We start from the raw sequence: 72089 nt of genomic DNA on the forward strand, positions 1-72089 counted from the left end.
TATACGCTCGGGACGTAGATTTCTCAGTTCCCGAGTGTTTTGGATGTTTATTTGCCGAAGTACTGGGGGTCGCGACCCTGTCTGCGATGTATATTTACTCATATGTATATATATATATATATATATATATATATATATATATATATATATTGCAACATAAATGGTCTGAAAAGCGGAGCACACTGACTGCCGGTGCCAGCATAAGGTTGAGACCACGACCCTCATAATATTTCCCACAAAAGATTGCTGCACTCCCAGAGGTACGAATTAGAAGAATCCATTTATTCACAGAGTAACTTATCAAACACCACAACGCGTTTCAACATCATGTCTTCCTCAGGTGGTTTCTGTATGAAGGCACACATGATTCTCATTTGCCTGCCCTAACTAGTCACAGGGCCATCCTGTGAGTTGTAGTTCAAAGTGCCTCTCTCAGGGTTCTTATTTCACTTTAGCTTTTGCGTCCTGCTAATATCAAAAACACACACACATTAATAGAGACAACATTCACATAGAATTGATTTCTTAGCAGAATGTATGTTCAAACATTTCAGTTATATTTGTATATCTATATATATATATATATATATATATATATATATATGAAATTCACTTAAAAAAACAAAGTTTGCAGGGACGTTATAGTTAGGCTCACATTCTCACATTTTAAACGTACTAAACCATACAAATTCATAAGTTATGGTCAGAGTTATCTGAAGTAACTATAACGTGTGCCCTAAGGTAGCTATAATTTGCGCCCCCACCATGCACAGTTTTTTTGTCTGTGGCCAGGCCCTGCAGCCAACTCCTATAACAACCCAGCCAATGCGCAATGGGGGTAGTCCACAGGGTCTGGCCTATGGCCAGTCCCTACAACCAACCCCTATAATTGGCCAGCCCAACAACAACCCAACTCTGCATGGTCCCCCTCCTTATGCCCATTTCACCCCTGGGACCTCATCCCCCAGGTTCCCCCAGGGTCCAGCATAAATATTAAATTTTTGGGGGGGGCTGCATGTCCCTCCAGGCCGATGTTGACCCCTAGGATCCCATCCCCCAAGGCCTAGCCTCAACACTGAGGGTCATATTTATAAGCCCCAAGCGCCACCTTGCACCACATTACCCTCATTTTTTTACACTAATGTGGCCCAACTAGGCCAAAATCCCAACAGCAGATTTACAAAGTTGCACAATGCATGAGTTCTGCCACTTTGTAATGCTTTGCAACGCTTTGCACTACATTATGCCTGCATCAGGCATAATGCATGCAAAGGGGGCATTCCCCTGCTGGGGGGGGGCATAAAATGGTGCAAGGAAATCTAACAGATTTCCTTGCATCATTTTTATGGCACTTAAATGCCTGCTTAGAGCAGGCGTTAAAAGGAGACATGCCATTGATTACAAGGAGCCCCTATGTACTCTGCAGGAGTAGCGCCAATATTTTGGCACTACTCTTGCAGAGTACATCAATAATGCCATGAAAAAACGAGTCTATTGCCCCCTACCCTGTGCCATGGTGCGCTGTATTTTAAATATGGCACCTACATGGTGGTAATAGGGGGCAGTAAAGGGCGCAAGAAAAGAGGTTTTGGAGAGGAGGGAAATGCGCCTCCTCATCTGACCCTGGGAATCCCATCCCCCAAGCCAGCATAAACATTATTTTTGGGGAGAGGAGGGCCATGAGGCCCCCCTCCCCAGGCCTATCTCAGCACCAGGGACTCCATCCCTGGAGGGCTGGTCTAGTTTTTCTTCTTTTGGGGGAATCAGCCCCCCCCCCAGGCCGATCTTGTACCCAGGGATCCCATCCCCCGGGGTGCAGCATAATTATTTATTTTTGGGGGGGAGGAGGCCACCCTTCCCAGGGCTGATCTCAACCCGGGGACCCCATGCCCCTGGACTCAACCATGTGACCTGTTGGAGACCGTGAGGGAGGCCTGAGGGCCCCCACAGTCCCAGCTGGCTCCCCACCTCCTGTGGGAGCCAGCATTGCTGTCACAGAGAAGAAGCAGTTCCTCTGTACGCCTGTCTGCCTCTCTGCGGGCAGGCAGATAGAGGAAACCTCCACTCCTATGAAAGCATAGCTGTATGACAGCTCTCCCTTCATTGGACAGGAGTGTTTGCTATATCTTGGCGACAGCTTCAAAGATGCCACCAAGCCACAGCAAACAGTTATGTCCTGGGTGTGGGCGCCCCAGGACATGCGCCCCTGTGAGGTGGTGGTCCCCAAGGCCATCAGTCACTCCTCGTACCCCCTTTCCAATGAGCATAGCATCGGGGAGGTGGTGGTCCATGGGGGTCCCAAACAGAACCCCTTCACATTATTTTAGCTGCCCTGCCAAGTACCACACTTCAGAGGTTAGACTAATGCATTTTAGCTTGGTGGTCTGCATCACCACATTAAAATGCTTAGTCACGCATTTAGATCTCTGATGAATGCGTCATGTGGCACTACAGAATGTATTAACTACAAAAAGTCTGTGGCACTTGCCATTCTGCTACCAGCAGTGCCCCAGGCAGTTTACTTAGCGACGCTCAGCACCCACCACTGTTGCTATGGTGACCAAGTCCTTTACTGTCATACATTGTTTTTCCACCGATGAGCGGGTTGCAATCAGAAAAGTGACATGGATTTCTTTTTCCAAATGGAATCTCAAAAGAAAGCACCTCTGGATGCAAGGGGGTGGGGTTGGCTCAGCACACACTTACCTTCTTTCACTTTTCAGGCAGTAGGGTGAGTACGCTACACTAGATGGTTCAAGCAGCCGGCCAAGGCTTAACTATTATCCCTCATCCTATCACTCCGTGCAAGGCACAGTCGTTAGATTGGGAGCCAGGTGAACGGGCGCAGCACAGTAGGATATGAATCTCCATGGCAATGCCGTCATTTAGTTCCAATCATATGGCTGGGCACTCTGGGGGCCCAACAGCTGCTGCACCAGGCCCGAGCATCAAGTTTTTGCCAGTTGTTCCTGTCTCTTCTGCATGGTGCTGACAGGCAGAGATAAGTGTACTCTCACAGTCTCAAGGCAGGTCATCTTCAGCTGCCTGGCACCAGTGCAGAGTTACCAGATTTAAGTTCCCAACATAGGTGGTCATAGAAGACCGCCAGGGATAATGGGGAGGTATGACCGTTAACAGGCTGGCGGTACATACTGCCACATTATGAGATTGGTGGGTTGGCTGCAGCCAAACCACCACTTCTCCACTCATACCGCCATAGAGGTATGAGCCACTGGGCCGGAGATATCTATCTCCAGCCCAGCAGCTGAAATTGTACAGCCCATGGTATTGTGAGCCCGCCTACCACCATGGTTTTCGTGGTGTTTGCAACGCCACAAAAACCATGGTGGTAGGCCCTACTGGTGATAGAGAATTCCTTGCCTGTCACCGGTAGGCCGCTCCCCCACCCCACAACACTCACCTGATGCCCCCCAACCCGCCTCCATCCAAACTCACCCTCTCACCCACCTGATACACAAACTAGCCCCCAACCCCCTCTAATCCACTCACTCACCCCCATACACGCACACACCACACAACTGACCCCACAGCCACACACGTAAACATCACCCTCTCCCCCTGCCCCACTACAGTCACAGAGCCTCTCACCCCAAACCCCCCCTCCCTGCATACACGCACACAGACACCCACATGCACCAGGCATACACCCATTCATTTACACTGACATACACGCATTCATTCACACACTGACATAAATGCATTTATTAATGCATACTTCCAGACATACTCACACACATTATTACACACAATCACACTGACATGCAAACACGCACTCACTTCACCATTCTTACACGCATTCACTCACACATTCATGCACACACTCAGACACACACACAACGCCCCCCTCCCCTGTTGGAAGCCCGACTTGCCTTGGGCCAAGAGGTCTTCCGGCAGGGAAGGGGTACTGCTACCGCCAGCAGCGCCCCGCCAGCAGAACACCGCCAAGCAGTATTACTGGTCATAATACAGTTGGCAGCGTACTACTGGTGTGGTGGTGCTGGTGGTAACAGCGCAAGCTTACCACCGTCCACCACGATGAGCACTGCCGGATTTCTGCCCCTATTGTGGGGGAAGTCTGGCAGTGCTCATAATATGGTGGACGGATGGTGGCCGCAGTGGTGGTATGTTGGCAGCTGTCACCGCGGCGGTACGCGGTATGTACCACTAATGTTATAATTAGGGCTATAGTGTCAGGTGAGTGCTCATGTAAAAGTATTTGATTCCTCAAAAAGTGATTATGGCAATTGTAAAAAGAAGGTTTACATTTTATCATTTTATTGTTATTTTATTGTATGGTTAGTAATTTGCTTCCTATTAGGCATATGAGAGAGGACTTGAATTTTGAAGCTTGAGCTGGGCCCAGGTCATGGAGAGGTGACCATTTGCTAAGGGAACTGGCCTGGGCCCGGCTTCTTAATGAACCTGTGTTTTTGGTTACAATAACACAGCTTTCTCCGGTCAAGCCAGCATGAGTCTCAGGTGCCATCAGTTGCTGCACTTTAATTCTCCTGCAATTTAACAGCCTCACAGCCCTGTGATGTTACAGACACAGCCTGGCATTCACTCTTATCAGCACTCAGCCCATTGCACAGGAATCAGGGCTAAACTTCTTTGAAGGTTACATTTTTTTGATAATTTTATACAGCGCAGACTCAAATCAAAGGTATGAGATAACATAGATTTTTAACAGCTCTGCCAGCCAATAGCAGCAAAAGCGGCTCACCATGGGGGCAGAAGCAAGGCAGTCCACTCCAGGCCTGGCCTCTCCCATGTACTATTCAGCAATGCAGAACATGGCCCGGTCACCCACAGCTCCTCCCGGCCCTAGTTAAGTTATGAATGGAGTTAATATGAACAGGAATGGGCCAGTAGGTTTGTCCCCTCTCTCAGAGACTAATGTTTTAGGATTCTGCAAAAGTCCAGGAATGGTAAAAAGGACTTTGTGTAAAATCATCAGCATTAATAATTTACACTGCTTTTCTGCCAACGTTAATTGTACTTTCTCTGTCACTGACCAAAGAAGCAGCTCTGAAACACATTTTAAAGTACTTTATTTTTGCACTGATAAAGGAAAAAATACTGTATTTAACTGACTGCATTATTTCCTGTGCAAACCGGGACATTAAAATACTGGTCTGGTTACTGATAGACTACCTGGTAGCATCCCTACTGGCTGATTCTGGTAGCACTACCTAGGGTTAGAATGGCATGAACTGGCTGGGTTGGATGGCTAATTTTGCTGCTTAAATGCACTGTACCGGGCTGACTGGTTTGCGGTGGGAATAGAAATCTTGGAGGGGACTGGTCAGGACCAGGCTGGCCCTGATTGGTGTAAATGGGGCTAGAATGGACTTGGCGGTGCCACACTGATTCTGTTGGAAGCAGGTGGGAATAAAATGTTTTGAACTGCCCTGGCTGGGTCCGATGGATTTAAACATGGTTAGAGTGCATTGAGGAGGGGTAGATCTGCTGGATGTGTATCAGGTTTGAAGACAGTCTCTAGGTCTGGCTGCTTCTGGTGCTCTTAATGGAATTAGTAAGTAATGGATTGGGGAAGGCTATTTCTTATGGGCGTTAAAGGTGCTAGAAAGAACTGTATAGTCAGGCTAATGCTTCTTATTGCTCAAAATGCCAAACTTTGTTATACTTAGCTCTTTATATTTAATTAATTGTTTGTTTTACTGGTAAGAAAGTGTCATTCAATATGTCACACATTAGTTAGTACACTGAAACTATGGAAATGTCACACATAAGTATTCTGAAAACCTGGCAGGTATGCTCAAATAACTGTAGTTTTTGATCTTTATATGTTTTCCTCATATTCCTTGCTTGATTTCTGCTCACGAGAAATTGTCACTCATAATCATTGAATGTCACTCATAATTACATTGAAATTCTGAAAATGTCACACATTGCAATATGAAACCTTGGCAACTATATTTTAGTATAGCCCCGGAGAGGTGGTGGTTCCTGGGAGAGCGGGGGGATGCAAAGCACTTTTTTTATAGAACTAGGTCCTAACTATAACTACATAGTGCTGACCGCCACTAGGTAACATATATACATATCTTGAAAAAAACAAAGGTTACAGGGACATTATAGTTAGGGTCACATTTTAAACATACAAAACCATGGAGATTCATCAGTTATAGTTAGAGTTACCTCAAGTAACTATAACTCTTGCCCTAATGGAACTATAACTCATGCCCCTGCCATGCACAGGTATGTGGTCAATAATTTTACTGCAGATCTTACAGTGATTTTATCAATGATGTTATCAAAGATGTCATCAGTGCCATAATTTGTGGGGTAATTAATGCACAGCGAGGGTACGAGTTATAGTTACCTTAGGGCACGAGTTATAATTATTTGAGGTAAGTCTAACTATATCTGGTGAATTTCTATTGTTTCATATGTTTGAAATGTGAGCCTAACTATAATGTCCCTGTAACCTTTGTTTTTTTGAGTGAATTTCTATGTTTTTGTATTCTATTTCCTAAGTATAACGTCCCATTAACCTTTGTTTTTTTCAGTGAATTTCTATGGTTTATTTAACGTTAATCCAACCACTGCCATGCACAGCCTTCGGCCATGTGCGGCAGTGGTTGGCCACAGGACCTGAAGCCAACCCATTATACGCACCCAACCTTGCACTGTGCACCACCTCCACCCATGTGCAGAGGAGGTTGCCCGCAAGACTTGATCTGTAGCCAGACCCTGCAGCCAACACCCCCTAATCACCCAAACCCAGGTGTGCACAGCCCTTTGGGTGTATGTGGCAGGAGTGAGAGTGACCGCCAGATTGTCTGTCTGAGTGTGAGTGCGTACATCAGTGCTTTAGTGGGTGCCTTCAGTGTCTGCGCAGGACTGCAAGTTGGTACATGAGGGAGTCAGTGGGTCTGTGCGTGGATGCGTAAGTGTCTGAGTGGGTGTATGACTGGAAGAAATTGATTGAAAGGGAGACATAAAGAGAGAAAGAAAGTGAGAGGGAAAGACATAGGCCTTCAATACGATTTCAGCAGTCTTTTTAAAAGACGGCCCAACCCGCGTGTGGCAACATACCGCCAGTGCTGGCAGTTTGTTTGGCACCCTATTACGACATTTCTGCTGGGCCAGCAGACAGAAACAGTGCTTCCTCCTGCTGGCCCAGCGGAAAAGTCACCACAACATTGAAGCCGGCTCGTAATCGAGCCTGCGGCAATGTTGAGGTGCATCGGGTGCAGCAGCACCCGTCGAACATTCCACTACCCATAATTCAGGCAGTGGAATGCGTGATGGGGCTCTACATGGGCACTGCAGGGGTCCCCAGGGGCCCCCTGAGCCTCCCAGACCACCAGCCTTTCCATAGCAGTGTTTACCTCCATTGACAGGCTGGCGGATGGGGACTCGTAATTGCCAGGTGGATTACAACCGCCGGGACCACCAGACTTCTAGTTCATAGAAATTAAAACTACTACTTGTAAACAGAGAGAAAAAGTGAAATGTAGAGTAAGTTGTTAAAACACATATGAGGGAAATAGTGAATTTCCCTGTATGTCTCTGTCTTTTGTACTGAAGTTGTGTTGGATAAAACTAATAAAGTGTCCACCAAATTTCTATTAGTGCTTTTGCAGGAGCTCTAACTCCACCAACATAGAAAGTTGGTAGCTTCAAGGTCTTGCACCAGAAGAAATGGTAGATTGCACCTTGATAAAACATAAACAAACACTCACCGAGTGAATGGGTTTGGTGCTTACACTTGAGTGCTGACAAAAGTAATCAAAATAGGATTGATTATTGTACACGATGCATGAATGAGATAATAAATTCAAAATTGTAAGGACATCATTTACTTTTCAAATGTAAAATAGTTAATACAATAGAAGCAGTAGGATACGCTCAAACATCCAAACAAATGTAAGAATGTAATTCTTCCGTGGTCAGATGAAATATAGCATTAATTTAGTATAATTGACAATGTCTCAACCTAATACTGAATGTTCCTGTACCATAAAAGCTAATAATTGTAGGAGGCTGAAATTAAGTCCTTCAAACTAAACCTAATTACACGAGAATTACTAAATGAGCACATGTAACAATTTGTGAAAATCCTCACATATACTGTAGTCCTTGGTCATCAAGGATGTGTCAAACAGGGTAACACCATGTGCTCCACAGTGCTTTATAGTCCATTGCATTTAGCACCACCACCAATTGCACAGGGCACTATCGCTCATAGAACAATGCACTGCCACCCTTAGTACATTCAACTGCACCTTGAGGCACCTCTCACAACCGCCTTTATAAAATGCCCACCACCAATAGCAAAGTGCATCATTTCCCACAGCATAGCATATCACACCACTACACACACACAGCACAATGCATGACTACCATGGAAGAGTTGGGCATTACGCTCAATTTAATGATAGTCTGTCTAATTCTCAGACAACATGTCACCCTATGTAAGGATACCTGTTAGCATCAAAAGACTGACACATAGAGTACAAATAAAAACAAACAAGACTGACCCTTCCCCCAAATTGTTCTTGCAGTGCTTCATAAACTTTAATCCTATCTATTTCTCACACCAAAAATAATGTTCGTGCTTTGCCACAAAAATAAAGGTGTGTGAGTTAGGGAGAGCCTCTGGAATAACATTTAAAAGTGAAACCTTTACAAACAAGCTGAGGAACCATGGGGGTGATTCTAACCCTGGCGGTCGGTGTTAAAGCGGCGGCCAACCTGCCAACAGGCTGGCGGTAAAAAATATGGGATTCTGACCCTGGCGGGAACCGCCAACACAGACAGCCACCTTAACACTCCGACCGCCACGGCGGTACAAACAAACAGCGCTGCGGTCACCGCCAACAGACAGGCGGCAGACAATGTACCGCCCACACTATTCCAACTCACCAATCCGCCACCTTTTCCGGGGCGGGAGCACCGCCGATAAAAACACGGCGGAAACAGACTACGGACGGGAAAACGCTCACCACTACGCACTCCAGGAGGAAGGAGGACAGCATGGAACCCGAATTAAACATCCTACCTGCTCTCGTCTACCTTCTCATCTACCACGAGTACGAAGTCCGGCGCAGACGACAACGGTGAGTACTGCACCTACGACACACGGGAGGGGGAGGACGAAAGGTTACGGCCACACACATATGCGACCCCCCAACTATGTACTCACCAATGCAGCGCACCAAGTCACAGTGACACCACCCAAACACCCCTGAAAAATGCTAGGACATAATCATATTTGGAATAAATATTTATGTACCAAAAAGCTCCAGAAAATTAGCGTACAACCATGAAAGATATCCACAACAAAACTAATTACACACACATCAGTGTATAACTGAAGTACCAAGTCCTGCACAACCTACGATTTCAGCATGTCCGTGGGCCAAAGTCTTGAGAAACAAGGGCAAAGCCCACACAGGAGACCTGAGTCCTTTGGAGAGAACACTGCAGGGGCATCAGATGTAAAAACTACAGGCACCTCAGGGGGAAGGGAAGGGGGGGCACCACAGCCACATGAGTCCACGACGCCAGATCCACGAGGAGCCACCATGCCCACTGGACCATCCTGGGGAGTGCAAAGCCACAGTCTCTCAAGTCTCTGCAGTGGGTGGATTGCCCACTGGACCATCCTGGGGAGTGCAAAGCCACAGTCTCTCAATGTCTCTAGAGTGGGTGGGCTGCCCACTGGGCCATCCTGGGGAGTGCAAAGCCACAGTCTCTCAATGTCTCTACAGTGGGTGGGCTGCCCACTGGGCCATCCTGGGGAGTGCAAAGCCACAGTCTCTCAATGTCTCTACAGTGGGTGGGCTGCCCACTGGGCCATCCTGGGGAGTGCAAAGCCATAGTCTCTCAATGTCTCTACAGTGGGTGGGCTGCCCACTGGGCCATCCTGGGGAGTGCAAAGCCACAGTCTCTCAATGTCTCTACAGTGGGTGGGCTGCCCACTGGGCCATCCTGGGGCGTGCAAAGCCACAGTCCATCAGGTGGATGACAGTCTCCACTGGTCAAGGAGGAGGCATGGTGGGCACAGTGAACCATAAACGGTGCTTGCGACGGCGGTGGCCAGCGGAGCGGTGCTTGAGAGGAAGGGCCCAGCGGAGCGGTGCTTGAGAAGAAGGGCCCAGCGGAGCGGTGCTTGAGACGTCGGGGCCCAGCGGAGCGGTGCTTGAGAAGAAGGGCCCAGCGGAGCGGTGCTTGAGAAGAAGGGCCCAGCGGAGCGGTGCTTGAGACGGCGGGGCCCAGCGGAGCGGTGCTTGAGAAGAAGGGCCCAGCGGAGCGGTGCTTGAGAGGAAGGGCCCAGCGGAGCGGTGCTTGAGACGGCGGGGCCCAGCGGAGCGGTGCTTGAGAAGAAGGGCCCAGCGGAGCGGTGCTTGAGAAGAAGGGCCCAGCGGAGCGGTGCTTGAGACGGCGGGGCCCAGCGGAGCGGTGCTTGAGAAGAAGGGCCCAGCGGAGCGGTGCTTGAGACGGCGGGGCCCAGCGGAGCGGTGCTTGAGACGGCGGGGCCCAGCGGAGCGGTGCTTGAGAAGAAGGGCCCAGCGGAGCGGTGCTTGAGACGGCGGGGCCCAGCGGAGCGGTGCTTGAGACGGCGGGGCCCAGCGGAGCGGTGCTTGAGAGGAAGGGCCCAGCGGAGCGGTGCTTGAGAGGAAGGGCCCAGCGGAGCGGTGCTTGAGACGGCGGGGCCCAGCGGAGCGGTGCTTGAGACGGAGGGGCCCAGCGGAGCGGTGCTTGAGAAGAAGGGCCCAGCGGAGCGGTGCTTGAGACAGCGGGGCCCAGCGGAGCGGTGCTTGAGACGGCGGGGCCCAGCGGAGCGGTGCTTGAGAAGAAGGGCCCAGCGGAGCGGTGCTTGAGAGGAAGGGCCCAGCGGAGCGGAGCTTGAGACGGCGGGGCCCAGCGGAGCGGTGCTTGAGACGGCGGGGCCCAGCGGAGCGGTGCTTGAGAAGAAGGGCCCAGCGGAGCGGTGCTTGAGAGGAAGGGCCCAGCGGAGCGGTGCTTGAGATGGCGGGGCCCAGCGGAGCGGTGCTTGAGACGGCGGGGCCCAGCGGAGCAGTGCTTGAGAAGAAGGGCCCAGCGGAGCGGTGCTTGAGAGGAAGGGCCCAGCGGAGCGGTGCTTGAGACGGCGGGGCCCAGCGGAGCGGTGCTTGAGACAGCGGGGCCCAGCGGAGCGGTGCTTGAGACGGCGGGGCCCAGCGGAGCGGTGCTTGAGACGGCGGGGCCCTGTTCAGCGGTGCTCTTCTCCACCGCGGGCCCTGTTCAGCGGTGCCTATCTCCACGGCGGGCCCTGTTCAGCGGTGCTCTTCTGCACCGCGGGCCCTGTTCAGCGGTGCTCTTCTCCACCGCGGGCCCTGTTCAGCGGTGCCTATCTCCACGGCGGGGCCCTGTTCAGCGGTGCTCTTCTGCACCGCGGGCCCTGTTCAGCAGTGCTCTTCTCCACCGCGGGCCCTGTTCAGCGGTGCCTATCTCCACGGCGGGGCCCTGTTCAGCGGTGCTCTTCTGCACCGCGGGCCCTGTTCAGCGGTGCTCTTCTCCACCGCGGGCCCTGTTCAGCGGTGCCTATCTCCACGGCGGGGCCCTGTTCAGCGGTGCTCTTCTGCACCGCGGGCCCTGTTCAGCGGTGCTCATCCAGCAGGTCAAGGGAGCCAGACCTGGCCTCGACTCCCTGCTCAGTCGCCCTCGGACCGTGACGTTTCTGGACCCTTCGGGGACGGACTCCTGGCCTCCTTAGTGTCCTCCTTCCCAGCTGGGATGTGGCATGTGGGGTCCACCTTCTCCGCGCTCCTGCTGCCCTTCCGCTCCTTTGATGGGGCTCTCGGGCCCTTGCCTCCCCCAGATGGTGTGGGTGGTGAAGTGGCCGCACATTGCTCCTTGGGGGCAGCCCTGTCGGTCCTCGCACGGCGGTCCTTGGTTTTGCGGGTCCTCTTGCCGGGGGGGGGGCTGGACGTGTCCTTGCTGCAGCTCGATGTGTCACTGCTGGCAAAAGGTGGGCTCCAGAACCCAGGCACAACAGTGACACCCGAAGCTGGGCTGGTGGTGGCTGCGGTGCTCTTGGGACTCTTTGAAGATGGATGGGGGAGGTCATCGGGGGGAAAGAGGTTAAGGTTAGCCAGGAAAAGTTTTTTAGGGCCAAGGTAAAGGGTTGGAGGAGTGGAGATGGAAGTGGAGGTAGAGGAGGTGGTTGTAGGAGAGTCAGGTGTGCTGTCATTGGGTGAAGGTGCTGGTGCTGTAGGCTGTCGTGAGGTGGATGGCTGTTGGGTGGGTGGCTGCCTGCGTTTGTGTGTCTTGGAAGAGGGGGTGACAGACACAGTGGGAGAGGACACAGGGGACGTGTACATGGTAGTGGGGGTGGTGACTGCACGAGTGTGGACTGTACTGGAGGGTGAGGTGGTGATGGAAGCACTGGCTGATGTTGGGGTGCATGCAGGTGTGAGTGTAGACGTCACAGGGAGGGAGGAGGGAGACGAGGAGGAGGGGGACACAGGGGTGGCAGTGGCTGTTGGCATGTCTGCATCTGGGTGTTGCTCGGGTGAGTGTTTGCGGGATCTGTGGTGCTTGTGTTTGGATGAGCTGCTCTTGGGTGTTGAGGTGTGTGCAGGCTGGTCTGATGGTGTGGATGGGATAGGCTGAGGAACAGGAGACAGAGACAGGCTGGAGGCAGTCAGAAGAGGGAGGCTGGAAACAGGGACAATGGCTGCCGTCAGTGCTGAGGCCAGAGCAGTGAACGCTCGTTGATGGGCAGCCTGACCCGAATGAATGCCCTCCAGGTACGCATTGCTCTGTTGCACCTCCCTTTGCACACCCTGGATGGCATTCAAAAGGATCGTCTGCCCAACAATGAGCGTCCTTACCAGGTCAATGAGCTCCGCACTGAGGGCAGCAGGGGCAACAGGGGCAGGGGCTGAGGTGCCTGGGGCGAAGGAGACGCGCGCCTTCCTGGGCGAACCGGCACGAAGCGAAGACTGAGGGGCTGCTGGGAGGGCGGGGCTGGTGCGCTGGGTGGCGGCTGTACCTGTAGAGGCGGGGGGCACGGATGTTGCCGCCACCCCTAGGGAGCTCCCATCCGAGGACGTGTCGCTTTCGCTGCTCTCACCAGCGGTCCCCGTCGTGGTGCTCCCCTCGCCCTCCGGATCACTGGTGCCCTCGGTGTCTGTTCCTGGGCCCACCGGGGCCTTGTGTCCTGCAGCTCCCTCGTGCTCCGATGCCATATCTCCTCCGCCTGATGATGCTAATGCACACATGCACAAGAAGATGAAGAGAAAGGGTGGGGGGAGAAAAAAGAAGACCAGGTTGAGTGCATGCAATGTCAACACCGTTGGCGGAGAGGACAGACACAGGTGCCTAATGCACTAAGCCGCGCATTCGGGGTACACTACTCAGTACTACTGACTAAGACAACAGGCCAAGAGACGTCAAACGCGCACATGGGAGATGCTGGACCTTCAATGGCTGTACTTGTCACCCTACCGAGGTGGGGGCCGGGGGCACAGGGCCATGCCTAAGGGAGAGGACTACACTACAGAAAGCGCCCTGGCCTAATGTCACCCACAGCCCTCCTCCCCCACCCAGACGCCTCCACTGCGCAGAAAGATAGGAGAATGTGCTGATACTCACCCCCTTGTGTCTGCTGTGATGTCTTAAAGCGCCCATCCAATTCAGGGTAGGCCACCGCCAGGATCCGGGACATCAGGGGGGTCATGGTGCGACTGGTACCCCTCCTAGGTTGGGAGGCCATCCCCAGCAGTGTTTCTGCGGTCTTCCTTGTTCCGCGGCGGATGTCCTCCCACCTCTTGCGGCAGTGGGTGCCCCGTCTGTTGTGGACCCCCAAGGTCCGGACTTCCTTGGCGATGGCACACCAAATGTCGATCTTCTGATGGGCGCTGACCTATTAGACATGTACAGGGTGGAAAGGAGGAACTCATCAATGACCTGCATGTTAGATGTAATTGGCCCCCCCCCACCCACTTTGCCATATGGCACATGCTCTCATCTGTCGGGCGTTGCACTCCTCATTCGCCCCCCACCCCACCAACTTACATCCACCCCAATCCACACAGGCATAGCCCATTCCATTAGCACCCGGTGTACTCACTTGTTGGTCTGGAGGACCGTAGAGTAGCGCATACTGGGGGAGGACCCCATCCACGAGCTTGTCCAACTCTTCAGACGTGAAGGCAGGGGCCCTTTCCCCAGGCGCAGCAGCCATTGTATCTTCCAGACCGAGGTCACAGCAGCACTTGCAGCATAGGTCCTCTCCTGTGGATGATCAGGTCTCGAGTGATTAAGCAGATAGAAAATGGCGGTCACGTCCGCGGCGGTGCGTACCGCGGCGGTGCGTACCGCGACCGCCGGCACACTTCGTTATTGGCTGCTGAAACCCATAGGCTTCAATGTTAACCAATGCGGCTTTGCGCCGCGGTCTGCGACCGCCTACCGCCACGGTGTGCCCCGCCAGCGCATTGACCTCACATCCCATTGTCCCACTTCACAGGTCAGGCAGCCGCCATTTCAAGGGCCCACATGGCTTAATTTTGACTGCGACACACAGGCCTAGGCCTTGCATTGCCACACATACACGCCTTTCAACCCATTGCCATTCTTTAACTGTGCAAGCTGTCTGTACGTACCTGTGTTTTGGCTGACTCTGTGCTCCATGTTGTCCTTCCTAGGCACCGTCCGCTGGGACTTGCGATGAGAAGGAGGAATCCTCGCGTGTACCGACCGCTGGTGGACCTGTCGACAATGGAAGAACGCATATAATACTTCGATACAGACTTGACCGTGCCACTATCCATGAACTGTGTGCCCAGCTGGAGCCAGCCCTGATGTCCCCCATCCGCCAACCCACAGGGATTCCCCCTCTGGTGCAGGTTGTGTCAGTCCTCCATTTTTTGGCCAGTGGGTCATTCCAGACCACAGTGGCCATGTCATCTGGAATGTCTCAGCCTATGTTTTCTAAGATTTTGAGCAGAGTGTTGTCTGCCCTGATGAAACTCATGCGGAGCTACATCACTTTCCCCGAGGAGGGTGACTTGCCTACAGTGAAGGGTGATTTCTATGCCCTTGGACACATCCCCAACATCATTGGTGCCATTGATGGGACCCATGTGGCTTTGGTACCCCCAAAAGACGATGAGCAGGTGTTCCGAAACAGAAAAAATTATCATTCGATGAATGTCCAGGTGGTCTGTTTGGCTGACCAGTACATCTCCCATGTAAATGCCAAGTTCCCTGGGTCAGTGCATGACGCGTATGTGATGCGAAATAGCAGCATCCCCTATGTGATGGAGCAGCTACAGAGACAACGTGTGTGGCTAATAGGTGACTCTGGTTACCCCAACCTGCCGTGGCTACTGACCCCAGTAAGGAATCCCCAGACAATGGCAGAGGAACGCTACAATGAGGCCCATGGGCGTACTAGGAGGGTGAGAGCGAACCTTTGGCCTCCTGAAGGCCAGGTTTAGGTGCCTGCATATGACTGGTGGATCCCTAATGTACTCATCAAAGAAGGTGTGCCATATCATCGTGGCCTGCTGTATGCTTCACAACCTGGCTTTGCGACGCCAGGTGCCTTTCCTGCAGGAGGATGGTCCAGATGGTGGTGTTGTAGAAGCCGTGGAGCCTGTGGAGAGTGAAGAGGAGGAAGACTCAGAGGACGACACAGACAATAGGGATAGAGTGATACAACAGTATTTCCAGTGACACCCAGGTAAGATTCACCCACGCCATTTCCCAATTGCTTCTAGCCTCCTGCATCTGTACTTTCTGTAGTTCCCCACAGATGTTTTTCAGTAATTTTTGCCTTTCCCTTCCCTTCTCAGTGCTGTCTGACTCAGTACCTGACTTCTGCTTGGTTCGCCCATGAAATACAGCGTATTGACATTGGTATGTTGTCATGACTAATTGACAGAACAGAAATTGAACAGTGATATGTAATACATTTGTTAATAAGACAGCATGACTCAAAACAGATTATTGTGCAAAATGTGATTTATTTACAGTGCTAGATATCGGTACATGTGATTCTAAGGGTGATGGGTGGGGGTGGAGGAATATCCATGGCAGAGTCCAGTTCTCAGTCTCACAGGTGCATTGTTCTTTTGCCTGGGGAAGGATGGAGCATAGGCAGTTCATGGTTGGACAGGGTGGCAATGTGGGACAGTGGGAAGAGTTCAGGGGGTATGTCCTGCTGGCGGGGGTCTTGACATCCTACTCTGTCTTTTTCTTTGGTCTCAGGCTCCTCTTACGGGGTGGTTGTTCTTCAGCAGGAGGTGGGGTTCTGGGGGGCTGTCGAGGTGTTGGGACCTCCTGTCCACTAGCGCCGGCAGAGGTGGTAGGCTGTTCCTGGTCCGGCCTAGTGACAGGGGCCCTGTGTGGTGCACCATGGTCCCGCAACGCGTCCTCTATCCTGTGGAGGGCCAGGACGATGGTCCCCATTGCGGTCCCGATGATTCTCAGCTCCTCCCTGAACCCCATGTAGCGTTCTTCCTGCTGTGCCTGGACCTCAGTGAACCTGGCCAGTACCGTCGCCATCGTTTCTTGGGAGTGGTGGTAGGCTGCCATGATGGTGGTGAGGGCCTCTTGGAGAGTGGGTTCCCTGGGCCTCTCCTCCCCCCCCTGTCGCACAGCAGCCCTCCGAGCTGCCCGGTTTCCCCCGGCCTCTGTCCCCTGGCCGGTGTGCCCGCTCCCACTGCCCCCAGGTCCCTGTTGTTGTTGGGGTGTTGGGTTAGCCTGGGTGCCCTGTAGTGGCGGACACACCGCTGATTGAGCTGTCCTAGAGACAGAGGCATGGGCCCGCTGGGTGGGAGCTGTGCTGGTGTCGGCAGAGGGGGTCGGGTCTGGTGTGGCCTGTAGCTGCCTGAGGGGAACCGACTGCCCAGAGGTCCCCGATGGTCCGGGCTGGTCATCAGGTTCACTGTCGACAGAGCTGCTATCCTCAGTGTGGGCCTGTTCCGGTGGTGGGATGGACAGTTCTGGACCCTCCTGGCTGTTGTGTTGTCGTTCGGGTCCTGCATGGGGTAAGAGAGTTTGGTTATTGTTTCTGTGTGTGCAATAGCGTGCCCTTGTTCCTCAGTGCAGGCATTCCCTTGAGGGAGGTGTTGTGAGGGTATTTAGTGGGGGGGAGGGGTTAGTGCAGTGGTCATGCATAGGTGATGGGTGCCCATGATTTGTGTTATCATGCAGGAGTTGGTGTTGGGATGGGTGGGTTGTGCTGGTGAGACATTGTCAGGGAGGATATGTGCTGGGGGGTTGTGGGTGAGGGTGGGGGTGTGGATTGGCATGCTGGTGGGGTGGGGGGGATATAGTAGTTGAGATGGGACTTACCAGAGTCCATTCCTCCGGCTACTCCAGCGAGGCCCTGAGGATGCAGGATGTTCAAGACCTCTTGCTCCCACGATGTAAATTCGGGAGGGGTGGGTGGGGGTCCGCCGCCAGTCTTCTGGACCGCGATGTTGTTCCTGGAGACCATCGATCGGACCTTCCCCCGTAGGTCGTTCCATCTTTTGCGGATGTCCTCCCTATTCCTGGGATGCTGTCCCACCGCGTTGACCCTGTCCACGATCCGCTGCCATAGCTCCGCCTTCCTGGCTATACTGGTGTGCTGCACCTGCGAGCCGAAGAGCTGGGGTTCCACTCTTAGGATTTCCTCCACCATGACCCGGAGTTCTTGGTCCGAAAAGCGTGGGTGCCTTTGGGGTGCCATGGGGTGGTGTGGGTGAGGTGTGGGGTGGTGTATGTGATGATGAGTATGTTGGTGTGTGGTCCTTTGTGCTACTATGTGGTGTGTGTGATGGTGTAGTGTGCCTCAGTGTGTCTTGCTCTGGATTGTCTGCTGTGTCTCTCTCTCCTTCTCTCAGTAATTATGGTCGCAGGGGTTTGTGGGTGATGTGGGTGTGTGTTTTATAGTTGGTTGATTGTGTGGGAGTGGTGTGTGTATGTGTATCAGGTGTGTGTATTTCAAATTGTCCAATGTGGCTGTGTTTTAGTGATGTGTGTGTATTCTGACCGCGGCGGTGTGTAGCGCCAATGGAATACCGCGTTTGAATGACCGCCGTGTGGATTCGTGGGTCGTAATGGCATGGGCGTATTTCTGTTGGCGTGACGGTGGAGGTTTGGTCATCTCCAGTTTATCGCTGCCCGCCGATGTGGCGGGCTGCAGTGGAGGATGGATTTTTGGAGGTTTGGCCGTTGTGGATCAGAATGACCGTGGCGGTTGACCGCGGCCGCGGCGGTGTTATGGCGGTTTTATGACCGGCGGTAAGGGCATTTTACCGCCGAGGTCAGAATCATAAAAATAGTAAATGGACAAAAAGTCCCCACTCTGGTATACGTCTCATTACACCCATATCCTATCACAATAATGCTGTTAGGAAGTTTGCATTACAGGTGAAATATGCATAGAACTTTCCTTGGAAGCAGACTACTTAATCAAGGTGATAGCTGCTCATGTGTCTTGGTGTGAATGTTGGCTTTGTGTGAATGGCAAGAGGCAACAGCATGTGATAATGCAGCATTTTCAAAGCAAAGTTTCATACTCTGAGCAGTAGTGGCCGGTGACATTTGAAAGTGGTGGGGTGTAAATGTTTGGGATGAGTGCCCGGTGGTGAGCAAGCCTAGTGAGCGAGCCCGACTATTATAAGAGGGATCGTGGGGGGGTTGGGCTCTTCCCCTAGGAAAGGTTTGAAAAAGAAGTGGGCAATTGGTGCATTTTCAGCAAAGTTTGAGAAAGCACGAAGGTTTATTAAGCAATTGTGAGAGTGTAGACATAAAATAATTAAACACATAAAGATGCTCCACATGAGAGTGTAGACATAAAATAATTAAACACATAAAGATGCTCCACATCACACTGAATTAAAATTGTACAATGTTCAGTGTAGTGTGTAAATTCAAATTGTACAGTGCGACAAGCAAGGTTTGTAATTATCTTACCTGGACAGAGGGTTATCTTGCAAAGATAAAAATGTTCCTCCCATATTGATTATCATAAAACAACAAGTGTGGGTGTTGCAGAATGAAAATGTAAATTATGTTTTGAGCAAAGTGTTGACAAGTTGTACTTAACTATGCAACTAGATATATATTAAATAGTAGGAGCCTCAGTTCTCTTTATAAGAACCTGTCTGATATTTTCTTCATACATAGTAGCTATGATATCAATAAAGATCTTGTTCATATGCTAAAGACATAACTGCTTAATCAGTATAACCAGATAACTTGATGACAGACTTTGAAATAAGCATGAATATGTCACAGAATTCTTTGTTTATTGATATAGCTTTATAAATGTAATCTTCTACTAAGGAAGTACAAGTTAGTGTGATTTGTTAGACTGGGCATGAGACAGCAAGGAATAAACATTGAAAGGCAGTAGGGCATGTTACAACGCATTTTATGTCTTAGTCAGTAGATTAAGGACTACAATCATATCACCCCCATCCTTACGGAACTCCATTAGCTCCCATTGCTGGCCCAATACATCATTAAAACCAACTGTATCAGTCACACACATTGCAAATCATGCAGCTGTTTTTCATGAAGTCTTGACCCAGCAGAGCCATCATGACCTGCTGCAGCACCCCTCTTATCTTGATACTGAGGGCCTCATTTTGAGTTTGGGGGTTGGCGGAGGCGGCCCGCCAAACTCTTTCAGGTGGGAAACCGCCACTCCGGTTTTCCACTCCCCAGACCTATTATGAGTTTTTCGCTGGGCCAGCGAGCAGAACAGCACAACCGCCCGCTGGCCCAGCAGCATACTCACCACAACTGTGACGCCGGATCGTAATCAAGCCGGATGCAATGTTGCAGTGTGTCAGGTGCAGCAGCACCTGTCACACTTTTCACTGCCCGTAATCCGGACAGTGAAAAGAAAGATCGGACTGTCCATGGGGGCCCCTGCACTGCCAATGCCAAATGCATGGCCAGTGCAGATGCCCCCATGGGGCCCTAGGCACCCTGTCTCCGACAGCCTTTGCAGGACCGCCAGACTCGTAATGAGGACCTGAGTGTAGCCTGTTTCCTCCTTCATTAATATTTCATCAAAACATGATTATGATGACCCCATGCTTTCTACATTGTTGAGAACTACTTCTATGAACGGCCTGATGCAGTTTCTCTTTTTGCATCTGAGTGAGTGAGTCATTCTTTGTGTGACAGGAGCAATCATTGTGGTATAAGAGCAATTCAAATTAGAGAAAAGAGCAGCATCTTCAATATGAGGGGGAGAATTGCATTAATGCATTATCAAATGATTAGTCCTGCAAATGAGGCCATGACCAGACATGCGAGCAGTGAGGGTGAGAGATGACGAGGTCAGAACTGCCTACCGTAGTGGTGGTGAACGATGGTGGCAAATATGCACTAAGGGTCTCTCTTCAATGGATCAAGAAACACACATGCCCCAGTGCTGCTGCATTACTTGAGTCCAGGCCCAGACATGCAAGACTGAGACTCAAGAGGGAGGGGCGATAATGAGGTCAGAAGGAATAGCTCTCAGACTCCTTTACTTCTCTTCACTACCTTGTCATATGCCATGTATACTCTGCCTTAGTTGACTGCCTGTGTGCACTGCAGCAACTGCAGTACCATAGTGGTGGTGGTGGTAATGTACACTGTACACGCAGAGTCTCTTCAATGAAGATGAAGAAACTAAAAGAGCAAGTTCCAGCAGCAAAAACTAAGGGCCAATAGTGGCATGGCTTTATAATAAAGTCATACAGTGATTGATCAAGAGCTGAATTGACCCGAATGGAACCTCCCCCCCGTACCCTCATGTGCACCAGAGGCCTCAAGCCTGGTAACTGTGTCTCTCCAAGCCAATCCAGACAGTCATCTCTATCCAGATCTGTTAAGAGACCTCTGTCTCTCCAAAAACCCAGTTTGGCCTCTATGACTTTAGTGATTCCACTTTTCAACCCTATGCCTAGCTTTCCATGTATTTACACCCTCCCCAAAGTACATAAACCAGCAGCCTTTCCACCTGGCAGACCCATAATTTCTGGCATTAATTCCCCCACTGAAAAACTTTCGGAATTCATTGATCTCCATCTACAACCTTTTGTTTGTAACCTACCTTCATACATCAAAGACACTACACATCTCAGTCTCATTGCTGATTATGAATGGATTGAAGGGCACATTCTAGCAACACTTGACGTTACTTCTCTCTGTACCTGCATACCCAAAGAAGAGGGTATGGTGGCAATCCAGCACATTTTGGATAAAAGAGAAGCAAAATTTCTACAACATTCAAACATGCTAGTAGATTTGATTAATCTTGTTATGGATAACAATGTCTTTCTACATGAGGGGGTTTGGTACAGACAAAAACAAGGGGTAGCCATGGGGGCCAAATTTTCACCTTCCTTTGCCAATCGGTATATGGGACACTATGAACATTATCATATGTAGACCAAAGGCACCCAAGAGCTCACACAGCACATCTTGTATTGGGCCCATACATCGACGATGTTCTCCTTTTTTGGTCAGGTGACTTGACCGCACTAGATCTGTTCACAAAATATCTCAATACGAATTGTTACAATTTACACTTCACTAGCCATTGTAGCACGACCAGAGTAGACTTTCTACACCTGACACTCTACACTAAGGGGAACCATATTTGCTCCAAACTTTTTAGGAAGTCTATGGCCTCTAATTTGATTCTGCATGCCAGCAGCGCACACCCATTTACACAGATCAAAGACATCCCCTTTGGTGAAACTGTCAGAATAAGACGGAACTGCCAAGAAGATCAAGAATTTTCCAAACAGTTAGAATCATTAGAACATTGGTTTCTGAATAGAGGTTACCCCAAGAAATTGTTGAGTGACACACATGAAAGGATAGTAAAAATCAATAGAGCATCCCTACTTGCCAAAAAAACACACAGACAGGCTGATAAAAGTAAAGCCTTATCGTTCATAACTACATATAGCTGTGCCAGCTCAGATGTGTTTAAGATCCTCAAAAGAAACTGGCACATACTATTATCAGATGAGACCCTCAAAAAAGGTCCAAACCAGATATAATTCACCGCAAGGGATGCACTTTGAGGGATCAATTGTGCCACAGTTTTTTACCACCAGCTATAAATGACAGCTGGCTGCCCTCACCTCCCTTGGGTTTCTACAAATGTAGTCACTGTAATATTTGCAAATTTACTCTGGACAAAACAAGGGAATTTTGTTACAACACAAGCGTGACACATACTATCAAACAATTTGTGAATTACAACACCAAGTTCACTGTATACTGCATTATCTGCACATGCAAAAAAATCTATGTTGGTAGCACCATCAGACCATTTAAAGAAAGATTACAGGAACACATTAGGGCAATCAAAAACAACAACAACGACTATCCCTTTGCGATGCATTATAACTTGGAACATCCTTTGCAAGAAAGATTGGGCATACACATACATGGAATTGCCACCGTGGGCAGTTGCCCAAGGGGTGGGAATAAGACTCTCTGGCTTAGACAACTTGAGAGCAGATGGATAATCAGACTTCGTGCAGTTGAGGAGGGTCTCAATTCAGACAAAGACCTACATGTCTTTTTGTAGTCTATTCACTCTCAACAATATAATCTTTGTAGAATTGTTAATACCATCATGACATGCTCTTCTCACATTACAATTTTTGATTTTTCTGTTGGAAACTGCCACATATTACACTGTAACCTTTGTGGCTTTCAATTGATGCTGTTTAGGCTACATTCATGTTTTAATGAGCATATGTAATCACTTTTATGTGTCTCCTTCATTGACTATGGAAATGATTGCCATTACACGTATCCTAATTGGTACATTGACACACATTTGATGTTTAATTCTCAGGATGTGACGCTGTATTTCATATATATATAATGTATGTATATATAATTGGTGCATTGACACTGTCAACACCTGAGCAGTACGTGCTCTATTGGCGACAAAAATGCAAAAACCCAACACTCTCAAAACAACGTAATTTATGCATTGTACTGATATGTTGTGGTTTAACCTTTTGCATTGCAGAGTTCAATCCTGAAAACTTATTTTTAATATGCTTACAAATACTGTTCCTTTGCAATGTATTGCTGCAGGTTTTCAGAGTGTGTTAGGGTGTGGCCCTTTCCAGGGCCTTCCAGAGACTTTCCCTGCAAAATGCCTGGGTGTGGTTCTGGGCTGGGCCAAGACTCTATAAAAGAGAGCCAGCCCAACTCCCAGTGCACACTATTCAGAGGTCCCCGTGCAGAGCAGCAGCTTCTTCCTGAGCTCCTGTCCCGGCGGCCTATTTAGATCTTCCAGTCTTCTGCCCTTCATCCTTCATTGGTGATCATTGTTCCAGGTGGTAAGACGGTGGTTGGACTGTTCCGACACCGTTATTGAGAATTTTCATGTTCTTGGTTTAATTCTTAAATGAGTAACAGATTACTTGCGCGCTACCATTTCTTGACATTTATATGGTAGTTTACAATAGGCGAGACACACGATTTGTTTAAAAAAGGTTTGACTTTGTTATTCATTGCGTGCTACCATTTCTTTACGTTGGCATGGTGGCTTAAGAATCGGCAAGATGCGCGATTCGTTTTATGGTGTTTAAACATTGTTGTCCATTGCCCGCTACTATTTCTTGACATTTACATGATGTTTTATGAATTGGCAAGACGCGCAACTCATTTCATGAGGATTTAACTTTGTTGTTCATTACGCGCTACCATTTCTTGACATTTACATGGTGGCTTAAGAATCGGCAAAAGAAGCGCGATTCATTTCATTGTACTTTGATCTTGTTATTTATTGTGAGCTGTTATTTCTTGACATTTACATTGTGTTTTACGAATCGGAAAGACGCGCAATTCGATTAATGATGATTTTACTTTGATATTCATTGCGTGCTACCATTTCTTGGTATTTTAAATGGTGACACTCGAATCGGCAAGACGCACGATTCTCTCCTCGAGTTTATTTCATGTTGTTTATTGTATGCCACTATTCTAAGATATTTATTATGTAATATTGGAGTTGACAAGTTATGTGATTCGTTTCCTGAATCCATATTGTGTTATCCATGGTGCACAATCCTTTTATGGTGTTTACTATATATATATTTATATATATCTGCAATATGCGCAATTTGTGTTGAAACATTTTAAGAGTACACAGAAGGCCAGAGTTTCTAGATGCAATATTGTATGGTCCTAGTATACATTATCAAAACAGGATTTATATGGCTGGTTTAAAATGTAGTCAGAATGTTTTTTCTGATTCTCATGTAAAGGAAAGTACTTGAACACGAATGTTTTCATTTAATTCATCTTGATTCTGTTACAGGTATCCGGCCATCTTGAAACTTAGTCATTTTAAACGTAACTCTTAGATTGTTCATGTTTTCAGAGTGACTAGGCTTAGAATCATAGTCTAGTATTGATTTCAGGAGATATAATTTTCATATTGTGTGTTCTAACCTTTTTCTTACTACAGGTCTCCTTCCCAGCTATTCCCTTCCTAATCCCCTCTTCCCCTCTTGAACTCTCTCAGTCTCTGTGATTTATCTATCAGAGTCTTGTAGCTGTTCGGTGGTGGACGTGTTGGGAACGTGCACAGACCTCGAGGATCTGGTGACTGTGACAGAATAGTGAGCCCACAAATTATTATCCTCCTGGCTTGTGTATGTTCTCAGCATGGCCACGCTAGACGAGTTAGTCAAGGCTATCACCCAGCTCCAAGCAGAGGTGGTATCATCCAAAGAATTGACAACTAGCTTAGCAGAGAGAGTGAGTCAGTTGCAAGATAAGGTAGAGAAGAAGGAACAAAGTCCCACAGGTGTGTCTTGGCCAGGTACTTCTTCCCAGGCTTCTGAAAGTAATCCGATTTCCCTAAATGTTCCTTCTGCAATTCTTTTAGCTCCCCCAGAACGTTTCTCAGGTGACCCTTTGAAAGCGCAATCTTTCCTGGTTCAAGTGGAACTACACTTCACCTGCAGACCAAATACTTTCCCCGATGCCCAGTCCAAAGTAGCTTTCTTGTTATCATATCTGTCTGGGGATACAGCTACTTGGGCAATTCCTCTTGTGCGTAAAAATAGTCCCTTGTTGTACAACTGGAGACATTTGGGGGCATATTTATACTCCGTTTGCTCCGAATTAGCGTCGTTTTTTTTTGTGCAAATTCGGCGCAAAACTAACGCCATATTTATACTTTGGCGTTAGACGCGTCTAGCGCCAAAGTATGGGCAAATAGCGTCATTTTTTTGCGTGAACGCCTTCCTTGCGTTAATGAGATGCAAGGAAGGCGTTCCCGTCTAAAAAAATGACGGCGACGCAAATGCGTCGTATTTATACTCCCGGGCAAAAATCACGCCCGGGAGTGGGTGGGGCAAAAAACCCCGCATTTGCGCCACTTTTTAACGCCTGGGTCAGGGTAGGCGTTAAGGGGCCTGTGGGCTCAAAATGAGCCCACAGGTGCCCTCCCCTGCCCCCAGGGACCCCCCCTGCCACCCTTGACCACCCCAGGAGGACACCCAAGGATGGAGGGACCCATCCCAGGGACATTCAGGTAAGTTCAGGTAAGTATACTTTTTTTTTTGTTTTTTTTTGGGTGCCATAAGGGGGGCCTTATTTGTGCCCCCCTACATGCCACTATGCCCAATGACCATGCCCAGGGGACATAAGTCCCCTGGGCATGGCCATTGGGCAAGGGGGCATGACTCCTGTCTTTACTAAGACAGGAGTCATGTAAATGGCGTCTGGGCGTCGTTAAAAATGGCGCAAATCGGATTAAGATGATTTTTTAGCGTCAACCTGACTTGCGCCATTTTTAAGACGCCCTAACGCCATTTTTCCCTACGCCGGCGCTGCCTGGTGTACGTGGTTTTTTTCCACGCACACCAGGCAGCGCCGGTCTGCTTGCGCCGGGTAACGCCATTCAATAAATACGGCGCCGGCATGGCGCTTCAGAATGGCGTTAGCCGGCGCAAAAATTTTTGACGCTAAACTGCGTTAGCGCAGTTTAGCGTCAAAAAGTATAAATACGGGCCTTGGTTCGTGAATTTGAGAGAGTTTTTGATCGTAGAACTGTAACACAGTCAGCAGATCGTGAATTATTAGATTTACACCAAGGGAATCAAGACCTAGTGTTGTATTTAGCCAACTTTAACTGGCTGGTTGCCGAGACATCCTTGCCTGAAGAAAAACAAGCGGTCTTGTTTTACAAGGGACTCAAAGAGGAACTAAAAGATATCCTAGCGCAAATCGACCCACAACCTACAGACTGTCAAGAATTAATAAATCTTGTCTTGAGACTTGATCATCGTTTAGCAGAACGTAAAGGAACTCGCAAAAAGATTGAAAAATATTCATGGCGCAGAGACTCAAGAACTCCGAAAGAAAGAACACCGGAATCAATGGAAATTGGAATCATCAGAAGACCTTTGACCAAAGATGAAAATGACCTATGCAGAAAAAATAGACAATGTCTTTATTGTGGGTGAAAAGGTCATTTTGCCAAAGATTATCCAATCAAGCCAAAGAACAAGCAAGGTCCAGTTCAGAAGGTCGCAGTCAATGCACCAGTCGAGTTGGAAAACTAAAACACCCAAGATGCAGAGAAGGGCTGCTATTGGGTGTCACTGTGTACCCTTCACAATCTATACCTCTTAAACTGGAAATAAGAGTTCAGGTCAAGAAAAAGATCTATTTCAAAAAAGCTCTAGTCGATTCTGGCGCTACTGGGAACTTTGTTGATGTCCAATTGGTTCTTGCATGGGGGATCCCATGTATTGAAAAGAAGACCCCAGAAATCATCCAGGCAGTCAATGGAAAACTCTTGACTGGAGGTCCGGTAACTCTTCAGACTATCCCCTTGTCGATGATTTGTGAAGATAAGAATCAAAGAAAGAAACATAAAGAGAAAATCATCCTTGACGTGATCCATGCTCCCCAATATGGGATTATCCTCAGCTTGCCATGGTTAACTCATCACAATCCGGAGATCAATTGGGCAGAACGAAAAATTGTGTTCTCATCTGCGCTATGTAATGAACAATGTCTCCAAAAGATTCAAGAACCAAAAGTTTGAATCTCTTACATAGCTACTGCCGCGGAGAAAGAAATTCAGCTGCCTAAACAGTATTCATCTTACAAAGATGTATTTGATGAGAAAGGAGCAGAGACTCTACCTCCTCATAGATCTTATGACTGTCAAATTGATCTAGCCCCAGGTGCGATACTTCCCAACTGTCGTGTATATACCCTGACAGAACATGAAAATCAACATTTACGAAAATACCTAGAACAATTTTTGGAGAATGGCTTCATTCGCCCCTCTAAGTCTCCTGCAGCTTCGCCTTTGTTTTTTGTTCCAAAAGCTAATGGAGAACTTCGAACTTGCATCGACTTTAGGGGTTTGAACAAAGGCACCATCAAGAATAAATATCCTTTACCCCTAATTCCGGTCTTATTGGAACAAGTAAAAATCTACGCGAAGCTTGACCTTCGAGGTGCATGCAGCTTCTTCCTGAGCTCCTGTCCCGGCGGCCTATTTGGAGCTTCCAGTCTTCTGCCCTTCATCCTTCATTGGTGATCATTGTTCCAGGCTGTAAGACGGTGGTTGGACTGTTCCAACACCGTTATTGAGAATTTTCATATTCTTGGTTTAATACTTATATGAGTAACAGATTACTTGTGCGCTACCATTTCTTGACATTTATATGGTAGTTTACAATAGGCAAGACATGCGATTTGTTTCATAAAGGTTTGACTTTATTATTCATTGCGTGCTACCATTTCTTGACATTGGCATGGTGGCTTAAGAATCGCAAGACGCGCAATTGGTTTTATGGTGTTTAAACATTGTTGTCCATTGCTTGCTACTATTTCTTGACATTTACATGATGTTTTACGAGTTGGCAAGACGCGCAACTCGGTTCATGAGGATTTAACTTTGTTGTTCATTGCGCGCTACCATTTCTTGACATTTACATGGTGGCTAAAGAATCGGCAAAAGAAGCGCGATTCATTTAATTGTACTTTGATCTTGTAATTTATTGTGAGCTGTTATTTCTTGACATTTACATCGTGTTTTACGAATCGGCAAGACACGCAATTCGATTAATGATGATTTGACTTTGATATTCATTGCGTGCTACCATTTCTTGGTATTTTACATGGTGACACTCGAATCGGCAAGACGCACGATTCTCTCCTCAAGTTTATTTCATGTTGTTTATTGTATGCCACTATTCTAAGATATTTATTATGTGATATTCGAGTTGACAAGTTATGTGATTTGTTTCCTGAATCCATATTGTGTTATTCATGGTGCACAATCCTTTTATGGTGTTTACTGTGTATATATATATATATATATATATATATATATATATATATATATATATCTGCAATATGCGCAATTTGTGTTGAAACATTTTAAGAGTACACAGAAGGCCAGAGTTTCTAGATGCAATATTGTATGGTCCTAGTATACATTCTCAAAACAGGATTTATATGACTGGTTTAAAATTTAGTCAGAATGTTTTTTCTGATTCTCATGTAAAGGAAAAAACTTGAATAAGAAAGTTTTCATTTAATTCATCTTGATTCCCTTACAGGTATCCGGCCATCTTGAAACTTAGTCATTTTAAACTTAACTCTTACATTGTTCATGTTTTCAGAGTGATTAGGCTTAGAATCATAGTCTAGTATTGATTTCAGGAGATATAATTTACATATCATGTGTTCTAACCTTTTTCTTACTACAGGTCTCCTTCCCAGCTGTTCCCTTCCTAATCCCCTCTTCCCCTCTTGAACTCTGTCAGTCTCTGTGATTTGTCCATCAGAGTCTTGGAGCTGTTCAGTGGTGGACGTGTTGGGAACGTGCACAGACCCCGAGGATCTTGTGACTCTGACAGACACACATTTGGTCTTTAATTCTTAGTATGTGACGCTGCGTTTACATAAATATATATACTTTCAACTGCATGGCACTTTTTCTCAGTCTATGGGCACACGTATCACCTTTCCTCTGCATGCTTTCACTCTGGGCTCCCGTTCCATGATGGCGGACAGTGTAACTAATTGTGTCCGAGTCCGCTCTCTATTTCTATGTTCCTTCCAAGCACAAATAGCAGCTGTTCTCAGGCACGTATTTTTATAGATGCGACGCCGCTAACAGTTTGAAAGGATACTCGCTGCTTTACTGCCGAGGTAAGACTTATTTAGTTCGATTTCATTGAAATCTTTGTGGAGACACGTTCTCTTTATGTTTTTCTCCTCATTTTTCTTGACACGGTACACGCGCCTATGCGCGGCCGTGTGTTTTTTGTCTTTTTGCTGCTCCTGCCTGTTCCTTTTAATTACACCTTTTTGCTAACCATCAATCTCTACGCACGAGTACCCCTATTACTTTAAAATGTATTTCTTCTCTAACGGCCTATGCCTTGGTCGTTTTTACCAATATAATACTCAATTTACACTATTTGAGTTTCTCTAGATTTTAACCCATTGAGGGACAACTACATTCGATTCACTTTTTGGCATATTACCTTTTTCAATGCCATCTTCAGAACTGGCAACAATGAACTGACACTCCTAAGAGAGACAGGCATACCTGTAATTTTTTTCTTATCAAACGCACACATTTTTCAATTCATTAATTTGCATTTTATTCCATCAATTTGCCCTTTAGATCGTAGTCTACAAATTAAAAAAATTAATTTTGCATGGTTCTTTATCTCCTTTTCTCTATATTTTAGGCTTATCATGGTCGTTGGCTATTCTCTGTAGTTCATGCTATGCAATTTTCTAATCATCATTGTCCTTTGGAATTTAACAGTACAACTTGATACTTCCACAAGTTGGAGGTATGTCTGTCTCCTTTTTCATGCATGCATATCTGTCTAGATTAATGACACAACATTTTGTCATCTATTTCACTGCAATTCTGAACGAAACGTGTTTGGATTTTTCTAACGTGGTACATGAATCGAGGTTTCTTTTCCTTTCACTATGTACTTGTCATTGTTTTTCTGCCTACCACCACACACATCTATCTGTTGGCAATGACATCTTTTTTGCTAAAAAATACCATATGTCATTCTTTGGAATGCGTTCACTTTTACTTGTGCTATAGAAGGGCTACATTTATATTTGTGTTTCAATTTAAGACACATCGTCAGTTAGCGGCACTGGGTCTCTCTCTTTATTCACAAAAGTTGTGTCTACTCCAGTTCACTTTAGACATTATGGCATTTGATCATATCAGCAATCTCTGTGACTTATGTTTTTCATCTGTATATGTTCACAGCCTTGAAAAAGTCAATTCTGACGAAACACGTGTCAGCTGTTTGTCTTCTTCGAACATGAGATTGATATTGGCCTTTTGACACCACACCCACTGTGTATTATTGGTTCTAGCGATGTGTTTCCTTTTACAACACAGAGGAATAAATTGAAATTCTCACATATCTGCGATGTGCCGTGGTTCTTCTTCTCTTTACAAATCAACTGTGGCCTTGTAAGGTGACAGCCTATGCACCCTGTGGCTGGGTGCGAAACCACTTGGGCACTGCTTCCCACAACATAGACTCTACTACCATGGATTTTGTACATATATGTTAGCTCATGCGTAGATGTGCGCACCATCTTCACATAGCCACAACCTTTGTTGTTATTTGTGTATAGAAATAGAAGATAACTAGGAGAAATAAAGATTACTCCACTTGATTCACGTCACCTGTGAAGGGGTAGCATTTTGACATTCTTCCAGAGCTACAAGTCTAAGTAAATATGACAATGCACCAAAAACCATGGGTAGATATGTGGGAACTCTCCCCATTGAACACCTTCCCAATGCGAAGTAATAGAAGGTAGTAACTTACACTGCCTTGCTCCAGATTTACTATGCCATACACATACGTGACATAACATTGTGACTCTGTGTGGCATAGTAATTCTGATTTAAAGGCTTGCATTGCCTTGCATGATGGAAAGTACTTAATAAATCTGACCCTAGTTATTCACCTGAGAAGTAGCTATTTTGGACCTGATTCACAAAGCTGAACTTACACTTTTGTGAAAGTTTACGATTGTTTGCTATTTGAAAATTTTATTTACTATTAGCAGCTTTACGGCTGCAGAGTGTCCACACCTAAAAAGATACATTCCTCTCTTTTAATGTGCTGAGACTCCTCTGTCAAAATGATACCACTAGTAAAATACATTTGTGAGTTGCACAAAATCATAAACTTACACAAAAGTGTAAGTGTACATTTGTGAATCAGGCCCAAAGATTTTTTCATCAAAAATGTATTGCTTTTCATTAATATCATTTTCTTAGGTCTGCACCCAGAGGCAGTGTGAAACTAGTGTGCTGGAGTATTCATTATTTAAAAAATCTTTGCACACATCTAGATAGTAGATAACACACAGTAGTACAGTGAGTGCAAGGTACAGAAATACCATAGTCCTGATGAATAACCAAAATCCACTTGGGTTATACTGATGATAGAAACATGTAGAATAAGAAGACATGTTTCCTGCCATGCATTTTTTAATTATGTCTAAAGTTTACAAAATGTCTACTGACTATAATTCTCCACTCAGGTTTGACACAAATTAAATACAACCCTTTTGAGAAAATGTGATTTAGAACAGAACATTCAAAAGAAAACTATTGTGACAAAATGATCACAGAAAACATACCAAGGACCAAACTATAAACTCATTAATGCACTTAAGTGTGTACTGTTGTGGTGTATAATGTCATTTGGAAGGCAGGTCTGCCTTGAAGGCTGATTTTAAAATAAAACTATGTCTAAATTCGACTTTGGAATTAAAAGTACTTCCTAAGTCCTAAAATACCTTTTAATTACTTATAGGTCACCCCCGAGGCCTTCCCTGAGGTGCTCCAGGGTAGGGTGCATAGTTATAAATAGCAGAGACAACAGAAAAGATGTTTTATATGCTGTGGTAAGGAAAAGTAGCCAAAGTCATGTTTCCCAATTGTAGTGATGCTGACCCCCAGACAGACTCATATAACCCATCACTTCAAGAAGCTCCACTGGCTCCTGATCCTGAAGAGATGACATTTCAGGATTCTGACCAACACATACAAAGCCCTACACAATGAATGAATGACAAGCATGCATCAACAAACATATGACCTTCCATCAAACGACTAGACACCTGTGATCTACCTCCCTTTTTCTCACAGACAACTCCCCCCCCCCCCCCGGATCTGCCTGTCCAACGGCAGGGGTCGTTCCTTCTATCAGCTGACAGCCAAAGCCTGGAACAACCTTTTCCTTCTCCTCAGAAAAGCTACATCACTCTAGGAATTCAGAAAAGGACTCAAGACATGGCTGTTTCAAGTAACAGGGCACCACAAAGCAGATAGCCAGTGGTGTAACGGAACTTGAAGGGGCCTCCCTGCAAAGTACAAGGAGAACCCCCTCTCTAAATTTACTCAGGAGCTCTCAGGACAGGGTACTGAGCTGAGAGGGTCCCCTGGAGCTCGGGCCCATCACACCGTAGGGGTTGTGGGGGCCTTTGTTATGCTACTGCAGCTAGCAATGCCACCAGAGACATGAGACCCTCACAGGTGATTTTCCATGCTTTAAAAAACCTGATTGATTGATTGAGTGATTGAGCCCTATAGGCTAACAAGGGGAAGGCTTTATTAAAGTTCCTAAAGTATATCATTGTTTTGAGCTAGCTAGCAGTATCATTCAAAGTATCAAATTAATGGTCACATTAAATCACTTGCTAAGGTTAGATTTCGTATAAATATTACAAGGAAAGTAGTTTCAGAACTTACTATCCTGACGTTACCTAAAACAGCCCTGTAGCAGCCTCTTCTGATTGCCTTCTTTGATAGCCTGAGCCAGGCTTTTCCCTGAGTAGACATGAAGGTGCCTTGGGCTGAAGAATACAGCCATTTGTTGGGAGATTTGCTTCCTGGGGAAGCCATGGAGAAGAAGGGGCCTGGCAGATAATCTGGATTCCAATGGAAGGAGAGCAGATGTCAAAGGACCCATGGCAGCCCCCACTTCCTTGATCCCCAATCACATACGAGCCCCTCTAATTATATTAGGAGATGGGAAGGAAGGGAAGTGTAGTCAGATGTTAGGCACATCTTTGAGTTGGGTTAAACAGACACACACAAAAATAGATTTTCTCCCTTGGATATTTAGAGAACAGTGCATTCTGGGTCACACAAATGTCAAACTTCACATGAAGTGGTCATAGCAGAGGGAGGTACTATTACCCCTATTGGTTGGGGTGTCAGCCCCTTTTTCCAGCCCGGAATGGAGGATAATAGAGGAGAGCTGTAGGAGGTCTTCAGAACACTTTTTGGAATATCAGAAGAAGAAGGACTGCCTTCATAGACCCTTGGACTACACCACAGAAAACTGGAACTCAGAAAGACTGCACCTACTAAGGCTCCACAAAGAAAGGACTGTGCCTGACTCCATGAGAAAGGAGTGGACCCCCCCTGATCATCAACAGGTACAATAGAGCTGGAATAAGTCACCTGCAAAGCTAAAGAAAGGATCATCCCAGCCCAGCTGACCAGTTGCAAGTGGGTTATTCCTGGACTGTACAGGTGCATTGTGAAAAATTTTGTCCTAGCCACAAAGAGGCAATCCAGAGTCTCGGAATCCTTGGCTGGTGCCACTAGACCCTTATATTCCCCCGAAGGAATCAACAAGAAGCAAGATCTTAAAGCTTAAAAGCTTTCTGCAAAATGTAGAAGAAAAGCTCCAGGAAGAGACCGGATCAACTTTGGGAGTCAAGCCACTGTTGTTGAATCCTGAATTTGCCTGATTGCATTTGTAGGAAAGTGCCTTTGTTGGCATGGTTGCCCCCCACGTTGTGCCTGATATTGGTGATAACTTGACAGGGAGTGTGCAGGGATCCTGCTAGCCAGGCCCCAGCACTAGTGTTCTTTCCCAAAATTGTACCACACACCCTTGGAACACAGATAAGTTCCTCTGCAGAGTGTGTGTGCTGGTGGGGAGAAAAAGGCAAGGTTGACATGGCACCCCTCTCAGGGTGCCATGCCCAAAAACCACTGCCTAAGGAATAAGTAAGTAACCCCTCTAGCAGACCTTACAGGCCTAAGGCAGGGTAGACTATACCACAGGTGAGGGAATAGCTGCATGAGAAATATGCCCGTATAGTGTCTAAGTCCATTCTTAGACATTGTAAGTGCAGTGTGGCCATATTAAGTATATGGGCTGGGAGTTTGTCATTTCGAACTCCACAGCTCCATAATGGCTTTACTGAAGTCTGGGAAGTTTGGTATCAAACGTCTCAGCACAATAAACCCACACTGATGCCAGTGTTGGATTTATTGAAAAATGCATTCAGAGGGCATCTTAGAGTTTCCCCCTGTATTTTACCTAATCCTTTAGTGCAGGGCTGACTGGTCTGTGCCAGACTGCCACTGAAAGACATGTTTCTGACCCCATGGGGTGAGAGCCTTTGTGCTCTCGGAGGCCAGAAACAAAGCCTATCCTGGGTGGAGGTGCTTCACATCTCCCCATTGCAAGATCTGTAACACATGGTGGTGAGTCCTCTTATCACAGTTCCCTAGCTAGTGGAGATGCCCACCCCCGGAAAAAGCCCCACTTTTGGCGGCAAGTCCGGCGGGAAAATTAGGGAAAACAAGGAGGAGTGACCACTTCATCTAGGACCACCCATAAGGTGTCCAGAGCTGAAGTGACCTCCATCTTGGTTTGGAAGACAGGGACCAATAGGGTTAGGCCTGTGTCCTCCTCCTGAAAGTGAATGGACACCGGAAGGGTTTTTTCACTCTCAGGGAGAGTAGTCATTGGTACTGCCCTCCGACATCTGTAATGCCCCTAAATCCAGGATTTAAGGGCCTCGCTGAACCTAGCTCACCAGATTCATGGTGACCTAAAGAAGGTGACAAAAAGAAAGAAGGGCTGCTAAACTGACCCCCAGCAGAGAAAACTGAAGACACCAACTGACTTGGCCACAGCCCTACAGGCCTTTCTCCAGCTTCTGAAACCCTGCTACAAAAAGTTGACGCATCCTGCAGTACCAGTGACCTCTGAAAATCCTCCAGAGGACTGCCTGCATACCAGAGGACCAGGATATCCTGTGGACAACGGCCCTTTCCAGAAAGAAAGCCCAGCAAAGGACTCCAGAACCACCCCAGATCTGCAAGTCCTCGCCACTTTGCACTCATCGCCCACAGCCCGTATCGAGGTGAACCAACCAACTACAGCTGGTCCCCACGGAGTTCTGAGCAAGTGCCCACCCTGGGTTAACCCCTCCAGTCCACCATGATGACACTTGCAGCCTGAAACCGGAGGACTTTCCTGACAGCAACAGCACCTGATGAAGATTCCCACAGCCCCCTGGCCTTGGGGAATCCGACCTTCGGTGCAGCATCGTCCAGAAGGCGGCCCTACTCCTTGTCCAGCCTCTGGGTTTCCGAAACTGACCCCCTGGACTACACCTGCAGCATTTTTGTGGCCCCCAGGTTCCCTTCATAGGAAAGCATTGTGAGCTTGATGCTGTGTTTGCACCTGGCCGTCCCTGTGCCTCTGAGGGTGTGTGTTTGGTGCTCACCTGTGCCCCCCCCCCCGGTGCTCCTCGAAATCCCCAAGGTTGCCCTCCGAAGACATGGGCACTACAGGCTTGTCTCCAGCTTCTGAAACCTTGCAACAAAAAGGCGACGAATCGTGGAGGACCAGCGACCTCTGAAAAGCCTCCAGAAGACTGCCTGCACCTCAGAGAACCAAGATCTCCCATGGAAAGTGGCCCTGTCCTTAAAGAAAGCCCGGCAAAGGACTCCAGAACCACTCCGGATCCACAAGTCCTGTCCACTCTGCACCCATTGTCCACGCTCGTGTCGAGGTGGCCCAACTGACTAGAGCTGGTCCCCAGGCAATTCTGAGCAGGTGCCCACCCTGGGTTGACCTCTCCAGTTCACCACAACAACACCTGCAGCCTGAATCCGGAGGAACGCCCTGACTGCAACAGCATTGGCCGAAGACTTGTGGCACCTAAAGGTACCCCTGCACCAGCAGCCTCCTGGCCTTGGGGAATCCGACCTTTGGTGCAGCATCATCCAGCAAGCTGCCCTCTTCCTTGCCCAGCCTCAGATTTCCCGGAACCAATCCCCTGGACTACATCTGCATTAATTTAAGAGGCCTCCGGGGTCCACTCATATGAAAGGATTGGGAGCCCGACGCTGCATTTTGACCCTGATGCAGCTGCACCTACACCTTAAAGGTTGTGTGTTTGGTGCTGACCTGTGCCCCCCCCCCCAGTGCACCTCTAAACTCTCCCAGGTCTGTCCTCCGAAGACGCAGGCACTTACCTGCACGCAGGCGTGATTCCAAGTGCCCCCAGACTCCCTAGGATCCTATTCTAAACCAGACAGCGACTTTGACCTCTGCACCCGACCCACCCCGTGTTGATGGTGTTGGGCTTATCTTAAACCCCGACCAAAGGACATCCTAACACCCGGAGACGGGAACTGTAAGTCTGGTACTTACCTTTAAAACTGTACTTTCTTTGCTTCCCCCTGGAACTGCTTCTGAAAATTGCACCGTCAACTTTTAAAATAGATATTCTGTTTTCTCAAAAGCCATTAACAACATGACATTGATATCTATGTTGGATACTTTCTTGCAAAAGTGCTTACCTGCAAAGTGAATCTTGTGGTTCTAGAAATAAAGTAACAAAAACTATTTTTCTATATAAAAACAATTAGCTTGGAGTTAAGTCTTTGCGTGTCTGCTTTCTTTATTGCCTGTGTGTGTACAACAAATGCTTTGCACTACCCTCTGATAAGCCTAACTGCTCGACCACACTACCACAAAAGGGAGCATTAGTATTGTAGGCAGCTGGCCTGGTGTGTGGTGCTATGCCAGGTTCAGGGTTCCCATATTAGTGTAGTGTAAGCAGTGTCTAGAAGCCAGCCTCTCTAGAGGTAGCTGTGGAAGAGCAGCAAATGCTTATAAGGAGAAATGCAAAGATCATGCAATACCACTTGTAGCACTTACACACTTGAAATAACCACACAGTGTTACAAAAATAACGGTACTTTATTTTAGTGACACAATACCAAAATTACTAAAAAGGCAATTCTCCAATACGAGGTAAGTAAACACTCAAAAAATGTACACTAGTAATCAGAAATAGACATAGAAAAGGATAGAAAACAGTGAAATAGAACATGTACAAATATAGGCCTGGGGGCCTGGGGGGACTGGGGGGACTAAACCATATTCTAAAAATGTGTAATGCAAAGGTTGGGTCTCCACCCAAGGAAGTGCAGTCAGTAGAGGGGAGCTGCGGGTATTAGGAACACCCCAAGATAAGTACTGGAGTACCCCACAGTGTCCAGGAAGAAAGGAGTAAGTTGTTGGATTTTTCCCAAACTACCCAAAGGACTGAAAGAAAGGATAATGCAACACCCAGAAAACCAGTGGTGGATTCCTTGAGGGGAAGACCTGAAAATGAAGGGGACCAAGTCCAGAAGATGCGGAAGTGTCTGGTGGTGGCAGAAGCCACTACCCACCAGTCTGTGATTGCAGGAGTTGACCGACGGTGATGTGAAGATGGTCAGCACTGCAGTCTTAGAGTCTGTGGAGGATGCAGATGATGTCCCACGCTGAATGAAGAATTGCAGTCAGGTTTTGGTGCAAGGATTCCACCACCACACCTTTGCAAAGGCAAATGTCACTGTTGGCGGAAAGTGGAGCTGCCAGGGACCAGCAAGGCCCAGAAGAAAGACCCTCAGCGGTGCAGAGTCCACAGAAGCAAAGGCAGCACCCACAAGAGTTCCACAGGACTGGGAAAGAGAAGTTGCAGAAGAGGCCCCACAGCAAACATGAAGGAGGGCTGTGCATTGCAGGTATAAGTGCTGAGGGCTGGGGCTACACAGAGCCTGGAGTTCCCCTGGAGAAGATGCCACCAAGCCTTGGTAGCTGCAAGAGATGCAGTGCACGGGGGTACTGTTCTGCGTGGGAAAGCAAAGGCTTACCTCCACCAAAGTTGGACAACTGGCAGAGAGATCGGAGGTGACCACTCCAGAAAACCACCCGTGAAATAGGATCCACACAGCTCAGGATGATAGGAGATCCACCCAGCCGGTCATCGTTGCAGTTGCAGAAGAGTGACTCCTTCACTCCAAGGGAGATTCCTTCTTCCTTCTTATGAAGGCTGAAGACTTGCTATCCTCAGAGGATGCACAGCCGGGGAAATGTTGCAGAAGCCGAAAGGAGCAGTGGAAACAATGCTGCAAGCAGAGTCTTCGTCGTGGATGCAGATTGTCGGTCCCTGGAGGGTCCAGTCACAGTTCCAGTGGGTAGAAGTCAAAGCAAAGGTTGCAGAGGAGTCCTGCTAGAATCTTTCAAGACAAATCTGAGGACCCACCCAAGAGGCAGACCCTAAATAGCCCTGGAAGGGGCTTTGGTCACCTAGCAAGGTTGCCACCTATCGCGAGTGGTCTCTGATGTCACCTGCCTGATCCGGCCACTCAGATGCTCCCAAAGGCCTCTGCCCACCTTGGATCCAAGATGGCAGAATCAAGAGGCCATCTGGAGGAGCTCTGGGCACCATCCCAGGATGGTGATGGATAGGGGAGTGGTCACTCCCTTTTCCATTGTCCAGTTTCACGCCAGAGGACGGACTGGAAGTCCCTGATCTGGTGCAGACTGGTTAATGGATGGAGGGCACCAAATGTGCCCTTCAAAGCATACCAGTGGCTTGGGGAGGCTATCCCTCCCAAGCCATGTAACACCTATTTCCAAAGGGAGAAGGTGTTGCATTCCTTTCCCAAAGGAAATCCGTGGTTCTGTCTTGCTAGACTTGATCTGCTCAAGCAGCAGGGGGGCAGAAACCTGTCTGAGGGGTGGCAGCAGCTTGGGCTAGCTGGAAAACCCCAGAAGGATGGAAGGAGTCCTCAAAGGAGCCCCTTGAGTGCATGGAATCATACAACCAATACTGGCAGCAGTATTGGGGTATGATTCCAACATGTTTGATACCAACCATGCCCAGGTTCGGAGTTACCATTTTGTAGCTGGACATAGGTAGTGACCTATGTCCAGTACGCATGTGAAATGTCTTCCCTGCATGCAAAAAGTCCAGGAAAATGGAGCTGGAGTTTGTGGGGGCACTTCTGCTCATGCAGGGGTGCCCTCACACACAGGTACATGAACCCTGTCCTCTGGGCTAGGAGGGCCTGCCATAGGGGTGACTTATAGTGACCTGGTGCAATGACCGGTAGTGAAAAGGGTGCATGCACCCTTTCACTCAGTCTGCAATGGCAGTCCTGCAGAGAGGTTTTGCATGGGCTCCCAAGGGTGGCATAATACATGCTGCAGCCCATGGGATACCCCTGGTGCCCCAGTACCCTGGGTACCTGGGTACCATATACTAGGGACTTACACTGGGGCACCAGTGTGCCTATTGTGGAGTGCACAATCAACGAACAACAGAATTTAGAGGGAGAGAGCATAGTCACTGGGGCCCTGGTTAGCAGGATCCCAGTGAACACAGTCAAAAACGCACTGACATCAGGAAAAGTATGGGGGTAACCATGCAAAAAAAAGAAGCTACATTTCTAAAAGTATTATCTACTTTATCCTCTGTTAAGCCCGTCGTTGAAAGAAAAGCTCAAAAATATAAAAGACGAAGGGCCTTTTAGAGTTTGGCTGAATGGTTACCCCATCACATAGGTGACGGATATCATCTCACCCGAAATGTATATCGTGTTATATCCTATGGGATTTATAGTTAGGCAGACGGAATATCCGTCACTGTTGTGGTGGAGTAACCCTTCCACCAAACTCTAAATTAGGCTCTAAGGCGGTCATTATCACATTGGCAGTAAAAGCCGCTTAACGGCGTGCAGAAGACCGCCAACACACCAGCCGGCCGCGGAAATCCACCACAGCTATCATGACCCACTCAAGTCCGCCACACCAAAGGTCAGTGATAAACTGACGAAAACAAAACAGACACCGTCACGCCAACAGAAATACTCCCACACCATCACGACCCACGAATCCACGGTATTCCATTGGCAGTACACACCGCCGCGCTCAAAATACACTTACATCTCCAAAACACAGCCACATTGGACAAATCGAAATACACACACCTGATACACATACACACACCACTCCCACACACCCAATACAATATAAAACACACACCCACATCACCCACAAACTCCTACGACCACAATTACTGAGAGAAGGCCAGAGAGAGACACCACCATCAACAATACAAGCATCCACAGGCACACAACACCATCACCCACATAACTTCCACGCACCTCACACTACACACGACTACATATCAGCACACTTATCACCCCACACACCACCCCACACATCACCTACACCACCCCATGGCATGGCAAAGACACCCCAGATTCTCGGAGGAGGAGCTCAGGGTCATGGTGGAGGAAATCGTCCGGGTAGAGCCACAGCTTTTCGATGCACAGGTGCAGCACACCTCCATTGCAAGGAAGATGGAGCTATGGCGAAGAATAGTGGACAGGGTCAATGCAGTGGGAGAGCACCCAAGAAATCGGGAGGACATCAGGAAGAGGTGGAACGACCTACGGGGGAAGGTGCGTTCCGTGGTCTCAAGACACCACCTTGCGGTTCAGCGGACTGGCGGCGGACCCCCACCTCCTCCCCCACAGCTAACAACATGGGAGGAGCAGGTCTTGGCGATTCTGAATCCGCAGGGCCTCGCAGGAGTAGGTGGAGGAATGGACTCTGGTAAGTCAAATCTTAACTATTACATCCCCCACCCTACCTGCATGCCAGCACATAGCCCCACCCTCACCCTCACCCCCATCACTCTAACTCCTCACAAATGTCCCAACATCACAAACCACACATCCTAACACCAAGCCCTGCATGCAACAACAAAGCATGGACACCCATCACTAAAGCATGGCCACTGCACATACCAATACTGGGGTACACGGTCACCTACCCATTGTACACCATGCCACACACAGATGTAATAAACATCCTTTTATACCCCTGCAGGACCCCTACCCAATGTCACCGGACAGGTGGGTCCACGCATGTCTACACCATCACTGTCCAACTGGATCTAGATGACCAGCCCGGCCCATCGGGGACCTCGGGACAGTTGGTTCCCCTCACACTGGCACAGGCCACCATAGAGCTTCCCCCCTCTGGAAACACCAGCACAGCACCCACCCAGCGGGCCCATACCTCCCTCCCAAGGACACATCAATCAGCAGTGTGTCCACCACTACAGGTAACCCAGGATAACCCACCACCCCAACAACAACAGGTACCAGGGGGCAGTGGTAGTGGGTACACGGTCCAGGGGATGGTGGCCCCGGAACACAGGGGAACTGGGAGGGCTGCTGTGCGACAGGGGGAGGACAGGCCAAGGGAACCCACTCTCCACGAGGACCTCTCCAACATCATAGAAGCCTACCACCACTCCCAGGAGACGATGGCAACGGTACAGGCCAAGTTTCAGGAAACCCAGCGCCTGCAGGAGGAACAGTATTTGGGCTTCAGGGAGGAACTCAGATCCATCATTTCCACCCTGGGCACCATCGTAGGGGTGCTGAAGGAATTACTCAACACCAGGAGGGACACTGTGGCACTCCAAGGGGCCCCTGACACTAGCCTGGACGATGAACTGCCCACCACCTCCGCCAGTGCTAGGGGACAGGAGACACCGCCACAGGACCACCACACCAACACCCCACCACCTGCAGAGCGAGAACCACCTTGCAAACGGTCCCTGAGATCCAGGACAGAGAACGATGCCAAGACCCCTGCCAAGAAATGAGACCACCCTGAATGTCATCCTTCTGTCCCACTTTGTCACCCTGTCCATCCTTAAAGTGCCCCAGCTCCACTTCCTATGCCAATTTGGGCAATGCACCTGTGAGACTAATAGACTGGACTCTGCCATGGACATTCCTCCGCCATCACCCCTCACCATTTTGCTACCCCCTCCAATATTGAGCACTAAAATAAACACCCTTAAAGCACAAAACAATCTGGAGTCAGTCTGTGATTTCGAAATAGTGTATTAGCAATTACTGTGGCAAAAAGCTCTTTCATTTGTAATGTCAACATACCTATGTCACACAGCTGTAGTCCATGATGAATCAAAGCAGAAGTCACACTGTGGGACACACGTCTGTGAAATCGTAAGGGAAAGTGACAACTCAGTGACCATACACTGGGTGAAAACGACAGACAGTATAGAGGTAGTAGTGTTAAAGTACATGTTGTAGGCAGGTTTGTATTCTTACCTGTGTTTCACTGGAAACATTGCTGGATCACTGAGTCCCTGTTGTCCATGTCTTCTTCTTCTGCTTCCTCGTCTTCACTGTCCACAGGCTCCACAGCTGCAACAACACCGCCATCTGGACCATCCTCCTGCAGAAAAAGCACCTGTTGTCGCAAAGCCAAGTTGTGAAGCATACAGCCGGCCCAGATGATCTGGCACACCTTCTTTGGTGAGTAGAATAGGGATCCACCCGTCATATGGAGGCACCTGAACCTGGCCTTCAGGAGGCCAAAGGTGCGTTCGATCACCCTACTAGTTCGCCCATGGGCCTCATTGTAGCGTTCCTCTGCCCTTGTCCTGGGATTCCTCACTGGGGTCAGTAGCCATGACAGGTTGGGGTAACCAGAGTCACCTGCAAATGGAGAGGGACAACTGTCAGACACACACTAACCTGTAGGGATATCCCCAGGTAACCATTCCCACTGTCTTGCTTCCAGGTGCTCACCTAATAGCCACACACGGTTCCTCTGGAGTTGACCCATCACATAAGGGATGCTGCTATTCCGCAGGATGTAGGCGTCATGCACTGAGCCAGTGAACTTGGCATTCACATGGGAGATGTACTGGTCAGCCAAACATACCATCTGTACATTCATCGAATGAAAATTCTTCCGGTTTCTGTATATCTGTTCACTCCTGTGGGGGGGGAACAAAGCCACATGGGTCCCATCAATGGCACCTATGATGTTGGGGATATGTCCCAGGGCATAGAAATCACCTTTCACTGTAGGCAAATCCTCCACCTGAGGGAAAACGATGTAGCTCCGCATGTGTTTCAGCAGGGCAGACAACACTCTGGACAACACATTGGAAAACATAGGCTGGGACATCCCCAATGCTATGGCCACTGTTGTTTGAAATGACCCACTTGCAAGGAAATGGAGCACTGACAGCACCTGCACTTGAGGGGGGATTCCTGTGGGATGGCGGATAGCTGAGATCAGGTCTGGCTCCAGCTGGGTACACAGTTCCTGGATTGTGGCACGGTCATGCCTGTAGGTGATGATCACATGTCTTTCCTCCATTGTCGACAGGTCCACCAACGGTCGGTACACCGGAGGATGCCGCCATCTCCTCATATGTCCCAGCGGACGGTGCCTATGAAGGACAACAGCGAGCACAGAGTCAACCTACCCAGAGGTACGTACCCACAGCTTACACAGAACACGAATTATAATCCAAAAAGTGGCCTGTATGTGTGTTGAGTCTAGGCCTAGGTATGTGTGACGCAGTTAAAAATGAAGCCATGTGGGCCCCTAAAATGGTGGCTGCCTGACCTGTAAAGTGGGACAATAGGATGTGAGGTAACTGCGCTGGTGTTGTACACCGTCGCGGTAGGCGGTCGAAGACCGCGCCGCAATGCTGCATTGGTTAACATTGGACCCTATGGGTCCCAAGAGCTAATGACGATGTACGCAGGCGGTGATGGTACGCACCGCTGTGGATGTGACCACCATTTTCTATCTGTTCAATCAGTTGATACCTGATCTTCGACAGGAGAGGACCTACCCTGCAAGTGCTGGTGTGACCTCAATCTGGAAGAGACAATGGCTCGAGTGTCTGGGGAAAGGGCCCCTGCCTTCACATCGGAGGAGTTGGAAAAACTCGTGTGATGGGGTACTCCCCCGGTACACGCTACTCTACCGTCCTCCAGACAAACAGGTAAGTACTCTGGGAGCATGCTGTATGGGCTATGCCTGTGTGGAGAGGGGTGGATGTAAGAAGGAATGGGGTAGAGTGCGGCGTGCATGAAACGACGGTGAGTGCATGTGCCACATGCCAATGGTAGGGATGGGGGCCAATGACTGTGACGGTGTAGTTGGTAATAAGTTTCTCTTTCCCCTATACAAATCATGTAGGTCAATGCCTACCAGAAAAAACATATATGGTGTGCCATCGCCAAGGATGTCCGGACCCTGGGGGTCTACCACAGAAGGAGCACCCACTGCCAGAAAAGATGGGAGGACATTCGCCGCTGGAGCAAGAAGACGACGGAGGCTCAGCTGGGGATGTCCTCCCAACGTGGGAGGGGTGCCCTTCGCACCATGACCCCCCTGATGTTCAGGATCCTGGCGTACCCGGAGTTGGATGGGTGCTTGAGGGCATCACAGCAGCCACAAGGGGGTGAGTACACTCTCATCCTGCTGATTTAGCACGCAGTGGAGGTGTCTGGGTGGGGGATGTGGGCTGTGGGTTTCCCTAGGCCAGGGCGAGTTTAGTAGGCAAGGTCCCTCCGTAAGGCAGGCCATGTGGCACCCCACCCCACCTCTGTAGAGTGCCAAGTACACCTAGTGATGCCCCTGTGTCATCCATGTGTGCAGATGTCGTCCATAGCCTAGTAGGCCATTTCCCTGGAATTGAACAGTCGAGCCCAAGAGCGCGGCGTAGTGCAGGGGGCTTCTGTGTCTGTCGTGTCCGCCAGCGGTAGCGGTAATGCATGCACTCAACATGTCTTTCTTCTGTCGTTCCCCCCCTTTTTGTGGTCTCCCTGTTCTTGTGTGCATTAGCATCATCAGGCGGAGGAGCAGTGGCACCGGAGCACGAGGGAGCTGTTTCACACATGGCCCTGGAGGGCGAAACTACGGACTTGGAGTTCACCTGTGGGACGGAGGGTGACGGGAGCTCCACGGCGGGGACAGGAGCTGACACCAGCGACACGGACTCGTCCTCTGATGGGAGCTCCCTTATGGTGGTGGCAACATCTGTGCCCCCTGCATCTACACGTACAGCCCCCACCCCCCTACCAGCACCGCCCTCCCAGCAGCCCATCAGCCTTTGCCCCGTGCCCGCTCACCCAGGAGGGTGGGCATCACCTTCGCCCCAGGCACCTCAGGCCCTGACCCAGTCACCCCTGCTTCCCTCAGTGAGGAGGCCATTGACCTCCTCAGGTCCCTCACTGTTGGGCAGTCTACCATTTTGAATGCCATCCATGGTGTAGAAAGGCAGTTGCATTCCTGGAGGGCATTCATTCTGGTCAGGCGGCCCTTCACCAAGCTTTTCAGACTCTGGCCTCAGCACTGATGGCAGTCACTGTCCCTGTCTCTAGCCTCCCCCTCCAACTTCCTCCACCCAGACCCAATCCCCTGTACCTCAGCCTATCCCAAGCACACCTTCAGACCAGCATGCACACACGTCAACACACAGGGGAAGCTCTGGCAAACATCAGCACCACACACCCCACAGGCACTCACGCAAGCATCACACATATGCAGACACACCAATATCCACTGCCTCCACTGTGTCCCCCTCCTCCTCGTCTCCCTCCTCCCTCCCAGTCTTGTCTCCACTCACACCTGCATGCACTACATCAACAGCCACTACTGCCATCACCAGCACACACACCACCACACCCCGTTCACGTTCAGTCACCACCCCCACTACCATTCACACGTCTCCTGTGTCCTCTCCCAGGGTGTCTGTGATGCCCCCGCCCAAGATACACAAACGCAGGCACACACCCACCCAACAGCCATCCACCTCATGACAGCCTCCAGCGCATGCACCTTCACCCAAAGTCAACAAATGAACACCTCCTACAACCACATACCTCTTCCTCTACTCACAAACCCCCTCCAGCTACCCGTCCCAGTGTCTCCCAAATTTTTTTCCTGTCCAACCTTGACCTCTTTCCCACACCTCCCCCACCCCGTCCATCTCCTAGGTCCCGAACTAGCACCTCAGCCACAACATCTCCGGGACCAGTGGTGCCTGTAGTCACTGGAATCTGGGGTGCCCCGGCCACCAGGGCAGCCAGTGTGGCACGGAGCCACAGCACAGACAGTCCCCCACCTGTGAAGCATCAAATGTTGGCCAGTGCCCGACGGGAGAGGGGGAAGACTCCAGCCACCAAAGCCACTCCCAGGGGTTCCGGTGGGAGTGTGGAGTCAGCTGCGACACCTTCCAAGGTGGGGAAGGGACACAAGAAACCAGGAAAGTCTGGTATGAGCAGCACGGCGGAGGAGATCGCCATCATCCCGCTGCCCAGGAGGCCACAGCCATCATCCCCGCTGGCCAGGAGGCCACAGCCAACATCCCCGCTGCCCAGAAGGCCGCAGCCATCCTCCCCGCTGCCCAGGAGGCCAGCCCCATCGTCCCCGCTGGGCCAGAGAGGACCGCCAGCAGAAGCCCCGCTGGGCCAGAGAGGACCGCCAGCACAAGCCCCGCTGGGCTAGAGAAGACCACCAGCAGAAGCCCCATTGGGCCAGAGAGGACCGCCAGCACAAGCTCCGCTGGGCTAGAGAGGACCACCAGCAGAAGCCCCGCTGGGCCAGAGAGGACCGCCAGCACAAGCCCCGCTGGGCTAGAGAGGACCGGCAGCAGCTGAGTCACTGCAAAGGAGCCCGCCGCTCCAAGCACCGCTGAACAGGGCACCGCTGCCTCAAGCACCACTGAACAGGGCACCGCCGCCTCAAGCACCGCTGAACAGGGCACCGCCGCCTCAAGCACCGCTGAACAGGGCACGGCCGCTCCAAGCACCGCTGGCCCATGAGCGCCAAGGGCACTGACGCTACTGAGTCCGTCACGGGCAGGATGAAGCACTCTGGGCACAAAGCCCCCTCCAGAACCAGTGGAGAGATACATCCACTACCTCTGTCCTTAGCAGGATGAAGCACTCTGGGCACAAAGCCCTCTCCAGAACCAGTGGAGAGATACATCCACTACCTCTGTACTTAGCAGAATGAAGCACTCTGGGTACAAAGCCCCCTCCAGAACCAGTGGAGAGATACATCCAATACCTCTGTCCTTAGCAGGATGAAGTACTCTGGGCACAATGCCTCCTCCAGAACCAGTGGAGACTGTTATCCACTTGAGAGACTGTGGTTTTGCACTCCCCAGGATTGAACAGTGGGCAACCTACCCGCTGTAGAGACTTGAGAGACTGTGGCTTTGCACTCCCCAGGATGGAACAGTGGGCAACCCACTCACTGTGTAGAGACTTGGGAGACTGTGGCTTTGCACTCCCCAGGATTGAACAGTGGGCAACCCACCCACTGTAGAGACTTGAGAGACTGTGGCTTTGCACTCCCCAGGATTGAACAGTGGGCAACCCACCCACTGTAGAGACTTGAGAGACTGTGGCTTTGCACTCCCCAGGACTGAACAGTGGGAAACCCACCGACTGTAGAGACTTGAGAGACTGTGGCTTTGCACTCCCCAGGATTGAGCTGTGGGCAACCCACCCACTGTATAGACTTGAGAGACTGTGGCTTTGCACTCCCCAGGATTGATCAGTGGGCATGTGGCCCTCTCGTGGATTTGGCGTTGTGCACTCAACCGGCTGAGGTGCCCCCCCTTTCCGTCCCTCTGAGGTGCCTGTTTTCTTGCTCTCTGATGCCCCTGCAGTGTTCTCTCCGTCATGGTCGGGGATCTTGTGTGGGCCTCGCCCATACCGTGTGGGCCCAGTGTTCCACGGACTTAATTGGAGCACTACCTGGACTACTATGCTTGGTGTATATTTTGTTTATGGTGTATATATATATTTTTGCCTACTTGATTTTAATATATTCCACTCATTTCCTTTTGTCTTTGCATTCTTCCAGGGGGCTGGGGGGTGTGACTATCATGTATTAATATGTATTAGTGTGTGTGTTGTAGTGGGTGAGGGTGGGGGTGTTGCATGTGTGTGTCCCTGTTTTTTCCCTCCCCCCTCCCCTGTGTCGTAGGTGCAGTACTCACCGTGGTCTTCGCCGCCGACGTTCATGCTCCTGGTAGAGGAGCAGGAAGACTATTGCAGGGACAATTTCCTGATGGGGTGTGTAGAGGTGAGCATTTTCCCTTCGGAATCCTGTTTCCGCTGTGTTTTTATCAACAGTGAATCCGCCCCGGAAAAGGTGGTGGATTGGCCTTTTGTGATACTGTGGGCGGTACTTTGTCTTCCACCTGTCTGTCGGCGGTGATCGACGCGTTGTTTGTTTATACCGCCGTGGCGGTCGGAGTGTTAAAGTGGCTGCCTTTGTTGGCGGTTTCCGCCACGGTCGTAATTGCAATTTTTTTACCGCCAGTCTGTTGGCGGTCTTACCGCCGCTTTAACACCAACCGCCATGGTTGTAATGACCACCTAAGTCTGAAGGTAAAATGTTGACTGGGACCTTAGCAGTTACACTATCCGACCCGCTATCCAGCTTGGTCAGCCTAAAGCTCTGACTTTATCTAAGTCCAGTGAAACCAAATGACAGCGAGTGGCACTTTAAGTTTTTTGGTGCTACAATGCACAATTTTTTATTCAATCTTTAAGAATTCAAATCTCTGGTTTCCTCCATTAGATATTTGTCATTTTTGTGTTGTTTTAAAAACAAAAATATTTTCTATATTTATAAATTGGTGTTAGATTTTATTGTGTTCTGTTATTCACTTATTTACAATTTTGGTGATTTTAAATGCTTTACACCTATCTGTCTCTAAAGCTAAGCCTGATTGATTGTTTGCTAAACTACAAAGGTTGATCAAGGATTAATTTATTGAGACTTGACCAAACCTATTAGTGATTGTGGCATTAATATTATTAGCTGAAGGTGAATAACCCCATGTACAAAGTAATTCAGTGTCCTACACTAACAATCTCTTGTGAATAAACAAAGTACCTCCCTTCAATATTCCTTTGACTTTTCAGGTCAAATAGCTCATATTGTTAATCTAGACTTCTTCCACCCACCATGCTGCTCAATATGAGTGTTTTCCTTTAGCAATCATTTATTATAAAGACACTTGAAGATCATGATTGGAATCTTGCACTGAATTATATTCCAATGTTATGCTTGTGTTAAGCAGTTTCAAAAATATGACATCCTCTTTACCTGCACAAATGCCATTAAATTATGAATGAGCCACCTCTTGTTTTAATGATTTTAGGATGGAATGGAAGTCATCATATCTGGGAGGAAAGCCGGGAAAAAAAAAAAAAAACATCTCCTCTCCTCTTTAACTTTCTCTGTCCTTTTTAATGGAGAAAACAACTAAAGTCCTAAGATCACCTACCCCCAAGTGGTAATCCTATTTGTTGTGGGCAGGTACACTAGATGGTAAACCCAGCATAATTGTATTCCATAGATGATATTACATCCCATATTAGCACTCTTTTTTATTGAGGTATTAAAAATGTATGCAGGGTATTTGATGTACCCTTGAGTGGTCCAAAAAACTGGTGGACACTTTGAAAAAATGTTGTGCAAGAAGGTGTGTGGTTTTCTTTTCATAAAACAGCATCACTGAAAGATTGGTTTTACTAACATTTCTCTTTACCCACATTGCAAAACAAGCAGAGAATTAAAAAATACATTGGCCCAGGAGGAAAACTCTGCTCCGCTTGTGGAGTATTCAGAAATTGGGATCTCCGCACTATGTTGAGAAGCACAGAGTTCCAGAATTCCATGCTATCCAGCTTGAGGTTAGAGGTTTTTTTTTTCAGTTGAGCATGCAAGATTTGCTTTTGGAGCTTGCTCATGAGTGCCACAATACTATCAGGCCTCTTGTGAGCACACGCCAAATTTTGCTCCCACCCTATGCAGCTTCTGGCTGCAACGGCGGCAATGCCACCTCAAGCAGATTTTCCACTCAAGATGCATCTAAGTCTAGTCATAAAGAGGTTTTTGAGTAGATTTTCTTTTCCAATGGAGCCATCAAGTTGTTTGTAGTGTCCCAGAGACTCCAGCTTCCTTCCCCTGTCCAGCAGGCTCCTTCCAGTGCTTTGTCCATCTCCTGGTCACTTTTCACTTGGATTTCAAGGTGGAAGGATCACTCTCTTTGTCTCCTGGATATGTATCTTTGGATTTAAAGACTTTGTTTTTGTGATGTCGCACAAGTAAGTTAAAAAAACGCTGTATAGGGGTGTTGTCTGTTTGCTTGGACTTGCACCGTCATTACTTTGTGCTTTAATTTGATTTTTAAATTTTATATTGGTGGGTGGCCTGGAGTTTAAGTAGGGGCCTAGTAATTTAATTTGCATTTCATTGATTTTTCATCTTTAGTAAAGGAAAACTGTTGCACAGCTCAGTACCTTTTATCTATTTTTGTTGCAGTTGCATGTAGACTAGCCTTCCAATGGGCCATCTAGTCAGTAGGACTAGTACTAGTAGTCATCAGTGCATGAAATACATGTTTCTATGGTATATGGTTTTAAAACTTCATTTAGGGCGGGCATGGCATTGGATTAAATTACAAATGTTGGCAATTGTTTGCAAAAAGTGTGTATGTTGTGGGAAAATATTTGATGGCATAGTGGGATGTGTGTTGTAATATTTTTATAGCTCAGTTAATTTTTGTATTTTGCATTGCTGAAAGGATGTTAGTGTTTTCTTCAGTGTTGCCAACATGCCTCCTATTTCTGGCCTGTGTGTGTGTATGTGTTTGTGTTTGTCAACTGCCACCATTTTCCGTTGTTCTCCATGACATTTGGCTAGGGGTCATTTTGTGTAGTCTATGTCCATAGGCCTGAATATGTTCTTTGTTCCAAATGCCATCTTGCTCCTTGCTGTTGTTTGACCATGTGGCTGGCAACCATTTTGTAAATCTAGCCAGTTTGATTTTGCCATAGGCTTGCATGTGTTCAATGTTCTCCGCTAATCATTGCTTGCTGTTGTTGTTTAACTATATGGCTGGTGGTCCTTTTGTCCATGCAGCCAGTGTGTTTTTGCCATGGGCTTGCATGTGTTCTTTATGCTCCAGGCCCCCATGCTTGTTGTTGTTGTTTGACCATGTGGCTGGTGTCCATTGTGTGCATCCAGCCAGTGTGCTTTTTTTCCATAGGTTTGCATGTGTTCTTTGCTCTTCATGCAGCCTTGCTCACTGTTTTTGTTTGACCATGTGCTGGTGGCCATTTTCAGCATCCAGCCAGTGTGTTTTTGCCATAGGGTTGCATGTGGTCTTTGCTTTCCATACCATCTTGATCATTGTTGTTGTTTGACCATATGGCTGGAGGCCATTTTGTGCATCTAGCCAATGTGATTTTGCCATAGGCTTGAAAGTATTCTTTGTTATCCACACCTCCTTGCTCGCTGTCCGTGTTTGACCATGTAGCTAGTGGCCATTTTTTGCAGCTGGCATTCATTGTTTGACCATGTTGCTGGTGGCCATTTTGTGCATACAGCAGTGTGCTCTTGCCATAGGCTTGCATGTGTTCTTTGTTCAGCATGCATCCTTGCTCACTGTTCTTGTTTCACTATGTGGCTGGTGACCATTTTGTGCATTCAGTCAGTGTTCCTTTGCCACAGGCTTGCATTTGTTCTTTGTTCCCCATGCCTCCTTGATCACTGTTCTTGTTTCACCATGTGGCTGGCAGCAATTTTGTGTCTCCTGCCTGTGAGTATTTGCTGTAGGCTTGCATGTGTTCCTTGTTCTCCATGCCTCCTTGCTAACTCCTCTTCTTTGACCATTTGTCTGTTGGCCATTTTGTGCATCCTGTAACTGAGTATTCGCCGTAGGCTTGCATATTTTCTTTGTTCTCCATGCCTCCTTGCACACTCTTCTTGTTTAACCATATGGCTGGCAGCCATTTCGTGCACCTAGCCAGTGTGTTTTTGCCATAGGCTTCCATGTGTTCTTTGTTCTCCATGCCTCCTTGCTCATGAGTGTTGTTTGACTGTGTGGCTGGCAGCCATTTTGTGCATCCAGCCAGTGCATTTTTGCCCTAGGCTTGCATGTGTTCTTTGCTCTTTATGCCTCCTTGCTCACTGTTTCTGCATGACCATGTGCCTGGTGGCTGTTTTATGCATCCATCCAGCATGTTTTTTGCCATAGGCTTGCATATGTTCTTGTTTCTCCATGCCTCCTTGCACACTCTTCTTGTTTGACCATATGGCTGGCAGCCATTTTGTGCATCTAGCCAGTGTGTTTTTGCCATAGGCTCCCATATGTTCTTTGTTCTCCATGCCACCTTACTCGATGTTGTTGCTTGACCATGTGGCGGGTGGCCATTTTGTGGATCCAGCCAGTGTGTTTTTGCCATACGCTTGAAACTGTTCTTTGTTCTTCATGCCTCCTTGCTTGCTGTTCTTATTTGCCCATGTGGCTGGCAGCCATTTTGTGCATTCAGCCACTGTATTTTTGCCATAGGCTTGCATGTGTTCTTTGCTCTCCATGCCTCCTTGCTCGCTGTTCTTGTTTGACCATATGGCTGGTGGCCATTTTGTGCATCCAGACAGTGGGGGTTATTCTAACTTTGGAGGAGTGTTAATCCGTCCCAAAAGTGACGGTAAAGTGACGGATATACCACCAGCCGTATTACGAGTTCCATAGGATATAATGGACTCGTAATACGGCTGGTGGTAAATCTGTCACTTTTCCGTCACTTTTGGGACGGATTAACAACTCCTCAAAAGTTAGAATAACTCCCAGTGTGTTTTCGCCATAAGCTTGCATGTGTACTTTCTCTCCATGCCTCCTTGCTTGCTATTGTTGTTTGACAATGTGGCTGGTGGCCATTTTGTACATCAAGCCAGTGTGCTTTTGCCATAGGCTTCCATTTGTTCTTTGCTCTCCATGCCTCCTTACTCGCTGTTGTTGTTGGACCAAGTGTTTGGCAGTGATTTTGTGCATCCAGCCAGTGTGCCTTTGCCATAGTCTTGCATGTGTTCTTTGTTCTCTATGCCTCATTGTTCGCTGTTGTTGTTTGTTCATGTGGCTGGAGGCCATTTTATGCATCTAGTCTGTGTGCCTTTGCCATAGTTACCATTTTTTATTTCATCTCCATGCGTCATTGCTCTCTGCTGTTGGTTGACCAGGTGGCTGGTGACCATTTTGCGCATCCAGCCAGTGTACTGTTGCAATAGGCCTGCATGTGTTCTTTGTTCTCCTTGTGTCATTGCCCTCTGCTGTTGTTTGATCATGTGGCTGGCAAGCATTGTGTGCATCAAGCCAGTGTGCCTTTGTCATGGGCATGCACTTGCTTTTTGTTCTCCATGCCTCCTTGCTCTCTGCTGTAATTTCACCACGTGGCTGGTGGCCATTATGTGCATCCAGCCAGTGCGCCTTTGTCATAGGAATGCACATGCTCTTTGTTCTCCATGCCTCCTTGCTCTCTGCTGTCGTTTCACCATGTGGCTAGTGGCCATTTTGTGCATCCACCCAGTGTGCCTTTGCCAGAGGCTTGCATGTGTTATTTGTTCTTCATGCCTCCTTGCTCACTGTTGTTGTTTGACCATTTGGCTGGCAGCCATTTTTTATATCCAGCCAGTGTTGTTTTTGTCATAGGCCTGCATGTGTTCTTTGTTCCCCATGCCTCCTTGCTCACTCTTCTTGTTTGGCCATGTGGCTGGCGGTCTTTTTGAGTATTCAGCCACTGAGCCTTTGCCACAGGCTTGCATGTGTTCTTTGTTAAGCATGCATCCTTGTTCACTATTGTTGTTTGACCAAGTGGCTGGCCGCTATTTTGTGCATCCAGCCAGTGCTCATTTGCCACAGGCTTGCATGTGTTCTTTGTTCCACATACCTCCTTGCTCACCCTTCTTGTTTGACCATTTGGCTGGCATACATTTTGTGCATCCTGTTAATATGTTTTTGCCATAGACTTGCATGTGTTCTTTGTTCCCCATGCTTCCTTGCTCTCTCCTTTTAATTAATCATGTGGCTGACAGCCATTTTTTCATCCAGCTAGTGTGCCTTTGTCATACTATTGCATGGATGGATGTGATAGCTGTTGAACATTATTCTTGGGGATCATTGTGGTCTTTTTATGCTAAGAATATGCTTTTGATGAGCAGTGCTTAATTTAGTACACATTTTCTTTCTTCTTATCATTGTGAGAGAGTGCCTCTTTTGACATAGTTATCCCCTCTCTTCTCTTTTTGCCTGGAAGATGATGTTGTTTTGTGCCCTGTGCCCCTGTTAAACAGGTTCCCAGGACCAGATCTCTTTCTCCAAAACTGTACTGTGATTGGCAATTCAGCCACCCTTGTTAGTCCCTAGTAAATGACACCCGTGGCACCTAGGGCATGAGCACTGAAGGCCCACCCCCAGAGCAGCAGCACCAATTGTGCCACTCTGAGAGACCCCAAACCAGCCTCAAGCAAACTGGCATTGCAAGTTGCCAAGGTGTCACCTAAATTGCAAACTCAACATGGCACTCACCCTGGGTACCATGTCTATTGACGCTGCATGCAATATAGATAAGTCACCCTTCTAGCAGGAATTACATCCCTAAGGCAGTGTGCACTGTAATGCATGTAAGTGCATATGTGCATGATCAGATATGCCCCTAAAGTGTCTTTGCTAATTCTTAGACATGGTAGGTGTACAGGGAAGCCATCGTAAATGCATTTGCTGGATACTGGTCACTAGGAGTTTCCCTGCTACATGTTGGCCTCTCTGAACCCTTTGTTATTTGGTATCGAACAAATAAGAATAATAAAACCACACTGATACCTGTGTGGGATTTATTGTAAAATGTACCTCGAGGGCACCTTAGAGGTGCCCTCTGCAAAACCTAACAGCCCGGGCATAGTTACTGACTGGTGTCAACCAGCCTGGCACTACCTGACACAATTGTGAATCCCTGGGGTGAGAGTCTTTGCTCTCAGGAGACAGAAGACAAAGCTTTTCCTGGGTAGAGATGTCACATCTCCTCCCACAGGCAGGCACCCTGCTCCAGCTATCAGCTTCAAGGGCCTTGCTGCCTTTGAAATCCAACCCTTGCCTCTGCTGCTAGCAGCAGAGGGCAGCCCAATGGGTATAGGCCCACTTTAAGTAGGAAAACCAATGGGAAAGTTAGCAAGAGTAGGGGGAGTGGCCACCCTCAGCCTGCACCACCCCTCAGATGTGGCAGGTGCGATGACTACTCCATTTAATTTTCCTCCATCTTGGGTGGAAGGAAAAATAGCCAAACCAGGTCAGTGATGTGTCCCTTTCCTACAAGAAGTGGTCAATTAGTGGGTGTAGCCACTCTAAGGAAGGTGGCCCATTTGCCCAGACCAGGTACTCCCTTAACACCTCCTAAATGCAGTATTTAGAGGACATCACCTGACCAAAATTTCAGATTTGATTGACACAAGAAGGCCAGGGACAAAGACAACCTAAGACACATGAGCTGAAGCCCTGCCACAGGAGAAAAAGGTTCCAAACTCTGCCGGCTAATCCAAGGGCTCAACAATCATTGCTGGGGTGTCACCCGAAAACCGGAAGGACTCCACAAAGCCCCAGAGCACCTCCAGCCTTCATAAATTGCAGAAACTTCCCTCAGAGTGAAAGTAGCATTCTCCTGCACCCTGCAAGCAAGGAGCCAGTGAAGTTCCTTGCTGCTGACCAATGAGTTGGACCAGGAGCCTGGCCAAGAACTGTACAACAGCTCTAGAGGACCAGACCTGCCACTGGGCCACGTTAGGTGGAACTAGGAAGTTCTACGGCTGTGGTGTACTGGTACCCATGCTACCGGACCACCAACTCCAGACACCCAGAAGTGGAGACTATACCAGACCCCCAAAAGCCCAGGAGAAAATACCAGTTGAGGGATTTCAGGACACCTCAGATCCACCCCGTGAGTAGCCCTGCTGACCTGCAATCCACCTTCAAAGCTGCCAGCCCCTGACCGCAAGGACTCCAAAACACAGGATGCCAAACTGACCTGCATTGCACCAGGCCTCCTTGGCTCCTGTTGTGCTCTTGTGGTCCCCAAGCCCTTGCAAACTCCCCCATCCAAGGGGACCCGCAAACTTACCTTTAAGCCCCTCAGTGCAGTGTGTTCCCAATTGGCTCCCTTCCCCTCTGTGCGCCAGCTCCAAGACCTTCAGTCACTGCTCCTGCTCAAACTTGGAACCATCCGAACTTCGCCAGCTGGACCATCCCTATGGCAACAACCTAATGTGAGAAACTAGGGCTGATTGCAGAGGCCCCATAACTTTTTGCCCCCATTTTCCACTTTATGCTGGTGTTTTCCTGACTCTGATGGTGCCCTGGGTACTGCTAACCAGTCCCAGGGCCTGTGCTCTGTGTAAAATGGATATGCAAATTAGGCTAATTATAATTGGCTAAGTTAACCTACCTATAAGTCCCTAGTATATGGTAGGGCATGTAGGTTTAGGGACCACAGCATAGGTGGTGCACACCTAGGTGCATTGCTGAGGTGCCCAGTGTCATTTTAAAAGCAAGTCTGCCTTGCTGGCTGCTTTTAAATTAAAGTTATATGCAAATTCGACTTTGGAATTAAAGGTACTTCCAAAGTCTTAAACTACCTTATTTTTACATATAAGTCACCCCTAAGGTGTGCCCTATGTGCCCCTAGGGCTGGGTGCCATGTAACTATAAGCAGGGACTTTATAAAAATAGATTTATAAGCCCTGGTGAGTTAAAAACAGCCAAATTCGTTTTTCCCTCATTGAAGTAAATGGCCTTCAAAGGCTAGAATGGGCAGACTTTATTTTAAATTTTAAAGTCTCCTTAAATGTTGCATACCAAGAATTTGGTATCAAATTAATTGTTGTAATAAATCCTACAACTTCCAGTTGTTGGATTTAATATAACTAGTTCAGGTAAAAAGTTTAGACTTTACCTAAAAAGTTGCCAATTTCAGCTCTGCATTGATTTTGCTGCTGTGCTCTGATTGGCCAGCCTGCAGCAGCTTCTGTCAGGCTACCTTGATGAGGTGTGAAGTGGCCTGACTTCACACAAAGGAATGTGCTTGGGGGAGAGAATCTCCCCTCAGCAGATGGTGAGGCAGGAAGGGGGAGGGCTGCCAAACTGGTCTTCAAAGGCAGAGAAGGACATTTGCAGCACCCAGCAACACCCCCACATCCTGCAACCCCAGACAATTAGGTGCCCCCTTGATTAGATTAGGAGAGGGCAGGAGAGGGGTGTGTTTATGATTTTTAGCCACACCAGTGGGTGGGCTCAGCCAGATGTAACCTCCAAAAATCAGATTCATCCATGTTGGATTTTTAGAGACTGTTGCCTTCTGGGATGGATTTTTGCCACACTTCCCAGGAAGTGGTCATCACAGGGGGACGACCCTGTCCCTGATTGGAGAACCAGGGCCCCCCTGCTTTTCACCCAGGAGCAAGGATAAAACTGGCAGACCTGCACCCACACCTCAGATCCCCTCCAGAATTCAACAAGAAAGGAACTAAAGAAGAAGAAGGACTGCCCTGCTGGACCCCTGGCCTGTACCTGGACCCTGCACTCAGAAGGACTGCACCAGCTGCACACTTGGGCTTCACCACAAGAAGGACTTTGCCTGGCTTCAACTGGTTCAAGGAGGGACTCCCTGTTTGCTACAGGTGAAAAATTGCTAAACCAGAGTCCCCTGCACCAACTCCTGAAGAAAGCGACCAGCTGACCACTGTCCAGTGGCCAAAAAGGAGTTTGCGTCAGGTGCATTCTGGGAGTTGAAGTCCGCACCCCCCAAGGACCATCACAGAACTTCTGGACCCTTGGGGTGAGCTGTGGACCCCAAAAGAACCTTAAAAGAACATCTGGGTGAAGCCCCAGAAGTTTGGAAAAGATTTGAGAATTTTTGGAACAAAGCTCCAGAGAGGGACCGACCCGCCGCGGAAATTCTAGCCGGCTTGCCTCAACCGCGACCCGGCCTGACTTCGTGGTTCGTCCCGGTAAAGAAAAACATCCAAAAAAGAGACTAAGTCAGAATGTAAAAAGTTGACCGGGACCTCCCAGCCATCGTATCCGAGAAGGGCTCCATGGACGTCGGATCAAGATCCAGGTTTACCCCGGTCGAAGGATTTTCATCTCGAAAAAACGACTAAGTCCGAAGGTAAAAGTCTCCACCGAGGAAACCCACATCGCGTATCCGGACAAGGGCTCCAGGAGGTCAGATTCAACTGGCAGGTTCGTCCCGGTGAAGAAAAACTTCAAAATAAAGACTAAGTCAGAAGGTAACTTTTTAACCGAGGCCTCCCGCGACCTGTAGCCGAGCAGGGCTCCATCGCGGTCGGCCTGAAAGTTTGACTTTGCCCCGGTCGAGGTGCAACCAGATGACCCGATTGGCGCTTTTTGTTTCTAAGCGCTAGAAAAGTAATAATTCTTTAAAAATTCATATCTCCGGTTCCCCTGAACCGATTTTAATCGTTTTTGTGTAATTTTAAAGGTAAAAATATAAACTATTTTTATAAATTGGTTTTGGATTTTTAAACTGTTTCCTGTGTTTTATTTAATTACTGTTTTGTGATATTTGAATGCTTTACACTTTGTCTCCTAAGTTAAGCCTTGACGCTCGTTGCCAAGCTACCAAGGGTTGAGCTGGGATTAATTTACTGAGACCTAACTGTACCTATGTGGAGGTTAGTGGCTTGTTGCTAGGTGTAGGTACCTACCTGCCCTACCAATAACCCATTTTCCAACACCTAAAAAGAGTAGGTGACTCTTGTGAGAATATTGCATGATTTTATATGCATTTTTCTAGTTTCACCCGTTGATTCCTGTGGTGCGTAATTATGCACAAAAACAGAACATTTTTTAAACCTTAAAAAATCATAACTTAAAAAGTATTTACCATTGAATGACCATATTAGTCTTAAGAAATACATACAAATCTAGATTATTTTTGTGAATTAGTCTTAGGTTATTCTTCCAAATGTGTGTATTTATTTTCTGATACTGTGAGTACAACAAATGCTTTGCACATCTCCTAGATAAGACTAAATGCTTCCCCACACAGACACAAAAATAGAGCATTGGGTTTTCTGTTTTTTGCCTCTGGATACCAAGGTGGGTTTACAAAAGAAATAGAAAACCCACCTCCACAAATAGTTCCACAATCTAGAATTTCTATATCTGATAAGTATCACAAATCAAGCAAAAGTCATAAAAATACAATCATACAAAGGGATACAGAAAAATATAAATCATTTTATTCGCCTGTAGAAATCAATACACTTGATACCAAATATATATCTATAATCATAATTTGGTCTGTGAGGCCTGGGAAAAGTCATGTTCAATCACACTCATTAAAAACAGAGAAAAAATGCAGTGGGACCATTCTCAAAAAGAGAGAAAATGACCTAATAATTACAGAAAATCTATTCCGGAGAGAACTTCTTATAAGAACTATTAGTTTAGTCATCATTTTTTTAAAACAATGTCATCAAGTCTAATATTTCCAGATCACATATCAGAAAATTCATATGAAGAGAAGTAAGGTCCAATCCACAGTGATGTCCCAGTTGTAGTGCCGACGTGGGTTTCAGTACCAGTGTGATAAGAAAAGTCACCACGTTCCCCAGGGCACATAGCAAATACGTGGTGTTAAAAAACCCTCTCAGTAGAGGCTTGAAAACCTCATGAACACAGTACCTATGAATATAAAATACTATCATTATGATCAATGGCTAGATTGAGTAACTTTATCTCACCCTGGTGGTTTTGTCTCTAAAACAAACAAATATCCGGTCAGTGGATCCCCTTGTCATGAATATCACAGTCCTTTGATGTGCCTGCATGCTTCCCAAAATGCAAAGTGTGGGTATCACTGTGAAATTCTCCCTAGCATTGGCAGTTATTGAATTATTTTTAAATCAATTCTTTTAAGTTTATTAATTTAATTTTCTATGTTATATTTTTATTTTACATTTTTCATATTCTTTTTTATTTTAAACTTTTTATTATTTTAATGTTTTTAATTGTTGATAATTCATGTTTTACCTTTTACATGTATTCATGTTTTTGCATATTCCATCCATCAATCCATCCACCCATTCACCCATCCATATATCCACCCACCCAAACAGAATGCCTGCACAGTGATTGCAGTCCTCCAATCCCTTCTACTTGTGCATCTAACTACCTGCACCAACTGAGAGGTTTAAGATGGACCCAAATAAAGTTTCTCCCAAGAAAGTGGTCAGTGAGAAGCAGCATTCTGCCAGTGGCATGCCAATCGCAACCTTTTTCTGGAGACATGTGTCTGCCATACTGTCATCCAGGGAGGAACCTGGGAGCTTCACTCCAGCACCAACAACACCGTCCTAACCACCGAAGCCCAAGGGCATGTCTGTCAGTGAGGCAGCCACTGCAATCATGCTGATGCCAATGAGCAGTGACATTGAATTGGATTCGCCCCTTTTGAAAAGTAGTACGCAATCATTTCAGGAAATGGAGCAAAGTGGACAGCCGTCAGCAATGGTTGATCCACTTGAAGTTGGAGTGGAAAAGGAGGTTGAGCTTCCTGTCAAGCAAGAACCTCCTCTTTCAGAATCATTGACTCCCAGATCTCCAGCAAGGAACATGAAGGGTACTAATCCACCATCTTCTCCAGGCACCACTTCTGAAGACGATGATAGGGGGATAGAGAGGACCCCAGGAGAGTGAAGTGATTAAGGAAGTGGATGACGAGGAGGATGATGACAATAGGACCAGTCATTAAGGAAGCTGGCACAGAGGAATCTGACATTACTATCCAAACTGCTCTGAGGGATGTGGCAAAGGTAGCACTGCCAGCTCCAAAATTTGTGAGGCCCCAGCTGAGACCTGCACCCACCACTACTGCAGTAGAAGTATGCACTGCAGAGAGGCAATTGCCACACCCACTTACCTCCAGCTCTTCTTCAGGCATAGGCAGTGGCCCATTAAGAAAGGCCTCCTCCTCAGTTTGGGACTTTTTTGACACTTAGCAAACAGGAGGATAACATTGCACTATGCTACATTTGCCACATGAGTGTTCGTCAAGGTAAGCATTGTTCACATTATGGTACTGGAGGCCAGACAAACCATATGAAAAACAATCACGCAATCCAGTGAGAGGAGCACCTTATAAAATTGCTGAACGTGGTTGTGAAGGTAAGGAGAACTGGGAAACATCAGCTACAACTAGTCAAATCATGGTGGAAGGTGTGGAAGAAGAGGGTGACATCCTCACTCAAATCGTCTCTCTCCCCAGCAGTGCACCATATTCACTCACCTCAGCGACCTCACAATGGCACAAGAAGAACCAGAGTAGGATGGAGACACCACAGCATACTGTGACTGCCCCACAATGCACATTGAGTCTACTGCCACCTACTTCTCGAAAGTCACCTGCATCAGTGTACCCAAAAAGAAAAAAATCCAGGCAGTTATTATGGCCATGTTTAGGCAGGAGGGACCCTATGACTGCAACCACTAAATAGCACGTTTGTACAATGGGGCGCTGGCAAAAATGTTAGTGCTGGACCTCCTCCTGTTTTTCTTTTGTGGAAACAGTGTGATTCTTATAGTTATTTCCAGAAATGGAAGGTTCCAAGTTGGATTTATTTTGATAGAGTTGCTGTTCTAGCGCTGCATCATGATGTACCTCAACTGGTTGGGAAAGCTTTGCAGTAAAGTGTTCTCCAGGCTATCCACCTGATGACAGAAATGTTGATCAGTTGTTTACTGACTGATTACATGTGCCTCACTGCACACTAGATCTCCTTTTTGGGGTTAAAGCTAAATCTATTCAACAGTTTTGGCCCTCAAGAAAGTCTTAAGAGTGTTTGGGAGCATGCACCAGTAGCCATGTTCACCACAGAGAAATTACAGACAGCTGTAAACATCTTGGACACATTTTACAGCAACAGGGTTTGAATGGCTGTGACCTAGAGGTCACCAAATTTGATTTTTTTCCACAGACATTGGCAGTAATATAGTCAAGGCCATGGCAGATGGTGGCTATTTCTGGGTCCTGTATTTGGTGCACTGTATCAACCTAGTTGTGCTAGACTTTCTAAAAAAAGAAGACTTAGTCAGCAAATTACTGACAACTTGCAGATGAACCTGCTCTCATTTCAGGCATTCTCTTAAAGCACAGAAGCAGTTGTAGATTTTTCAGCATGAGACTAGAGTAGCAGGTAAGTCCCTGATATAGGAGGTGCCAACACATTGGAACATAACATAGTATATGATGAAAAGTCTGACTGTGCATTCGAAGAGGAGGATATGCAATTGGGAAAGCTATGACCATGGTTACGGATAAATGAGGCCTAGTCAAATCCCTGACACAGATGCTGCGGTTTTGACAGGGAAAGTTAGCAAGGAGGACAGCAAGATGGGCCAAGCTATCCGGTTTTTGCATCTGCTGCAGTACAAGCTAAAGGAGGTGTCTGAAAGGCTCACACTCAGAGGTGACAACAAAAACACAGAAGCAAATGCCTTGGTTGCGAGCTTTAGCTTATGCTTGACATATAGTCCAAACATGCAAAATGACATTATCTTACACAAAGAATACATCTGTGCCACGCTACTCGATCTATGCTACAAAACAATTCTTCACACTTTCATTCTTTTCTCTATAGGGGATGTTTCAAAATACAAGAGGTGGATTCTTGAGTAAGCCGGACACCAGGAAGAAGAACGGTTGAAACTTAGAGTCCCAATCCACAGTTCTGGGGTGGAGCCTTCAACTTCCAGAGAGGGCAGTCTTGTCTCATCATAGCAGCCAACAGAAGCAACAAGAACACCGGCAACAACAGCAACGGAAGACTCAGTTCCAACATCTGCATTGGCTTAGTTTCAATTGGCAGGCAACAGAGGTTGAGCAAGTTGCAGCATCAGTGACCATTCAGAGGATGTCCCAAAAGTATCTGGATGACTCAAATGAGATGTATATGGATCAAAACCTATGAGTTTGTTGACATCGGAAGATGTTCCAATGGCCTGAGCTCAGCAGGCTGGTAATAAAGTATCTGACTTGTTCTGTAGCCAGTGTGTCTGCAAAGCATGTGTTCAGTGCAGCTAGCACAGTTGTTACAGTGAGAAGGACCAGTCTCTCACCTCAAAACCTAGAGATATTGACCATGATCAAAATGAATCCACATTTCATACCACCTGATTACACAGTTCCCGTAACACCACAAGATGAGGAGGAGGATTGGTCAGAATCAAGTGTGTTAGCTGACCAAATTCTGGATGAACCACCCGAGTTTGAGTAAAAACTCTGCTTCCTAATAACATTTTAATTATTTCTTGACAAACTTATTTCTTTACAAAACAAATAGCTGGTGGAACATTAGTTTGTGCTGTCCCCATTTTTCAGTCACATATATGGCCGGATTGGAGTTGTACCTGTGTGCAGTGAAGAAGCCTAAAAAGTCCCTTCAGGAAATTGGAGAGCATGCCTACCTCCCTCAGATGCCATTGCCTATCCCTGTTTTGCATCACTTAACAGGGCTGACCCAGAAGATCATTGATTAAGAGACTGCCAGGGCCAATGCCAAATTCCAATGTGTTACTAGCATCAAAGTGGAGATTGAATTTTGTATCTAGCAACGTACTTGGATTGGAATAGGAAACTACAAACTATTGCACCAAAGAGTGATGATATATAGAGTGATTGTGACTGATGATTGCTAGTGTATGTGGTGACAGACAGTGAAGGATGGAGTTCAACAAATTTGTGAATTTGATTTCAATGTTGTGCAATGTTTGGGGGCTGATGGGTAATATTTTTTTCTTGAAAGTGATTGGCTTTTCAAGCTTAGCAAAATGTATTTGCAAGGTCCACCCCTTGTTTCTAGCTCTTCACAGACCAGACAGTTGCTTTAGTCACCAAACTCAAATCTACACAAAATAGTCAAATTCTCTTTCTCTATTTATTCTTCATCAGCAGTGCACTACACCGGTCTACCTCACTCAGTATGTGACTAAGACAGTGTTACACAGAATCAGGAGGAGGATGTAAGGACTTAGGCAGGACTACCTCAACAGCTAGAAGGAGATGATGATGACCACTCTGAGGTCTAGTACTCTCTCAGCTCAGTGGACTGGAAAGAGGTGCATTGATTTGGGAAATAATCCTGAGTGTGTGTTGCTGGATTGCTGGTTCAAACATGCAACTACTATTTATATTCTTGCTCTGCCGGTGAGTCTCCTTGATGCACACCTGACTCTTCATGAAGCTTACCTTGCTTCTTCTTTCCGTCTCCTTTACCCTATACTACAGCTACTGATTTTCAATGTGTAGGCCTTTTCCTAGTCCTCTCCTCCATAAACAATACTTGGTGAAAGCGCAACACTCCAGCTTACCTACTAGACAGGTTCAGCCAGGCACCCAAGAGTGACAGACATTCCGAGAGGAATGGAGATGCATGGCCCAATTTGGCAATACTGCATCATTTTCCTTTTAACAATAATAATATGTGGATATGGGTGGGTTAACTTAAATCCTCCATAAGATGTATTTTTCAAACCTAGAAAACAGAATATATAGAGATATACCATATTGTGTGTCTCTGGGGTTAAAGGACTGTTTGAAATGCATTTAATTGAACTGTGTTGTACTAATCCCTTAATTTCCTTCCACAACAGATTGATGATTGTGTGCTGCTCAGTGCCCCATGAATATTGTCATTGCTCCTTTTGTGTAGTGTTTGTCTTTGTCACATCTTTCCCCAAATTCCCTTTCCCATCCATCCATCAAGCCCCTCACACCTTTCCCCCAGGCTGTGTGATTTTTATTGAGGTGTGGCTTATGTAGGAGGCTGGCCTGGCTTGTAGTGGGTACTAATAGTACTTACACCTTATACCAGGCCCAGTTATCCCTTATTAGTAGAGTGTAGTAGTGTTCCAGCAGCTTAGGCTGATAGATGTACCTATAGCAGACCAGCCAAGGCTGAACTGGGAGACATGCAAAGCTCATGCAATACCACTTATGTCATATAGGTACTATGGGGGTCATTACAACAAGTTGTAACCACCGTGCGGCCGCCAATGCGGCCGCACTCCCGCGGTGCCCATAATGACATCCCCACTGGGCCGGCAGGTGGAAACAGAGTTTCCGCCCGCCGGCCCAGCAGGGATGTGGGCTGCAACATGGGAGCCGACTCCAAATGGAGCCAGCGGTGTTGCGGCCGTGCGACGGGTGCAGTTGCACCCGTTGCGCTTTTCACTGTCTGTTATGCAGACAGTGAAAAGCTGCACGGAGCCCTGTCAGGGGGCCCCGCACCTCCCCGTACTGCCAGCCTTTGCCTGGTGGTTCAAACCACCAGGAAAAGGCTGGCAGTAGGGGGACTGGTCATCCCCTGGGCAGCGCTGCAAGCAGCGCTGCCCTGGCGGATTATCACCGCCGGGGAAAATGTGGCAGGAAACCGCCGGCCCCAGCGGAGCGACTGCGGCGCTACCGCTGCGGTTGTAATCCCCTCTGAAGCACAGCCAGCCTGTTGGCGGTGCTTCAGCCAAAACAGCCCTGGCGGTCTTGGACCGCCAGGGTTGTAATGAGGGCCTATATCATAAGAAAGACAATACTCATAGTTACTAAAAATAAAGGTACTTAATTTTAGTGACAATGTGCCAAAAATATCTCAGTGGATATACTCCCGTAGGAGGTAAGTAACATACACAAAAAATACACAAATAACCAAATCAGGTACGTAAAACAGTCAGAAAGTAGTGCAAACACTGTAAAACATAATAGGATGCAATAGGCCTAGGGGCAACACAAACCATATACTAAGTAATTGGAATGCGAACCACAAATGCACCCCTAGGCAAGTGTAGTGTGTAGAGGGTCGCTGGGAGTATGAGAAAACACTAAGGGTGTAAGGGAGACCCCAATCCAGGACCCAGGAAAGTAGGAGTAAAGTACTATTATTTCCCCCAAAACACATTAAAGTTGTGATAAAGGATTTTGCAAGAACCACAACAGACTGTAAAGCACTGAAGACGGATTCCTGGACCTGAAGACCTGCAAAGGAAGAAGACTCAGTCCAGGAGTGGCTAAAGTGTGCAGGGGGGACAGGAGCCCACTAAACCTCGAATGAAGGTGCAAAATGGCAGCCTCTGGTTGGAAGAAGATGCTGGTTTTGCACCAACAAAAGGAGGTAGGAGGTTCTGCTTTGTGCAGAAGATGTCACACGGGTTCCTGGAGGATGCAGAGTTGTTTCCTTGGCAAAATTCTGCAAACAAGCTTTGCTACCTGCAAGAGTCATGAATGGAGATAAAGGGTGCTGCCAGAGCCCAGGAAGAACCAGGATGTCGCCACTCAGGAGAAGAGAAAGAGGGGGTCCTCAACAATGTAGAGAGCCCACTGGAAAGAGGACAGCACCCGCAGGAGTCCTTGAACACAGGTTTAAGTAGACTGAACACGGCGCTCATCTTAACACTGCAAAGAGAGGTCCCACGAAACTGGAGGTCAACTCAGGGAGCTGAGCATCACAGGATGGAGTGCTGGGGACCTAGGCTTGGCTGTGCAGTCAGGATTTCTTGGAAATGTGCACAGAAGCACTGGTAGCTGCAGATCACAGTGTGCACAGGATTACTGTCTGGGGAGGGGAGGGGAGGCAAGGACTTACCTCCTCCAAATTTGGACAGTTGGACCTCTGGACAGTCTGGGTTACTTGGTCACCATCTGTGTTCCAGGGGCCACGCTCGTCAGGATGAGAGGGGACCCAGAGTACTGTTGAAGCTGAAGTTTGGTGCCTGCTGGAGCAGGGGGAAGATTCCGTTGACCCACTGAAAATTTCTTCATGACTTCCAGTGCAGGGTGAAGGCAGGTGGCCCCAGAGCATGCACCACCAGGAAACAGTCAAGAAAGCTAGCAGGATTAGGTGCTACAATATCACTGGTAGTCTTCTTGCTACTTTGTTGCAGGTGTCCTGGAGCAGTCAGCAGTCGATCCTTGGCAGAAACCGAAGAGAGAAGTGCAGAGGAGTCCTGCTGGATTCTTGCAAGTCGTAATCTGAGGAGAAGCCCACAGGAGAGACCCTAAATAGCCCTCAGAAGAGGATTGGCTACCTATCCAGGTATGCACCTATCAGGAGTGGTCTCTGACATCACCTGTTGGCACTGGCCACTCAGAGGCCTCTAGAGTGTCCTCACACCTCTGAAAACAAGATGGTAGACGTCTGAGACACACTGGAGGAGCTCTGGGTACCATCCCTGGTGTGGTGATGGACAGGGGAGTGGTCACTCCCCTTTCCTTTGTACAGTTTCGTGCCAGAACAGGTACTGGGGTTCCCTAAACCGGTGTAGACTGGCTTATGAAAGGAGGGCACCATCTGTGCCCTTCAAAGCATTTCCAGAGGCTGGGGGAGGCTACCCCTCTCCAGTCTGTAACACCTATTTCCAAAGGGAGAGGGTGTAACACCCTGCTCTCAGAGGAAATGCTTTATTCTGCCTTCCTGGGACTGGGCTGCCCAGACCCCAGGAGGGCAGAACCCTCTCTGTGAGGTGGCAGCAGCTGTAGCTGCAGTGCAAGCCTCAAAGTGCTGGTTTGGCAGTACTGGGGGTCCATAGTGGAGCCCCCAGGATGCATGGAATTGGCTACCCAATACCATATTTGGAATGGGGGACAATTCCATGATCTTAGACATCTTACATGGCCATATTCGGAGTTACCATTGTGAAGCTACATATAGGTATTGGCCTATATGTAGTGCACGCATGCAATGGTGTCCCCGCACTCACAAATTCCGGGGAAATGGCCCTGAACTATGTGGGGGCACCTTTGCTAGTGCAAGGGTGCCCTCACACTTGGGCCCATATTTATACTTTTTGACGCACAACTGCACTAACGCAGTTGTGCGTCAAAATTTTTACCGCCGACTAACGCCATTCCAAAGCGCCATGCGGGCGCCTTATTTATTGAATGACGTTAGCCGGCGCTTCGGACTGGTGTGCGACAAAAAAAATGACTCACACCAGGCAGCGCCGGCGTAGGGGAAAATGGAGGTTGGGCGTCAAAAAATGGGGCAAGTCAGGTCTGAGGCAAAATTCAGGCCTCAACCCGATTTGCGCAATTTTTTTTTACGCCCAACCCCCATTGAAATGACTCCTGTCTTAGCAAAGACAGGAGTCATGCGCCCTGGGCATGGTCATTGGGCATAGTGGCATGTAGGGGGGCCCAAATCAGGCCCCCCATGCAACAAGAAAAATACGAAAAAAAATACTTACCCCAACTTACCTCTACTTCCCTGGGATGGGTCCCTCCATCCTTGGGTGTCCTCCTGGGGTGGGCAAGGGTGGCAGGGGGTGTCCCTGGGGGCATGGGAGGGCACCTCTGGGCTCCTTCTGAGCCCACAGGTCCCTTAACGCCTGCCCTGACCCAGGCGTTAAAAAACGGCGCCCATCAGGCTGGGCGCCGTTTTTTAAGGCCTGCCCCCTCCTGTGCATCAAAATGATGTCACAGTATAAATATGGGGCACAGGCCTTAAAGTCATTTTTTGGAAGGGAACGCCTACCTTGCATATAATTAACGCAAGGCTGGTTCCCCCTTCCAAAAAATGACGCACATGGTGGAACTTTGACGCCTGCGGGGTTGGACGTCAAAGTATAAATATGGGGCAGGGTTTGCACCGATTGTGCGTCAAAAATTTTGACGCACATTCGGCGCAAACAGAGTATAAATATGCCCCTTAGTAACTTTGCACCTAACCTTCAGCAAGTGAAGGTTAGACATATAGGTGACTTATAAGTTACTTAAGTGCAGTGAAAACGGATGTGAAATAACATGTGCGTTATTTCATGCAGGCTGCAATGGCTGTTGTGTGTAAGGGTTTGTCTGAGCTCTCTATGGGTGACAAAAGAAATTCTGCAGCCCATATGGATCTCCTGGAACCTAAATGCCCTGGGTACGTAGGTACCATATACTAGGGGCTTATAAGGGGGGTCCAGTATGCCAATTAGAATTGGTAAATATAGTCACTAGCCTATAGTGACAAATTTAAAGGCAGAGAGAGCACGAGCACTGAGGTTCTGATTAGCAGAGCCTCAGTGACACAGTTAGGCACTACACAGGCATACACATTTAGGCCACAAACTATGAGCACTGGGGTCCTGGCTAGCAGGATCTCATTGAGACAGGCAAAAACATACTGACATTCATGTAAAATTGCCGTATCATGCAGGAACCCACTGGCATCTTCCTAGGGTGCATTTATGCAGGCTTCATCCAACCGGGGACTCTCCTTTTACACCCTCTTCTGGGTTGGCAGGTGCTCCTGTCCTTCCTGGAACGTCTTTCAACTTCTGGACTTGGTCCCCTTCTTTTGCAGATCTTCAGGTCCAGGAATCCACTGTATGTTGCTTGCAGACTTGGTTGGTTCTTACAATATTCCAATCACGAGTTGTAGTGTGTCCTAAGGAAACTTGCAGAACTTTACTCCTGCTTTTCTGTGCTCCGGGGGTGGGTATTTTACTTACCTTTGTGGGTTTCTTACTCTCCCAGCGATTCTCTACACACTAAACTTGTCTAGGGTGGAATTCGTGATTCGCATTCCACTTTCTTAGTGTATGGTTTGTGTTGCCCCAGACCTATTTTCTCCTATTACCTCCAAGATATTTTTGGTACTGTGTAACTACCTTTATTTTTAGAAACACTGCGTATTGTCTTTGCTTGTGTATAAGTACTGTGTAACTATAAGTGGTATTGCAGGAGCTTTGCATGTCTCCTAGTTCAGCCTAAGATGCTCTGCTATAGTAGGCTAAGCTGCTAGAACATCACTACATTTCATTAATAAGGTACAACTGGACCTGGTATAAGGTGTAAGTACCTAGGGTACCCACTACAAACCAGGCCAGCCTCCTACACCGCATCAATCTGTTTATCTTATCCTGATTGAATTGTGGCTAATAGATGTCATTGGATTGGGCGTATGGGCCTAAGATGGGAGGCCGTCTCCCCTCTGCCTGATTTTAATATGTAGATGAAGATTCTAACCAGGTAGAAACTTCACCTGCACCAGCCCGTCCATAATTAAAGCAGTTAAAGCTTATCCATTTTTAAACAAATGTTTACATCTTGCAGTGCAATGGAGGAGCTAACAAGCAGCTGCCTTTATTTTGGGCGAGAGGCTTTAAAGCACATGTTTAAGCCTTTATAAAAATAATTATTAAAAGAGTCAATTTGCATACCAGAGAATAGCAGTATCCTGTGATAATACTGGTAGCTATAATGTGTTGAGGAGAAGGCCCATTTTACGCATCAGTCAAGTCAAACTACCAATATTCGGAAAAATTTACTTTGCCAGGAGCTTTTTTTGCATGGCTGTCTTTTTCTGTTATTGGACCTCTCAACGCACCTTTTCTCCAAAGATTCTTCTCAGGAGGAGGTGATCTACACGTGAACATTTTCTCATCAGTAGACAGTTTTGGCCACGTCTTCGTTTAAATAAATAAATAAAGAAAAAAACAACCACCTACTCATCTCAGTTTTGCATCTCTGGGTCCACCTTCCGGGTTGGTGTCAATAGAAACCACAGAGCCTAAGAAGTGAAGTGCTAAACGAACAAACAATCGTGGAGCTGCTCCCATGCCATTTTCAGCTTGAGAGCAGAGCCATGATTGATCTGAGCAGGCTAACACAGTGCTCTCTTTCACACTAGGAGCCTGTGTCTGCCGTCCGCCAGGCTGCCACACATCTGACATAGGTGCGGTCCGAAGTGCAGATGTCAAACTGGCCATGACAAGACAGCTGGCCAATCCGACATGCACATGCCAGTCAGCAGAAGGAACGTCCCCGCCCCCCAAATCGAGAGATACACAGTGCACATCAAATGGTCATGTCATTGATCACTTCACTAAATTCATGTTTGTTGCAACAGCTGCGCTTGCAGCAGGTGGGCAATGTTCCTCTGCCCTAAAGGAGGAACCACCAATGGCTTTTATTATCATATTAGATCTTCTTTGTTGTGTGTCACATACTGTCATCTTGGTAGTCTGGTCTCAGTCTTTCTAATGCTATGAATAAAATAACGCACTGTTAGCTTTCAATCTAGTTGAAAGTGATGAATAACACTTTGATTAATCCTGCAGTTTGAGTTAAAGTAGGTGGGAGTGGCACCTTGTGTCTTCACTGTTAGCTCGTTAGCCAATGGCATTCACCCCCTAGTGGTCAATTCAGTTACAGAGGACAGTAGAGCAAGGGTATAAGTAACTGGACTACACTTTCTTTTAGCAGATTTAAAAAACAGGCTACACTAAAAGACATCCGTGTAAACTAAAACACCACAACTGTGTAAATGCTGCATTAATTGAAGCAGATGTACATTGCACAGACAACACAATTATACTGCTGTATTGAGCCATGCTGCAGTTATATCATAGTAACATGGGTGACCAATGGGAAAGGAGGTATGATGATGGGTAGGAGGATACATATCTGCCATGCTCAAAAACTACAGCGAGCTAAGGGAATAGACAGAAAATGAAAATACCCCCAACTTTGAACCAAAGCTTTGATGACCGTGTATACCAAGCAAAGTAGGTGAACAGAGAGAAGAGGCCATTTAGTACTCAACTCTTGCTGTAGCTGCAAAACCAGGGGATTCAGAAGCAATGCCATTGCAGTGAGCATACTGTAATTGTCAATCAGCAAGAGCATTATGACATGCAAACGCCCGTCCCTGCTGCCACCGGGTCTCCACCTACAACTGCTTCTGTGTCCGGCACACTGCTACTGTGTGTAAAGTTACACGCTTTAGAATGCCAGATATGCCTCCATGTCTTATTTTTTAACAACTAATTCAACAAAATACAACTGCAATACATAACTACGGTTCTGTCTTCTCCTATCATTCACTTTAGCACTTTTGTTGGTTAATTGTGTTGAAAAAATGTAGGAAGTTGGCTCTGTATGTACTATTTCAAAGTAAGAAATAGCGTGCACAGAGTCCAAGGGTTCCCCTTAGAGGTAAGATAGTGGCAACATTCTAATGCTCTATTTTGAGGTAGTGTGGTCGAGCAGTAGGCTTATCAGAGGGTAGTGTTAAGCATTTGTTGTACACACACAGGCAATAAATGAGGAACACACACTCAAAGACTTACTCCAGGCCAATAGATTTTTATATTGAAATTATAAGAACCACAGGTTTAAGATTTACAATAAACACTTTAAATGTAAGGTACTTTAC

The sequence above is a fragment of the Pleurodeles waltl genome, chromosome 8 (genome assembly GCF_031143425.1).
Source record: "Pleurodeles waltl isolate 20211129_DDA chromosome 8, aPleWal1.hap1.20221129, whole genome shotgun sequence".
NCBI classification, from domain to species: Eukaryota; Metazoa; Chordata; class Amphibia; order Caudata; family Salamandridae; genus Pleurodeles; species Pleurodeles waltl.